This window comes from Zingiber officinale, chromosome 8B (genome assembly GCF_018446385.1).
Source record: "Zingiber officinale cultivar Zhangliang chromosome 8B, Zo_v1.1, whole genome shotgun sequence".
NCBI classification, from domain to species: domain Eukaryota; kingdom Viridiplantae; phylum Streptophyta; class Magnoliopsida; order Zingiberales; family Zingiberaceae; genus Zingiber; species Zingiber officinale.
The window spans coordinates 69825758-69897846 of record NC_056001.1 but is presented as its reverse complement, the minus strand read 5'-3'; the positions used below and the strand labels follow the sequence as shown (position 1 = coordinate 69897846).

Sequence of the window (72089 nt, the reverse complement as noted above, 5' to 3'; positions counted from 1 at the left end):
AGGGAGCAATCAGAGGCAGATAAGGAGGTAACTAGAATTTTTATTAACTTATTACCTCTTAATTTGGTATTGAATGTAGGTGAATACAAGAATGCAAGTAACCTTTGGAAAAAGGTAATGCGCTTCATAAGGATCCTACAAAACTCCAAGTAGTGGAGGAGCCCAAGGAGAAGGGCTCATTGGTTCAAAAGGAGAAGCACCAATCGGTTGTTGACACATGCTCAACATCCGAGGAGGAGAAGGAAGATGAGGAGGTATCATCTACATCTTCAAGGGAGGAAGAAGTGGAATCGTCCACGTCATCAAGTGAAGAGGAAGAAGAGCAATCTAAGGAAGAGGAGATCTTGGAAGCTCAACCCTCCACCTTAACTACCAAGAAGAGCATAAAGGACCACATCAAATGCTTTGGATCACGGAAGTCCAAGCTGTTGGATCACAACGGTCGGCTAGAAGGGGGGTTGAATAGCTTGAAAATAAAAAAAAAAACCCTTCCCAAACTCTCAACAGAACACTTGCATAAAAATAAACAGAAAGTAATAAACAGAAAAGAAGAGGCACAAGATGTTTACTTGGTTATAATCAGAGGGGTTGTTAATCCAAGAAAAGTGTCGCACTAGAATATCTCCTTCAGGCGGAGAAGCCTCTTATAGCAATGAAGCACACAAATAAAGAAGCTAAACTACAAACTAAGCGCACAAGTGTTGAATGAATGAATTGCTTGAGTTGATTTGAAGCTTCTGGACCAAGGTTGTATTTATAGCCTTGGTCGGGGTGCCTGGAAGGGGTCCAGGCGTCTGGAAGGGGATAAACTTTTATTCCCTTTCGCAACGTATCGTGTTTGACGTGATCTTGGTCAAATCTCAACTCCAGGTGCCAGGAATGGCTTCGGGCGCCCGGACGATCCAGGCGCTCGGAATGGTTCCGAGCGCCGAGACCACTAAAGTCAATAGGGGTGACTTTTGGTCCGGTCCCTCTGCTCCGGTGCTGCTCGTGTCGGTCCGGGTCTTCCACTCCGGCTCCAATCACTTGGGTGATTTCGGCCAACCGAAATAAGGCTCACCCAAACCCACTTTCGACCTTCTCGAGCAACCTTCCGCTCCGGCTTCTCGTTCCTCAGAAACACCACGCGCCTCCTTCTCGTCCGCCCGCGTACTCTTCCGCAGCGCCTTATACCTCAGACGCACTGAGCCCGCCGGCTCCCTCCAGTGTTGTCCTTCTCGTTAGCTGCGTCTTTTCTCCGACTTCCTGTGCTCTTAAGCTCCTGCACACTTAGACACAAGGTTAAAAACATGACAGGACCTAACTTAACTTGTTGATTACATCAAAATAACCTTGGGGTTCCAACACAAGCATGTAGTCTTGGTAACGTAAGTCTAAGTATGACTTGGCAATGGATGAAGTCCCTGAGGTGCGAACTCTTGGCAAAGGAAGACCCCACAACAATGACAAGGCCGATGGAAGCTCTAGAAGGCAAGATGTGAAGAATGGGGAGGCATCCGAGGGATGCAAGACTAATGGAGGAGGCTAGAAGGCTAGGTCCAGGTTGGTTGGGCATGGATGAGTGCTGAGTGAATGTACTCAGGGGTTAAATCCTAGGATTAAGATTTTACTGTAGTGTTACTGTAGCAGTTGACTGATATTTTCATCAGTCGACTGGTAGTCAATCGTTGGCTTGTAACGGTTGAACTTCACTTAGGACCAGTCGACTGGTGGTTGTACCAATCGACTGGTGGTGGAGTGCTTGGCCTAGGTTGACAAAATTAGTGGTAGTTAACCCTAATTAGAGTCTCCAAGTGCCCAAGTGATATACTGTGCTTGTACGAGGTTGTGGTGAGGTTTCTCCACCAACAAGGAGCTACGCGAGTTAGCAGGAAGTTCTCCGGGGAATCATCCACCGATGGATCGGGATCGTCCACCTTACGGACAGTCGTAGAGTAGGCGCTTTATCTCCAAACCACGTTAAATCAACGTGTTAGGTTTGCTTTCTATTGTTAGTATTTATTTTTGTATTTTGCTGTGTATATTAACGACTGTACGAAGCAAACGTTGAGTGAGTTGATATTCACCCCCCTCTAGCGGACGTCAAGGTCCTAACATTGACTTCATTGACTCTTAGGTTTATAGTCACCGCTCGATTTTAATTGGCATAGACTCTCAGGTTTATAGCTGCCACTTGGCTATTGATTCGTCGACTCTCAGGTTTATAGTCGCCGCTCGACTTTTAACTTGACTGGTTAGCGCAAGAGTCTAGGACACTTGTGTTGGTGCAATCGACCTAGGTTTTGATCGGTACGATCATAGTTTTGATGTGTGTGTCAAAGAGTTTAAGTTAGGTTAATCCTTGTATCTGATATGTGTATTTGAGTTGTGTAGGTTCGCAGGATACACATGCGACTCAGGTTAATGGCTTCGGGTCCGGTGAAGGATGAAGCATCCGAGGGACTGTGGACAACGCAGCGAGGACAAGGGCCGAGGGAAGCGATTTCGAGACATACGCGAAGGATGGCATTGGGGACGAGCCGCAGGCTTGAATGCATCCGAGGGACGAGAGCCGAAGAAAGTATGCTTGAAGGTTCTGTTAAAGTTGCAAAGGAAGCATCAAAAGAGTCGTAAGGGTGAGGGTACGAGTCCACGAGAGATTGTACTCGAAGTAAAAGCATAAGTTTTAGGGTTTACTGTAGCAGTACTGTAGCAGTCGACTGCATGTTTTAGCAGTCGACTGGTGCAGTCGACTGCGCAGTCGACTGGGCGCGAACAGAATGGTTCTGTTCATTCGGTCGGTGTGGATCAGTCGACTGCAAGTTTTAGCAGTCGACTGCTAGTTTTAGCAGTCGACTGGTAAATGACCGTTGGTGCTGGAAAGTAGCCGTTGGCTACCTCTAACGGTAACACCAGTCGACTGATGGTTTTGCCAGTCGACTGGTGCCGAGATGAGTTGATATGATGATCAACTCTCTCCTCTTATTTATAGGAAGCTTTGGGGCTTGAAGGAGGTTACTGATTATTTGTTGAATCACTCCTTGTCATTGCCCAAAGCTTCCAAGCCTACTCTCTTCCTCCTAAACCTAAGTTCATCTTGTAAGAGGAAGAGAACCTTGTGAGAGGTTGTACTCCACCGAGAAGGAGTAAGAGCTAGCCGGAGATTGCCGGAGACTGATCCACCGAAGGATCAAGGGCTTGTCCACCTCAAGGACACGTCGTGGAGTAGGAGCAAGCAATCTCTGAACCACGTAAAAGAATCGTGTTAGTGTTTGTGTTCTTACTCATTGCTTTCTTGTTTTAGTTTCATTTCCGCTTGCACAAACTAACCGTGTAGAGAAGAAATCGAAGTTGGGGGTGACCTAGCTATCCAACCCCCCTTCTAGCCGGCCACCGATCCCAACAAGTGGTATCAGAGAAAGGACGCCCTTCAACGGACTAATCGCCAAGAAGAGCACTTCATCAAAATGGCCGGCTCAAACATTCATCCACCCAAATTCGAAGGGGACTTCTCTTGGTGGAAGAAGAGGATGGAGGTATTTTTCGAAACCGATTTTGACATAATGCTAATCATGGAAAATGGTTTCGAAGTGCCTAGGGATCAAGACAATAAGATACTTGAGAAAACAAGGTGGAGCAAGAAGCAAAGGGAAGAACATTTAGCAAATTCAAAAGCCATCCATCATCTACTAAATGTTCTTCCCCAATAAGATGTAACAAGGGTGGGAACCTACTCAAGCGCCAAGGAGTTATGGGAAAAGCTAGTGGAGCTTCATGAAGGCACATCGGAGGCAAAATTGGCAAGAAGAGATCTTCTCCGAACTCAACTCAACAATGTAAAGCTTGAGAAGGGAGATAAGGTATCTACACTTCATGCTAAAATTAAAGAAATTTTAAGTGGACTAAAAAGTGTAGGTGAGAAACTCTCCAACCGAGACATCATAATGAAAGCCATCAATGCCTTCCCAAGAAACTCGACATGGAGCTCTATTGTAGATTCATTCTACATTTCAAAGGATCTAGAGAAGAGCTCTCTAGATGAATTCTTCTCAACAATGGAGCTTCACGAAACAAGGGTTGAAGGATTAGAAGGAGAAGCAAATAGATCAAGAGGAGTAGCCCTTGTGGCAAACAAGGGAAAGGGTAAGAAGAAGAAGTCTTCATCCCCACCATCCTCCGACTCCGAAGAATCAAGTGCCTCAATGGATAGTGATCAAGAGGCATATATGGTAAGGAAGATGAGAAAAGCATTTAAATCTTTTTCTTCTAACAAATCACATGCTAGGAGAAGTTCAAGGGGCAAGAGTAGAAGAAGAAAGATCAAATGCTACAATTGTCAAGGAGAGGGGCATATGAGAGATGATTGCCCTCTCTTGAAGAAGAAGGAAGGGAAGAAGAAGGAGGAGAAGAAGACAAAATAAAAGGGGAAGAAGACTCAAAACCTAAAAGCAACATGGGATGATCCTTCATCATCATCGGAGGAAGAAGAGCACCATGTAGTAAATTTTGCTTTAATGGAAATTGATGATGTAGCCTCCACCTCATCCGAGCAAGAAGAAGGAAGGAGCTCAAGTGAAGATGAAGAGGGAAGCTCAAGTGAAGGGGGAGGACAAACTTCGGATTCGGACTTCTCGGTAAGTGAGGTACATAATCTTCCTCCCCATATGTTAATTAAAATTATTTCAAGCACAAATGATGATTTGTTCAATGCAAAAAGGAGAAATAAATCCTTGAAACATGAGATTATGTGTCTTGAAGAAAAATTAGAATCCATGTCTTCTAAGGACAATGATATGCATGCTTCTTCTTCTTCAAGTTCAAATGTATCATGTTAAGAAGAAGAAAATAAGGAATTAAGGGAAAAGGTAGAATACCTTACCAATGCCCTTACGAAATTTGAAATTGGCTCTAAAACCCTAAATATGATCATTGGGAGCCAAAGGGCAAGTTTTAAGAAAAATGGGATAGGATACAATGAACCAAATAATGACAAGACCTACCATTGTCTACTTGCTAGGGGGCAATCAAAAAACAAGACCATAGAACGAAAATGGATCCCCAAGGAATATTTGGTTAACACAATTAGAAAGAATTTCTATTGGGTGCCAAAATCAATCCTCAAGGGTTAGAGGATTTTGGGTTTAGTCAACCAATGAAATCATAGTTCAAATCCTTGAAAATGGTTGACTTGAGACCTTAAGGGGAAGCACTTAGCCTTGATAGAAATTCATGATCAATAGAGCTAAGTAGAGGTTGCCTTTATCTCACAATGACTTGAATTATATTCTAACCATAAATGTGAGATACTAGGATGATACAAATAATTCACTTATGCTTATTGCATTTTGATGAGTTATGAAATGTATCAATTTTTAGTGATCATAGGCCAACTATGGGGAAAGCAAATGTTTAATTAATGGACATCTTGCCCATAGATCATAGTTGGACATTTCAAATGTTTTGAAAATAATTCTATGTTTTATTTACTGTGGTTTAGCTATTTTGAAACATATGATTGCAAAACAAGGTTTCAAATGGATACAAACTTGATTGATTTTTAAAGTGTTTGAGTTTTTATCAAAACTTAAAAAATATGATAAATTTTCATGGAAACATATTTTTCCTTGTTAAAGAACATTATAAGAAATATGTGTTCAAAATTTCATGATTTTTCGAATTTTCTAGAATTTTTTATGCATTTCTGAAGTTGGCTTCAGAATGCTGAAATTTGGTTTTGGTATGTGCCAGTCGACTGCGACAGTTAGCAGTCAACTGGTAGCTGTTTCCCAGCACATTCAAGAGCTGGTTTTGGGTATTTTTAAGTCCACATTGATACCATAGTATGTATACATATTTGGTACAATATTTGATGGTGTCAAAGGGGGAGAAATGCAAAGGTTTAAGTTAAAAACCTAACTATGTGCAAAACATGAAAATTATGGTTGAGAGCATATGTTAAGGGGGAGCTTGGGTATTATGCTTTGCTTCTAATTTTCATGTTGATATTTATGCCTAACTTAAACATATTGCCACACATCAAAAAGGGGGAGATTGTTGGTGCAATCGACCTAGGTTTTGATCGGTACGATCATAGTTTTGATGTGTGTATCAAAGAGTTTAAGTTAGGTTAATCCTTGTATCTGATATGTGTATTTGAGTTGTGTAGGTTCGCAGGATACACATGCGACTCAGGTTGATGGCTTCGGGTTCGGTGAAGGATGAAGCATCCTAGGGACTGTGGACAACGCAGCGAGGACAAGGGCCGAGGGAAGCGATTTCGAGGCATACGCGAAGGATGTCATTGGGGATGAGCCGCAGGCTTGAATGCATCCGAGGGACGAGAGCCGAAGAAAGTATGCTTGAAGGTTCTGTTAAAGCTGCAAAGGAAGCGTCAAAAGAGTCGTAAGGGTGAGGGTACGAGTACACGAGAGATTGTACTCGAAGTAAAAGCATAAGTTTTAGGGTTTACTGTAGCAGTACTGTAGCAGTCGACTGCATGTTTTAGCAGTCGACTGGTGCAGTCGACTGCGCAGTCGACAGGGCACGAACAGAATGATTCTGTTCATTCGGTCGGTGTGGATCAGTCGACTGCAAGTTTTAGCAGTCGACTGCACCAGTCGACTGTTGGTGCTGGAAAGTAGCTGTTGGCTACCTCTAACGGTAACACCAGTCGACTGATGGTTTTGCCAGTCGACTGGTGCCGAGATGAGTTGATATGATGATCAACTCTCTCCTCTTATTTATAGGAAGCTTTGGGGCTTGAGGAGGTTACTGATTATTTGTTGAATCACTCCTTGTCATTGCCCAAAGCTTCCAAGCCTACTCTCTTCCTCCTAAACCTAAGTTCATCTTGTAAGAGGAAGAGAACCTTGTGAGAGGTTGTACTCCACCGAGAAGGAGTAAGAGCTAGCCGGAGATTGCCGGGGACTGATCCACCGAAGGATCAAGGGCTCGTCCACCTCAAGGACACGCCGTGGAGTAGGAGCAAGCAATCTCTGAACCACGTAAAAGAATCGTGTTAGCGTTTGTGTTCTTACTCATTGCTTTCTTGTTTTAGTTTCATTTCCGCTTGCGCAAACTAACCGTGTAGAGAAGAAATCGAAGTTGGGGGTGACCTAGCTATCCAACCCCCCTTCTAGCCGGCCACCGATCCCAACAAGTGGTATCAGAGCAAGGACGCCCTTCAACGGACTAATCGCCAAGAAGAGCACTTCATCAAAATGGCCGGCTCAAACATTCATCCACCCAAATTCGAAGGGGACTTCTCTTGGTGGAAGAAGAGGATGGAGGTATTTTTCGAAACCGATTTTGACATAATGCTAATCATGGAAAATGGTTTCGAAGTGCCTAGGGATCAAGACAATAAGATACTTGAGAAAACAAGGTGAAGCAAGAAGCAAAGGGAAGAACATTTAGCAAATTCAAAAGCCATCCATCATCTACTAAATGTTCTTCCCCAACAAGAAGTAACAAGGGTGGGAACCTACTCAAGCGCCAAGGAGTTATGGGAAAAGCTAGTGGAGCTTCATGAAGGCACATCGGAGGCAAAATTGGCAAGAAGAGATCTTCTCCGAACTCAACTCAACAATGTAAAGCTTGAGAATGGAGATAAGGTATCTACACTTCATGCTAAAATTAAAGAAATTTTAAGTGGACTAACAAGTGTAGGTGAGAAACTCTCCAACCGAGACATCATAATGAAAGCCATCAATGCCTTCCCAAGAAACTTGACATGGAGCTCTATTGTAGATTCATTCTACATTTCAAAGGATCTAGAGAAGAGCTCTCTAGATGAATTCTTCTCAACAATGGAGCTTCACGAAATAAGGGTTGAAGGATTAGAAGGAGAAGCAAATAGATCAAGAGGAGTAGCCCTTGTGGCAAACAAGGGAAAGGGTAAGAAGAAGAAGTCTTCATCCCCACCATCCTCCGACTCCGAAGAATCAAGTGCCTCAATGGATAGTGATCAAGAGGCATATATGGTAAGGAAGATGAGAAAAGCATTTAAATCTTTTTCTTCTAACAAATCACATGCTAGGAGAAGTTCAAGGGGCAAGAGTAGAAGAAGAAAGATCAAATGCTACAATTGTCAAGGAGAGGGACATATGAGAGATGATTGCCCTCTCTTGAAGAAGAAGGAAGGGAAGAAGAAGGAGGAGAAGAAGACAAAAGAAAAGGGGAAGAAGGCTCAAAACCTAAAAGCAACATGGGATGATCCTTCATCATCATCGGAGGAAGAAGAGCACCATGTAGTAAATTTTGCTTTAATGGGAATTGATGATGTAGCCTCCACCTCATCCGAGCAAGAAGAAGGAAGGAGCGCAAGTGAAGATGAAGAGGGGAGCTCAAGTGAAGGGGGAGGTCAAACTTCGGATTCGGACTTCTCGGTAAGTGAGGTACATAATCTTCCTCCCCATATTTTAATTAAAATTATTTCAAGCACAAATGATGATTTGTTCAATGAAAAAAGGAGAAATAAATCCTTGAAACATGAGATTATGTGTCTTGAAGAAAAATTAGAATCCATGTCTTCTAAGGACAATGATATGCATGCTTCTTCTTCTTCAAGTTCAAATGTATCATGTTTAGAAGAAGAAAATAAGGAATTAAGGGAAAAGGTAGAATACCTTACTAATGCCCTTACGAAATTTGAAATTGGCTCTAAAACCCTAAATATGATCATTGGGAGCCAAAGGGCAAGTTTTAAGAAAAATGGGATAGGATACAGTGAACCAAATAATGACAAGACCTACCATTGTCTACTTGCTAGGGGGGAATCAAAAAACAAGACCATAGAACGAAAATGGATCCCCAAGGAATATTTGGTTAACCCAATTAGAAAGAATTTCTATTGGGTGCCAAAATCAATCCTCAAGGGTTAGAGGATTTTGGGTTTAGTCAACCAATGAAATCATAGTTCAAATCCTTGAAAAATGGTTGACTTGAGACCTTAAGGGGGAGCACTTAGCCTTGATAGAAATTCTTGATCACTAGGGCTAAGTAGAGGTTGCCTTTATCTCACAATGACTTGAATTATATTCTAACCATAAATGTGAGATACTAGGATGATACAAATAATTCACTTATGCTTATTGCATTTTGATGAGTTATGAAATGTATCAATTTTTAGTGATCATAGGCCAACTATGGGGAAAGCAAATGTTTAATTAATGGACATCTTGCCCATAGATCATAGTTGGACATTTCAAATGTTTTGAAAACAATTCTATGTTTTATTTATTGTGGTTTAGCTATTTTGAAACATATGATTGCAAAATAAGGTTTCAAATGGATACAAACTTGATTGATTTTTAAAGTGTTTGAGTTTTTATCAAAACTTTAAAAATATGATGAATTTTCATGGAAACATATTTTTCCTTGTTAAAGAACATTATAAGAAATATGTGTTCAAAATTTCATGATTTTTCAAATTTTCTAGAATTTTTTATGCATTTCTGAAGTTGGCTTCACCCCCCTCTAGCGGACGTCAAGGTCCTAACATTGACTTCATTGACTCTTGGGTTTATAGTCACCGCTCGATTTTAATTGGCATAGACTCTTAGGTTTATAGCTGCCACTTGGCTATTGATTCGTCGACTCTCAGGTTTATAGTCGCCGCTCGACTTTTAACTTGACTGGTTAGCTCAAGAGTCTAGGACACTTGGACTTTTTATTTATTGTTCCCCTACAATTACAGAATATATGCTTATATAAATGTATATGAATTTAACCACGCACCTCTCACCCAGTTCTATAGAGCTGGAGATGGTTTGCACTCCAAGGTCGCTCGAGATCTCTCCTATTCTCATCTTGTAAATAGTAAGCTCCAAAGCAGAGCTTCTGAGTAACCTTATACAGTCCTTACCATGGGACTTCTAACTTGGTGACATCACCGATCGGCTTCACTCTCTTACATACAAGGTCGCCAACCTGCAATGACCTCAGGATCACTCTCCGATTGTAGCTTTGCTTCATGCGCTGCCAATAAGCCATGAGCCAGACGATAGCCTTATCTCATACTTCGTCCACCAAGTCGAGCTCCATGAGCCTCCGATTGACATTTCCATCATCGTAGAGTTGCACCTAGTTGGACTCTAATCCAACTTCTACCTAAACCACGGCTTCACCCTCGTACACTAGTGGAACAGGGTTATATCGGTCCCCTCTCTTGGTGTGGTGCGATAAGCCCACAATACGCTCGGGAGCTCATCAATCCAACTACCGCTGGCACAGTCAAGCCGAGCCCGTAATCCTCTGAGGATCTCCTTGTTTGTAACTTTCGCTTGGCCATTACTTTGGGGATAGGCCACTGACGTGAAGGCTTGCAAGATGCCATAACCCGTGCACCATTCTCTGAGCCTCGGCCTTGCAAATTATCTTCCATTGTCTGAGATGAGCTTGTGAGGGATGTCGAACTGACATAGTATGTTTTGTCATATAAACTTGATAACCATGTGCTCAGTTATCTTGGCGAGCAGCTCGACCTCCACCTATTTTGAGAAATAATCTACCGCAATGAGTAGAAATCTTTATTGTCTGATTGTCATAGGAAATTGTCCAACAATGTCCATGCTCCATTGGTCGAATGGACAGGACACGACAGATGCTTTCAACTCTTCAGTAGGTTGGTATGGGATGTTCTTATATTTTTAGCAAGACAGGCAAGTGGCCACAGTCTGAACGGTGTCATCTTGTAGTGTGGGCTAGAAGTACCCAGCCAATAGGATGTTGCAGGCCAGTGATCTACCGCTCTAATGACTGCCACATAAGCCTTGATGAACCTCTTGCAAGCTATACTCCACGTCATCTAATTTGATGCACTTAAGCAGCGGCTTTAAGAAAGCTCTTTTATATAACTAATATCTAATTAGGGTGAATCATCCAACCCTCTTTTTTAACAAACGAGCTTCTTCCTGGTCGGCCGGTGTGGTGCCTGATCGGAGGAATTCTATCAATGACATCCTCTAATCACTCTGGAAGGTCATTCCAATCGTCCAATCAATATATGCCACCAACAAGACCTGTTCGACTGGCTTATCTATTATGATTGGTGATACAAAACTTGCTAACTTAGCCAACTCGTCCGTATATTAGTTGTCTAATCGGGGGATCTTTTGTATAATCACTTCTTGGAAACTTGTCTTCAATTTCTTGAAAGCTTCGGCATATAGCTTGAGTCGGGCATTATTCACTTTGAACATTCCCGATAGTTGCTGAACTGCTAGCTGAGAATCTAAATAAATGAGGACTTGTGTGGCTCCCACATGCCGAGCTACCTGCAAACTAGTTATCAAGGCCTCATATTCTACCTCGTTATTTGTTGCCTGATAATCAAGTCATACGAACAAGTGCATCTTATCCTCTCGTGGTGATATTAAAAGGATGTTGATTCCATTTCCTTGCCGATTAGATAAACCGTCCACATATATTTGAACTGGACCTCAGTGACAAAATCAGCTAAGGCTTGGGCCTTGATCGCCATTTGCGATTGATACTATATGCTAAACTCACTCAGCTCGATGGTCTATTTGATCAGCCATCCGGATGCTTCTAGGATAACGATGACTCTCCCCAGTGCGTTGTTAATCATCACCACAATGGGATGTGAGAGAAAATATGGGCGAAGCTTCCGAGCGATGAGTACTAGTGCATACACCAAATTTTTTGAGACTGGTGTATCGGGATTCTATATCTTTCAATATGGCTAAGAAAGTACATCAACTACTGTTCAGAGTCATCCTGTTGCACCAATGTTGGGCCAACTGCATACTCTATGGATGACAAATAAATCCAGAGCGGCTTACCGGCATTGGGCTTTGCTAGTACAAGTAAGGAAGTAAGGTATTTCTTAAGTTCCTCCAGCGCCTTGTCACATTCCGCGTTCCACTAGAATTTCATCGCACGACACAACATCTTGAAGAATGGGTGACTCCAGTCAGACGATTTGGAGATGAATCTTAATAATATGATGATTTATTCGGTCAGCCATTGAGTCTCCTTTAAGTTGCGGGGTGGGGGAATGTCCTGCAACGCCTTCAATTTGCTCGGATTTGCCTCGATTCCTTGTTTGGTGACGATATAACCAAGGAAGTGACCACTTTTTGCTCCGAACAGATACCTGTTCGGGTTCAGCTTGATTCCGTATGTCCTTAGGGGTTGAGAGATTTTTTCGATGTCTGCGCAAAGGGCAGTGATTCGGAGAGGTTTTATTAAGATGTTATCGACATATATCTCCATGTTATGGCTGATCTATCGTTGGAACACCTTGTTCATCAATTTTTGATAAGTGGCGCCTACATTCTTTAATCCGAATGACATTACATTATAGCAGTAGGTCCCGCTGGTCGTAATGAAGTTGACCTTCTCTTGATTTTCCTTGGCGAGTGGTACCTGATGGTATCCTTGGTACGCATCGAGCATGCAGATTAGCTCACAGCTTGCTGTAGAGTCCACCATTTGATCTATCTGAGGCAGGGGATAGAAGTCCTTTGGGCAAGCTTTGTTTAAATCGTAGAAGTCGATGCAGACTCGCCACTTGTTGCCCAGCTTAGAGATCAGCATGTCGTTGGTCAGCCAACTCTAAAATTGTACGTCACGGATGTGACCATCTTGCAACAATTTTTTTTCTCTACTCGGATGATTTGATTTGGCTCTGAGCTGAAGTCCCTCTTCCTCTGTTTCATCGACTGAGCATATAATCGGACGTGGAGCTCGTATGATCCACGCTCGATGAGCTACCCGAGAGGTTGTGAGTTCACCACGCGAACACGTTGTGGTTTCGCCTAAGGAAGGCCACCAACTCTGCCTTCTTCTCGTCTGTCAAGTCGGCGGCGAAAAATGTCATGGCTTCTGACCGGCTAGGATGGATCTGAACCTCCTCTTTTTCATCATAGACCAGCGCCGTCGGTTTCTCCATGATTGTGTTCATCTCCAACCACTTAGTCTTTTGAGTGGCCTTTGCCTCCGACTTAACCACCTTGATGTAGCACTGCAGGCGGCCAATTGGTCGCCTTTGACTTTGCCTATTGCATTATCCACCAAGAATTTGATCTTCTGGCAAAAGGTGGACACTACGGCTTAAAACTTGTTCAAGGTCGATAGACCCAATATAACATTGTAGGCGAATGGCGCATCCACCACAATGAATACTATAATTAACTATTACCGCTCAGATAATTAAGGTGTCGTCATGAGGGATTTTTACTCCATCTAGGTCTCGAGGACCAAAGCTGATCTTCGGTCTCTCGGCTTTCTCCTTGCTGCATCCCACAACATGTATCTCCAGTCGTCGAGCATGCGACTTCCTAGCTCTATTGGAATCACCGTTGGTTGGTCCTCCAATGATCATTCCAATTTCACTCCGGGTGGCATTACTTCGGTTTTCCTCCTCCCGAGATGAGGGTCTAGTCCACTCAACCGAAACTCGGGCAGGACTTACATTTCCCCTTCGCTGAGGCTGGCGATGACACTGCTTGGTCGTCAGTCTCTCTTCTTCTCTTTGCCCGTCTAACTGACGTCGATGATGCCGATCGGGAGTTGGCAAGTGATGACAGTATCCTGGAGGAACCGGTCGGCTTGAGAATGGTCTCAAGTCATAGCAGTCTCGTGTGTCATGTGTCGTCAATTGATGGAAAGAGCAAAACAAGGGTGTCGACAACCTGCCTCTCATAGCTTTCGGCCTGTCTGCTGCTACATGCTGCACTGCATGGGTTCGGGGATCCTGGTGTGGCTGTGCCACTCCCGACCGAGGGCCCTTTGGTAGCTGATGATTATTGGCTAGCCGTCGTTCAGAAGGAATAGTCTGCTCAGCAGGCACTTCCTTCCTTCTTGCCACTTGGGCCTCCTCAACATTTATGTACTCAGTGGCGAGCCTGTGCAGGTGATCAAAATCCTTTGGCGGCTATTAACGTTCCGCAAGTGTACAGAAATGTCGTAAGTAATAATAAAAGATATCGTATCCACAGGGACTGGAATAACCACTAAAGATTTCTCAACGCGAATTAGCTAAACAACTAATCAATTGGTTTTCAGAAACTAAGTACAACTAATGAAAAGCAAACATAGAAATAAAAGAAATAGAAACAAGAATAAGGGCTATTATAAATGGATATTCTAGGAATTTTGATTTCTTTGTAAGGTTAATCAATGTAAATGATCTACCAAATCTTATTCCTCAATTGTCCATCATTTGTAGAAGGTTGTTGGTTCTCTCTTGCAATAGACAACCGGCTTAGGACTGAAATCTATACCTAAATAGGATCAATTAGGAACGAATCTATGTTGTCCTTACACAGGCTTAATTGTCACGTGCGTCCCTCGGAAAATCAACATAAGAATTCATCACTCCTCAACCACATCAAGATATAAAATATGAACGCATATAATCTATTCTGCCCCCTTGAATGACCCTATTTCACCCTCAAGATCATCCCTCAAACGTCCTTACACGGGCTTGTCTGTCACGAACGTCTCTCGGAAAATCGAATGAGAGATTATCTCTACAAGATCCACAAGGTATTAAAACATTCAATCAAGAATGGGAATTAGGTCCGAATCACAACAATTCACACAAGATTGAATAGGTACAAACTGTTGGTTAGTCCTAGGAAAATGTACTAGTTCCACTGTACAAAATATTTGTACAAGTGTCGAACCTTTCCTTAAATAACCTATTGTGTTCTTTAGAAGTTAAATTAGGAATCGCAGACGGAACTTAATATCATTGATTCCAAATTTAACTTATCTGTTCTTAATGGTTTAGATTTGAATCGCAAGCGGAACTTAACACTATTGATTCAAATCCACCTATGTTATTAATTCCATTAAATATTAATTTTCAAAATTAGCTTCCAGGACTGCATGGCGAGGCACATGGCCTTCTTGGATATGGGAGCAACCACCACCGCCTAGACAAAGCCTTTTAAGGAAAACTAATATTTAATTTCTTTAAATAACTCTAAGTTAACCAAAAAGAATAATCGAATCACAAATTCGAAAACAAAGAAAACACAAACTCGAAAAACTAATTCGAAAAACTAGATCTAATGCCTCTTGTGTTTGGAATTCATACAAAGAAAAATAACTAGTATGATGCGGAAGAAAATTACTAGTTATACCTTCTCTTTGTGAACTTTAATGACCTCTTGATCTTCTACCGTATTCCTCTTCTAACCTCGAACGTTGTGTTGGCAACGATCCTCCGAGATGAGAACCACCAAGCACCTTCTTCTTCCTTATAGGTTTCGGCCACCAAGAGTCCTTCTTGATGGATAGGTTCGGCCACCACCAATGCTCCAAGGGATGCTAGAGACTAGGCTTCCTTTCTCTCCTTCTTCTCCTTGCTTGATCCGACCACCATGAGAACTCCACCAATGAAGAAGTTTTGGCCACAATAAGGAGAGGAGAGAAAAAGAGGGGCCGGCCACACCACCAAGGAAGAGAGGGAGGAAGAAAAAGAATAGAGTTGCTCACCATGAAGGCATCACTACCCCCTCTTTTATATTCCTTGGTCTTGGAAAATAAGGAAATTTTAATAAAAAACTTCCTTAATTCCTTTGCCATGAAAAATAAAAATTTAATTAATTAAAATCAAATTCTTTTTTTCAATTACAATGGTCGGCCACCTCTTAAACTATAAACAAGGAGAGTTTTAATTATAATAAGAACTAAAACTTCCTAATTTGTCTCCGGAAATTTATAAAAAATTTCTCCAATAATTTTTCCCTTCATGGTGGATTATAAAAAGGAAATTTTATAAATTATAATCTTTCTTTTAAACATGTGGATGATTTCCAAAAAGGAAAGTTATCTCTAAAAATTAAAATCTCCTTTCAATTTACAAATAAGGAAAGATATCAAATCTTTTCTTAATCTTTTGTAGAAACTAATAAAAGAGAATATTTAATTTTTAAACTCTCTTTTAAATCATAAACATGGTTAAAAAGGAAAGTTTTCTCAAAATTAAAATCTACCTTTCAATCTACAAATAAGGAAAGATTTCAAATCTTTTCTTAATCTTTTGTAGAAAGCTATAAAAGGAAATATTTAAATTTTAAACTCTCTTTTAAAACCATGGAATCCACATAAGAAAAAATTTTAAAATAAAATTCCTTTTTATTTTAATAGAGCCAGCCACCTAAGCTTGGGTTCAAGTTAGGGTCGGCCACCTCATGAACCCATGAACCATGCATTTGGCCGGCCCTAGCTTGGACTCCAAGCTAGCTTGGCCGGCCCCTATAGGATGGGTAAGAAGGTGGGTATAGGTGGGTATAGTACTCTATAATTAAGAGGCTACAATAGGGACCGAGAGGAGAAATTGGTTTTGGTCTCCCGATGAAATTAAGCATCCCGTATTCGACCTGAACACATAACTTAATTACATCAATAATAATTCACTCCATTAAAGAACTATTATTGAACTACCGCACCAATCCCAAATTACATTTTGGGCTCCTTCTTATTATGAGTGTGTTAGCCTCCCTGTGTTTAAGATAATGAATGTTCACTAATTAAATGAGTTACTGACAACTCACTTAATTAATATCTTAGCCCAAGAGTAGTACCACTCAATCTTATCGTCATGTCGGACTAAGTCCACCTGCAGGGTTTAACATGACAATCCTTATGAGCTCCTCTTGGGGTCATTCTCAACCTAGATTACTAGGACACAGTTTTCTTCTATAATCAACAACACACACTATAAGTAATATCATTTCCCAACTTATCGGGCTTATTGATTTATCGAGCTAAATCTCGCCCATTGATAAGTCAAAGAAATAAATACTAAATATATGTGTTTGTTATTATATTAGGATTAAGAGCACACACTTCCATAATAACTAAGGTCTAGTTCTTTTATAAAGTCAGTACAAAAAGAACTTACCTAAAATGGTCCTACTCAATACACTTAGAGTGTATCAGTGTAATTTATTAGTTAAGATAAACTAATACTTAATTACACTACGACTATTTCAACGGTTTGTTCCTTTCCATTTTAGTCGCGAGCAACTGTTTATAATTTATAAAGAACCGACAACATGATCTTCTGTGTGTGATACCACACACCATATTGTCTACTATATAAATTATTTGAACAAATTACATTTAACAAATAAATGTAGATATTTGACCATTGTGATTCTTTATTTCTAAATAAATGTTTATACAAAAGCTAGGCTTTTAGTATACACTCTAACAATCTCCCACTTATACTAAAAGACTATGCTGCCATAAATGCTACCATACATCTGATTCTCAACCTTCAACATGCCCATCAAAAGCTCTTGCCTTAAGGACCTTAGTGAAAGGATCTATAGGTCATCACCTGATGCAATCAGGGCGGCAACAACTTCTCCTCGTTTATACGATTTCTCATATTAGGTGGTACTTGCGCTCTATTGTGTTTACTTGCCTAATGGACTCATGGTTTCTTCGAGTTTGTTACTGCACCACTATTATTACAATAAATTGTAATAATTTTTGGACAAACTAGAAATCATATCTAAGTCCATCTTGAGGTTACTGAGGCATTCAGCTTCTATGGTTGCCTCTGAGGCTGCCACATACTCAACTTCCATAGTGGAGTCTGAAAAGCACCTATGCTTAACACTCCTCCATAGTTATGGCTTTACCTCCTAAAGTAACCAAAAAACCCCGAGGTCAGTCTAGCATACATTAGGCTTTCCAACAGCCAAAGCATAAGGAATTTGCTTTCATGTCCTTTATCTGCTTTGATGTCTTTCAAGACATCTCTTTTAGATAAAGTTACTCCATGCTGAAAAGGTAAGAAACATTTCTTGGAGTTTTGCATGCTTAAAACGAGCAAGGATTATTTCGATATATGAAGCTTGGGATAAGTAAAATATATTCTTTTCTTGCGATCCGTTTGATCCCAAGAATATATGCATTCTCCCAAGTCCTTCATATCGAATTATTTAGACAACCATACCCTTACTTCTGACAACACTTTGATATTGTTTCCAACTACCAAAAATGTTATCTACGTATAGTACAAGAAATACCACCACGTTTTCATCACACTTCTTGTATACACAATACTCATTCGGTTATAAAATAAATCCATAGGTTTGGATTACTTTATTAAACCAGATGTACCAAGACCTTGATGCTTTACTTCAGTCCATAGACTGATTGAGCTTACACACAAGATGCTCTTTGCTTTTTGCAATGAACCCTTTTGGTTGCTTTATATGGATGTTTTCTTCAAGACTTCCATTAAGGAAAGCTGTCTTGACATTCACTTGCTAAATCTCATAGATAAAAGAATTCGGATAGACTTAAGCATGGCTACCGGTAAAAAGTTTCCTTTTTCAACAAGCCTTTCTTTGAAAGTTTCTATCTTCCTGTCTATCCCTCTTTTCTTATTGTAGACTTAATTTCACCCAATGGCTTTTACACCATTTGGTAATTTTATAAGCTCCCAGACTCTATTAGAATACATATATTCTAATTCTGTATTTATTGCTCTTTGCAAAGATGTTGCATCTTTATCTTGGAGTGCTTCGTCATATGTCCGGGGATCAGGTTCATGTCCACCAGGGATCAAATCCAAAGACTCTTCCAAAACATGAATCTTTTAGGTTGCCTAACAACCCTCCCACTACGACGAGGCACTTTCTGCAATTGTGTATCATTTGTGATACGTGTTGCAGTTTCTTGTGATATTTCATCTTGTACAGTTGGTACTAGATTAGACATGTCTTTTAATTTCCTTAAGAACAATTTTTACTCATGGGCTTGTGGTTCATAGTATAGTCCTTTTCTAAAATCGGGCATTGGTGCCAACAATGACCTTCCGATTTTAAGGACTATAAACCTCTTTTCATTTTTCTAGGATAACTCATAAACAAGTGAACTCATGTCCAACTTATCAATGTCTCTTATGTGCTAGACCACCCAAATCCGAATATGCTTCAGACTAGGCTTACGCCCATTCTGCAATTCAATGGGAGTAGAGAGTTCTGACTTAGAAGGTACTATGTTCACTTCCGTTTCCAGTGTATATCCTTAAAATGAATTTGATAATTTTCTGAATAACTCATCATTGATCTAATTATTCCATAAGAGCCTTATACCTTCTTTCTACTACATCATTCTGTTGGGGTGTACTAGGTGCAATTAGTTGGGATTGAATCCTTACTTCTGATAAGTGACTCCTAAATTCTCCCAAGAAGTACTCGCCACTACGATCTTACCATAGTGACTTGATACTTTTAGTTTGGCGTTTCTCCGCATCAGCCTTGTACTCTTTGAACTAATCAAAGCACTTAGTCTTGCGGCGCATCAAGTAAATGTATCCTTATCTCGAATAGTCGAAATATTCAAAACAACCTCTTGCCTGGATAGTCAAAGGTCTACACAAATTAGAATGAACTAATTCTAACATATCTTTGGCTCCATACCCCTTAGACTTAAAAGCTTCTTGGTTATTTTTCCTTCCAAGTAAGACTCGCAGGTTGGAAAGATTTCCACTACCAATGAACCCAAGAGTTCATTGGTTATTATCCTTTGAATCCTACTCAAGTTAATATAACCTAGCCTTAGATGCCAAAAATATGATTGGTTCATTTCCGAAGGTTACTTTCTCTTATTAAAGTTAGAAAATGTGTTATTAATTTCCATTTATTGCATCGTGGGAGTTATTGGATTATAAATTGTCAACTAATATACCAGAATAGATAACTTCCCTATTTTTCTTGATAACAAGCTTGTTATCAAAATAGATAGAATATCTATTCTTTAATAGCTTAGAAATCGAAATCAGATTCTTTCTAAACTTAGTACGTAAAGACAATTTATGAAAATCTATATTTTATTCCTTTCAGAGGATAAACATCTCCCAGTGTAACAGCTACTACTTTTTATAGTAGTGCCCATGTAGATGGTGTTTTCCTTTTCATATAGTTGTCGGGTTTCCTGGAACCCTGCAATGATTTGCAGACATGATTAATGGCATCTGTATCTACACTTCAGGTTCTGGTAGATAACACCACTAAACATGTTTCAACTAATGAATTAAATACACCTATATTATTCTTATTTCTAAGAAGACAGTCTACCTTAATGTCCAAGTCATATTTCCAATCATTATAATTGGGACTACTAAGTCTTTTCTATAGTATAACAACTAGGAGATTAACTAACATTTGAAAACCTAAGAATCACAAAAATATTTGGTCAAGACCAACTCCTTAAAAATCCCCGTGAATTTTGTATGCCACGATAGTGTGGACGTATACAAAATCAAAGAGGAGATTTTATGCATTAATTTTATTATCTCGTCAACCTTACTTTATGACGAATAAAATTAATAGTCGGTCTGTCTTTAATCAAATATTTTGTCAAAACTTTAAATTTAAAATAACATTGATTCCTCAAACAATATTATTTAAATTCATCAACACCTCAAACACCGGGAATTATACATGCCACAATAGTGTGGACGTATACAAATTCGAACATTTGTAAGAGGAGGGTTTTACCCATTAATTATCTTGTCAATAAATCTTTATGATAAATAAAATTACCTCAAACATTGTGAATTTTGTATGCCACGATAGTGTGGACGTATACAAAAACCAAACATTTGTAGGAGGAGTTTTTCCCATTAATTTTATTTTCTTGTCATCCTAACAAATAAAATTACCTCATACACCGTGAATTTTGTATGCCACGATAGTGTGGACGTATACAAAAACTCGTCATTTGTAAGAGGGGGTTTTAATTTTATTATCTTGTCAACTTATCTTTTTGACAAATTATCTTTTTGAAAAATTAACAGTTAGTTTTCCTTTGGTCACACAAATAATAGCAATGACTCTGATGGGGAGGATACTATTAGACGTGCCTAAGTGTATACCATTACTTGACACTAAGTCCATTAATAAGATTGTGCCCCTTCCGATGAGGAAGATCACACGCTCTTAATTAATTTCCTATAGTCATCCTAAATGGAAGTTTGATCTAGTGATCCGCAAACAAACTCATCCGATATGGAGGAAGGCACTCAGAGCCAACACGCAAGTTTGTTTGCATCACTTACAAACTAGTAATGGAGACCGTGGAATTTATTAAAATAAATCCCTCTCCCACTTAGTTATTTAAAGTGAGGAATTTTAACTATCCTAGCATACATCACATGCATGCATACACATCACAGTAAATAAAAGCAATAAATATGGAAATTATATTTCCATCTATTATGGCATTTTCCATCACTGTCCTCCGTGTGCTCCAACCCTAGCAGCTGCCACCTTTAGCCACCGCCATCGGGTCGAGATGTCGCATCCATCTTGCTTCTTATTCCACTGCGCCTCTGGTGCTCCAAAAGTACCACGCCTCGCAAGCATCTGATCCGAGACAAAAATAGAATTTTACATGTGTCAATCCTATATTCCATGAGGGAATGTACATGAAATCTAGATCGAAAATAAAATTCTAAAATCCTAGGGCTAATACAACTCCTGTTGTATTAGTTACATACAATCATGCACACACACAATAATGCCCTTGACATGTCCAAGGGTCCAATCACACACAACATCTATAAGCCATAATAGTTGGAGCCTGCAACCAAAAAGTTAGCACATCCTACTATTATCCTGCCTAAATTATGTATGACATGTGCATAACCTATTTGAATTATAAACACACAGAGGTAAACCCTAGCTCTGATACCAATTGTTGGTTAGTCCTAGAAAACAGACTGATTCCACTGTACAAATTTGTTGTACAAGTGTCGAACCTTTCCTTAAATAACCTATTGTGTTCTTTAGAAGTTAAGTTAGGAATCGCAGACGGAACTTAACATCATTGATTCCAAATTTAACTTATCTGTTCTTAATGGTTTAGATTTGAATCGCAAGTGGAACTTAACACTATTGATTCAAATCCACCTATGTTATTAATTCCATTAAATATTAATTTTCAAAATTAGCTTCCAGGACTGCATGGAGAGGCACATGGCCTTCTTGGATATGGGAGCAACCACCACCGTCTAGACAAAGTCTTTTAAGGAAAGCTAATATTTAATTTCCTTAAATAACTCTAGGTTAACCAAAAAGAACAATTGAATCACAAATTTGAAAACAAAGAAAACACAAACTCGAAAAATAAATTCAAAAAACTAGATCTAATGCCTCTTGTGTTTGGAATTCATACAAAGAAAAATAACTAGTATGATGCGGAAGAAAATTACTAGTTATACATTCTCTTTGTGAACTTTAATGACCTCTTGATCTTCTACCATATTCCTCATCTAACCTCGGGCGTTGTGTGGGCAACGATCTTCCGATATGAGAACCACCAAGCACCTTCTTCTTCCTTCTAGGTTTCGGCCACCAAGAGTCCTTCTTGACGGATAGGTTCGGCCACCACCAATGCTCCAAGGGATGCTAGAGACTAGGCTTCCTTTCTCTCCTTCTTCTCCTTGCTTGATCCGACCATCATGAGAACTCCACCAATGAAGAAGTTTCGGCCACAATAAGGAGAGGAGAGAAAAAGAGGGGCCGGCCACACCACCAAGGAAGAGAGGGAGGAAGAAAAAGAATAGAGTTGTTCACCATGAAGGCACCTCTACCCCCTCTTTTATATTCCTTGGTCTTGGCAAATAAGGAAATTTTAATAAAAAAACTTCCTTAATTCCTTTGCCATGAAAAAAAAAATAATTATTTAAAATCAAATTCCTTTTTTCAATTACAATGGCCGGCCACCTCTTAAGCTATAAACAAGGAGAGTTTTAATTATAATAAGAATTAAAACTTCCTAATTTATCTCCGGAAATTTATAAAAAATTTCTCCAATAATTTTTCCCATCATGGTGGATTATAAAAAGGAAATTTTATAAATTAAAATCTTTCTTTTAAACATGTGAATGATTTCCAAAAAGGAAAGTTATCTCTAAAAATTAAAATCTCCTTTCAATCTACAAATAAGGAAAGCTATCTAATCTTTTCTTAATCTTTTGTAGATACTAATAAAAGAGAATATTTAATTTTTAAACTCTCTTTTAAATCAGGAACATGGTTAAAAAAGGAAACTTTTCTCAAAATTAAAATCTACCTTTCAATCTACAAATAAGGAAAGATTTCAAATCTTTTCTTAATCTTTTGTAGAAATCTATAAAAGGAAAGATTTAAATTTTAAACTCTCTTTTAAAACCATGGAATCCATATAAGAAAAATTTTAAAAATAAAATTCCTTTTTATTTTAATAGGGTCGGCCACCTAATCTTGGGTTCAAGCTAGGGCCGGCCACCTCATGAACCCATGAACCATGCATTTGGTCGACCCTAGCTTGGACTCCAAGCTAGCTTGGTCGGCCCCTATATGATGTGTAAGAAGGTGGGTATAGGTGGGTATAGTACTCTATAATTAAGAGGCTACGATAGGGACCGAGAGGAGGAATTGGTTTTGGTCTCCCGATGAAATTAAGCATCCCGTGTTTGCCCCGAACACATAACTTAATTTCATCAATAATAATTCATTCCACTAAAGAACTATTATTGAACTACCGCACCAATCCCAAATTACATTTTGGGCTCCTTCTTATTATGAGTGTGTTAGTCTCCCTGTGTTTAAGATAATGAATGTCCACTAATTAAATAAGTTACTGACAACTCACTTAATTAATATCTTAGTCCAAGAGTAGTACCACTCAACCTTATCGTCATGTCGGACTAAGTCCACCTGCAGGGTTTAACATGACAATCCTTATGAGCTCCTCTTGGGGTCATTCTCAATCTAGATTACTAGGACACAGTTTCCTTCTATAATCAACAACACACACTATAAGTAATATCATTTCCCAACTTATCGTGCTTATTGATTTATCGAGATAAATCTCACCCATTGATAAGTCAAAGAAATAAATACTAAATATATGTGTTTGTTATTATATTAGAATTAAGAGCACACACTTCCATAATAACTAAGGTCTAGTTCTTTTATAAAGTCAGTACAAAAAGAATTTACCTAAAATGGTCCTACTCAATACACTTAGAGTGTATAAGTGTAATTTATTAGTTAAGATAAACTAATACTTAATTACACTACGACTACTTCAACGGTTTGTTCCTTTCCATTTTAGTCGCGAGCAACTATTTATAATTTATAAAGAGCCGACAACATGATCTTCTGTGTATGACATCACACACCATGTTGTCTACTATATAAATTATTTGAACAAATTATATTTAACAAATAAGTGTAGATATTTGACCATTGTGATTCTTTATTTCTAAATAAATGTTTATACAAAAGCTAGTCTTTTAGTGTACACTCTTACACAAATAGGACAAAATCATAGAAATAGGAAATTGTCAAATCCATAAGAGTTCTACATCAATTCAACTTACAAATACTTCCTCCATCCTAGAACAAAGAGATATAATCTATAGAACGAGGAAGGTAATCTGAAAAGAGAAAGATTACAAGCATTCTTGATCCCCAAATCCAAGAAAAGAGAGGGAGAAAGCTTATCTACAATGAAGAATGTCTTCGGATCCAATCCTCGATTTCAGAGTCGATACATTGAAGATCTGCCCTTGAATCACCGGAAAATCCCTCCAAGATGGAGAGAAATCGCCCAAATCTTGCTCTCTCCCAAAGGGGAGAAGATCTCCTTTAAAATCATGAAGAAGGCTTTATATAGAAGAGGAGTTTGGGCGCCACACGGCTCCAAGACACGACCGTGTGAAGCCCACACGGCCTGTGCTACTCCCCTCTCTGCTCAACTCACACGACCATGTGTGAGACACGGTCGTGGTATGCTTTGCCACTACTCCCCTTTGCACGGCCGTGTAGTGTTGGAACCCCAAGGTTGTTTTGGTGTGATCAACAAGTTAAGTTAGGTCTTATATGTTTCAACCTTGTGTCTAAGTGTGCATGAGCTTAGGAGCACGGGTACATGAGCGAAATACGCAGCTAGCGAGAAGGATGGCACGCGGTGCGTCCGAGGGACGAGGTACTGAGGAAGAGTACACCGGCAGACGAGAAGGAAGCGTGCGGTGGTTCCGAGGGACGAAAGTCGGAGCGGAAGATTGCTCGAGGAGTAAGAGACGCAGCTAGCGAGAAGGCCGGCACGGGGTGCGACCGATGGACGAAGTTTGCGGATGAGTACGCTGGTGGACGAGAAGGAAACACGCGGCAATTCCGAGGGACGAGAAGCCGGAGGGAAGTCTGCTCGAGAAGACCGGAACCTGGGTTCGGGTGAGCCCTTTTCTGGATGGTAGAGATCACCCAAGCGAGCGAAACTGAAGTTGAAGACCCGGAAGAGGCGAAAAAAGTCAACCAGAGTTGACTTAGGGTCCGGGGCGCCCGGACCAGGCCATGGCACCCGTAACCCTTCCGGGCGCCTGAACCATTGATTTTGACCAGATCGAGAGTTATCTCGATCTGAATATTGGGGGATAAATTTTATCCCCCCCAGGGCGCCTGGAACCCTCAGGACACCCCCAACCAAGGCTATAAATATAGCCTTGGTCCAAAAGCTTGATAACGAACTCATTACTTATAATTCCTACGCTTGTGTGCTTTAGAGTTAAGCTTCTGTTTCTGTGCTTCAACATTGTAAGAGGCTTCTTCGCCTGAAGGAGTATTCTAGTGTGCCTAACCTTCCTTGGATTAACAACCACATCGGTTGTAACCAAGTAAATCTTGTGCCTCGTCTTTTTAATGTTTTATTTATCTACTTTGTTTATTTTACAAGTATTAGCTTAAAGAGTTCGAGGAAGGTTGGTTTGTTGTGTTTTTGATTTTATAGGGTTATCCAACAACCCCCTCCTAGCCGGGCCCAACGGTCCTACAAGTGGTATCAAAGCCGAGTACGCCTCAGAAGGACTAACCGCCATCTAAAGCAACAAAACGATGGCCAGAGCCAGCGACTACCCACCAGCATTCGAGGGGGAGTTTCCTTTATGGAAGCAACAAATGGAGGTATATCTAAACTCTGATTCTGATATTTTTTTCAATAATGAAATTTGGTTATGAAGAACCGAAGAACGCATACGGAGAAGAAATCGATAAACGTCTCTGGACCCACAAGCAACGTGAGGAGTTTATGGCAAACAGGCGAGCTAAATTTCACCTCCTAAGAATAATACCAAATGAAGATCTCGGTAGAGTTGGCGAATACAAAAGTGCAAAAGAACTTTGGGAAAAGTTCTTGAAAATTCATAAAGAATCAGAAGAAGCCGAATCCGAGACTAAAGAAATTGCCAAAAGAACAATCATAGCAGAAGACCCACCTAAAGATGAAGAAAACTCAACCGAGACAAGCATCGATGAAGGAGGAGAGTCTTCGGAAGAAAGTAATTCAACAGGGGGAGAACCAACGGCCGACGAGGTAAGTAATGTATGACCTCTACCCTCTGAACAACTAGTTCAATTAATCGAAAAATTACCTGAAGATTTTTGCGAATTAAAAATTGAATCATCGAAAGAATTTTTCGGATTAGAAAATCAACTGCCGAACACTTCTTTCAAATTAAGAATATTATCGAAAGAATTTTCGAATTACAAAATGTTTTGATGAAAGATTCTTGCGAATTATAAATTATTTTGTCAAAAGAATTTTGCAAATCAGAAATATTGCCAAAAGATTCTTGCAAGCTACAAAATATTTTGTCGAATGAATCTTGCAAATTAGAAAATTTGTCAAATGAATTTTTACCAATTATTTTGTCAATACAATTTCTTGCATGTTTAATATTTGTTGTTTTAAAGCTGAAAGAAATAGCCTGTCGATTAAAGTATCTCGACAAACTATTAACATGATACAATTCTTCGCATGTTCAAATTTTCTTACTTCAAATTTGAGAAATTGTAATAAGTTAAAATGGAAATTTAAAACTTTCTGATAAAAGCATAAAAAAAATTAAAATAAAATAAAATTAAAAATAAATGCATAGAAATTTTTTTTAATTATTTCTACATGTTCCAAAAAAAATTTTATACATAAAGTTTTCTATTGAGAAAACTCTTAATTTTCATGACGAAAACTTAGAAATTTTTTCTGATATTTTGATATTGCTTTTGTGAAAATTACTGCAAAATTTTCAAAGTTCTCAAAATTTTCTAAAAGTTCTTAAGGGCTTAGAAAATTTTCTTGACTTAGAAATTTTCCTTGACTTAGAAATATTTTCTAGAAAATCATTGAAATAGATTGTCATAAATTTTCTAAGTGTCAACCCTTAGATTTTTCTTGCAACCCCAATTTTTTATGTAATCAAAGGGGGAGAAGAAAAAGTATAAGTCTAGGGGGAGGTAGAAAATTGAAATTGAAAATTGAAATTTTTACAAAATTTAATTTTTTTTATCTTGTTACACGTTATTGCAATATAAACTGTTTTATTTTCATATCTATTTTTGACCCTAGCTTAACTTGGGTTGATCACATCAAAAAGGGGGAGATTGTTGGAACCCCAAGATTATTTTGGTGTGATCAACAAGTTATGTTAGGTCCTGTGTGTTTCAACCTTGTGTCTAAGTGTGCAGGACCTTAGGAGCACAGGTACTCGAGCGGAAGACGCAGCTAGCGAGAAGGACGGCACGCGGTGCGTCCGAGGGACGAGGTACTGCGGAAGAGTACACCTGCAGATGAGAAGGAAGTGTGCGGTGGTTCCGAGGGACGAAAGTCAGAGCGGAAGATTGCTCGAGGAGCAAGAGACGCAGCTAGCGAGAAGGTCGGCACGGGGTGCGACCGAGGGACGAAGTCTGCGGATGAGTACGCTGGGGGATGAGAAGGAAACACGCGGCAATTCTGAGGGACGAGAAGCCGGAGGGAAGCCTGCTCGAGAAAACCGGAACCTGAGTTCGGGTGATCCCTTTTCTGGATGGCAGAGATCACCCAAGCGAGAGGAACCGAAGTTGAAGACCCGGACCGAGGTGAAAAAAGTCAACCGGAGTTGACTTAGGGTCTGGGCGCCCGGAACTGTCCAGGGCGCTCGGACCAGCCCGGGGTGCCCGGAGCAATCCGGGGCGCTCGGACCATTGATTTTGACCAGATCGAGAGTTATCTCAATCTGAACATTGGGGGATAAATTTTATCCCCCCTAGGGCGCTTGGAACCCTCAGGGCGCCCCGACCAAGGCTATAAATATAGCCTTGGTGTAGAAGCTTGATAACGAACTCATTACTTATAATTCCTACGCTTGTGTGCTTTAGAGTTAAGCTTCTGTTTTTATGCTTTAACGTTGTAAGAGGCTTCTCTTCCTAAAGGAATATTCTAGTGCGCCTAACCTTCCTTGGATTAACAACCACATTGGTTGTAACCAAGTAAATTTTTTGCCTCGTCTTTTTAATGTTTTATTTATCTTCTTTGTTTATTTTACAAGTGTTAGCTTAAAGAGTTTGAGGAAGGGTGGTTTGTTTTGTTTTTGATTTTACAAGGCTATCCAACAACCCCCTCCTAGCCGGGCCCAACGGTCCTACATGTAGATCTACACGTCCTACCCTGCCTCCGGCTCTGGAACTCTTTCACGACCGTGTGGTGCACACTACCAGGGCTTGCTTGGCCTCTGGAAATGTTGCACGATAGTGTAGCTCTACACAGCCGTGTACTGCTTTGGCTCTGGAGGGCTTGCATGGTCGTGTAGTGCACACGACCATGAACTTTCTTTACTTCAAACCTGGCACGACCATGTAATGCACACACGACCGTGACTACTTCCTCCTCAACTGCAGCCACACGGGTGGTGTGTTGGAACTTTCGAGCCGCAAAAATCACTTTTTGCGTTGCGGAAACCCTGAAGTTCTTAGCCACTGGATCCGTGCAAAGACAAAATTTCATGTACATAGTTTTCTACTCTAGATCTACTTTAGATCTACATGATAAGGAGTATACCTTTGAAGCGAAGCCCTTCGCAAATCCCGCTCGTCCAAGGTCCTTCGGATCTCAAGTGTGTTCAAGCGTACACACCTCTAGTAGTATCCACACGAACAAGAAGTGATTCTCAAACCACTCTAGATGGAGAAAAGAGCACCACAAGTGTGCTAGCACTCCCAAGGGCTCTCGGATGGGATTGGAAGAAGAAAGGAGAAAAGAAGAAGAGAGAATAAATCTCATACACTTCTCTAAAGCCCTCTATATGACTTTCACTTACCCTTTCTTCTTTGAATTAAACTCACTCACCTTCACCTTTCTTGCTTGGAACTTTCGGCCAAGAGAAGATAGGGAACAAGAAAGAGCTAAGGAGGAAGAAGACATTCATATAACGATCCATGATACTTTCTTATGGCGGGTCATTCAGTATACATTCTCCAATGCATTCCCATGTGTCAACTTGATATCTCTATATCCATGACTTATGAGATCAAGTCATCGAGTTGTCCTACATGCTAGTCTCATCGCATTAACATTGTCCCTGAATGTTAATACTTGACTAGTAATGATTAAGAGTAGTGTTCTCTATATCATCTCACTATTGATTCAACCAATCGATTGATATAGATAAGAACCTTCTACTCAAGGACGCTATTATACTTAGTTATTTGTCACTAATACAAGTAAGTATAATAACCATAAAGAAATTCCTTTATAAGTATATAGGAATATGATACATCGAGTCCATACAACAATTATCATATGATTGGCTCTAGGGCACTAACTTACAATCTCCCACTAGCACTAGTGTCAATCAATGTAGGCTCTAAGGCCCAATGACATAGTGTGACCATCATACTTTCTCTGTGCCAAAGCCTTGGTCAAGGGATCAGTGACGTTAGCCTCTGTGAACACTTCCAGCTCACAACACCACCATTCAAGGAAAACACGAACCCAGACTGCGATCTATAATCATCCTGGTCAGTTTGGAAACTGGCATCACTGTAACCCTTTACAGCTAGCTCGCCATCGCATCCATATATCAAGAAATAGTCTTTAGTCCTTCTTAAGTACTTAAGAATATTCTTGACCGCTATCCAGTGACGCTTGGATCTGACCGGTATCTGCTCGTCATGCTCAAAGCATACGAAACATCAGGACGAGTACATAGCATGACGTACATGATAGATCCTATGGCTGAGGCATAAGGGATCTTATCCATGCGGTCTCTCTCCTCTCTAGAAGAGGGACTTTAAGTTTTTGAAAGACTCACACCATGTGACATCGGCAGAAATCCTTTCTTGGAATTTTGCATGGCAAACCGTAGTAATACCGTGTCAATATATGTACTTTCACTTAGGCCAAGAAATCTCTTAGATCTATCTCTATAGATCTTTATACCTAAAATATACGCTACTTCACCTAAGTCCTTCATTGAGAAACAATTCTCCAACCAAGTCTTTACAGACTGCAGCAAAGGGATGTCATTTCCAATGAGTAGTATGTCATCCACATACAATACAAGGAAGACAACTGTGTTCCCAACAACCTTCTTGTAGACACAGGGTTCATCTTCATTCTTGATGAAACCAAACTGTTTGATTGCATCATCGAATCGAAGATTCCAGCTCCGAGAAGCTTGCTTTAGTCCATAAATGGACTTATGCAGCTTGCATACTCTGCCAGTATGCTGTGGATCTACAAAACTCTCAAGTTGTATCATGTACACATCCTCGAGCAAGTTTCCATTCAGAAACGCAGTTTTGACATCCATCTGCCAGATCTCATAATCGTGGTATGCTGCAATAGTAAGCATGATCCGAATGGACTTAAACATCACTACTGGAGAAAAGGTTTCATCATAGTCAATACCATGAATTTGCTTGAAACCTTTAGCTACCAAGCGACCCTTATAGGTAATAAGTCCATCCATATCAGTCTTTCTCTTAAAGACCCACTTACACCCAATGGGTTTGACGCCTTCAGGTGGATCAACCAAAGTCCATATTTGGTTGGTGTACATGGATTCCATCTCGGATCTCATGGCCTCTAGCCATGACTCAGAATCTGGTCTCATCACAGCATCCTGATAGGAGGTAGACTCATTCTCAATGAGCATAACGTCATCATGGTCAGACAAGAGAGATGAGTATCTCTCAGGCTGAGGACGTACCCTGTCAGACCTGCGAAGAGGTAGATCTACTTGAACTGGTTGTTATTTCTAAACTCCTTGTGGAATAATCTCATCATCCACAACACTTTGTGGTTCCAGTTCAACTTCCATCAAGGCTTCAGTTCTATGGTCCATATCTTGAACTTCTTCAAGATCGAACGTACTCCCTCTAGTTTTCCTAGAAACAAAGTCTCTTTCTAGAAATACCCCAGTTTTAGCCGCAAACACTTTGTGTTGACTGGGAATGTAGAAGTAATATCCCTTCATTTTCTTGGGATATCCGATAAAATAGCACTTATCTGATTTGGGTCCCAGTTTGTCCGAGACTGGATGTCGAACGTAAGCCTCACAACCCCAAATCCTCATAAAAGACATCTGGGCATCTCTCCCAGTCCATATCCTATATGGTGTCTTTATCACCACCTTGGATGGAACATGGTTAAGTGTGAAGGCTGCTGTGTGTAGAGCATATCCCCAAAAAGACATAGGAAGATCTGTGTGACTCATCAAAGACCGTACCATATCTAATAGGGTACGATTCATACTTTCGGATACACCATTCCACTGTGGTATTCCAGGAGGAGTGAGTTGGGATAGAATCCCACACTCAGCTAGATAGTCACGAAACTCATGGCTAAGGTATTCACCACCTCGATCTGATCGAAGTATCTTAATACTCTTGCCTAGCTGGTTTTGTACTTCATTCTTGAATTCTTTGAACTTTTCAAAAGATTGTGACTTATGTGTCATCAGATACACATAATCATATCTACTGAAGTCATCAGTAAATGTGATGAAGTACCTATAACCACCTCTGGCAGCGACATTGAAAGGGCCACATACATCACTATGTATAAGTCCTAACAACTCAGTCGCTCTTTCGTTGTGTCCACTAAAGGGAGTCTTGGTCATCTTGCCTAGTAGGTATGACTCGCATGTATCATATGATTCAAAATTAAATGAGTCCATCAAACCATCTTTATGGAGTTGAGATAGATAGTAAGTTCTTACAGCAACAGCAGCAACCCGTGCTCTATTGCATGCTCGTAGGTCCACCTCGCCCTTCGTCAATGCCCTGCTATTTCTCAGCGCCTGCACATTAGTACAAATGTAAGAAGCACATCCGGTATCCAATACTCACAATGCAGAAATAGATAGATTGACTTCTATAACATATATACCTGAAGTAGAAGTCTCATTTCTCTTCTTCTTAAGATCTTCCAGATATACTTTACAGTTCCTCTTCTAGTGCCCAGTCTGACCATAGTGGAAGCAGGTAGCATCCTTAGCAACCCCTCCTTTAGGTTTCATTATCTTGCCTTTGCCCTTGGCTTGGGACTTTCCCTTACCTTTTAGGCTTGCCCTTGCCTTTATGCTTTTGCACCATCAAAATGGAGTTGGGCTTTACCTTCTTAAGGTTGAGCTCAGCAGTTCGCAATATGCTAAGCAGCTCAGGCAGTGGCTTGCCAATTTTGTTCATGTTGTAATTCATAGCAAATTGATTGTAGCTTTCTGGCAAGGATTGCAAGATCAAGTCTGTGGCCAACTCTTGGCTAAGTGGGAATCCCAACCTCTATAGGTTTTCTATATACCCAATCATCTTGAGCACATATGGACCTACGGGAGTCCCATCTTGCATCTTGCACTGAAATAGTGCCTTGGAGATCTCGAATCTCTCGTGCCTAGCTTGTCCTTGATATAGTTGACGAAGATGTTCAACCATATCATAAGCAGACATCAACTCGTGTTGCTTCTGAAACTCAGAGTTCATGGTCGCGAGCATGAGGCATGACACATCTAATGCATCATCTTGATGCTTCTTATAAGCATATCAGTCAGCTCGCGTGGCAGTGGCAGGAGGTGCCTCGGGAATGGCCTGCTCCAGGATGTACAGTTTTCTTTCCTGTGTGAGAACAATTCTCAGATTCCTGTACCAGTCCAGGAAATTAGCTCCATTGAGCTTGTCCTTGTCAAGGACAAAACGCAGGGAGAATGTGTTCATGTTTGTCGACATGGCAATCTACAACAGAAATAATGCAGAAAGTAAATATCATATTCTATTTATCATTTAATTAGACCTTTAACTAAATGATACTCCCATTGATTCATGGGACAAGATCCACATCATACTATGACTTGAGTTAGCTTTGACTAAATCGCCCAAGACTTAGTATGATCAGTAGATAACGAATTATCAATTACATCTCTATGCAACTCTTGTTTATAGGATCAAAATCCTCATTTATAAAAAAAACTTGAGTTAGCTTTGGCTAAATCGCCCAAGATTTAGTATAAATATGATTTGTATCAGATCTTCCAACCGTTGGAAAATGCCTATAGTTATACCCGATCAAATTGAGTTAACTAGTTATACTCAATCTAATTGAGTTTGTACTCACCCAATCTTTAATAGGCGGGACCAAGATTGTCCCTCCACACCCTACCAAGATAATATGCGTTGCTCTACTTTGGCAGATTCAACAACAACAAATGATCGAGGTAATGATGGGTATCAAAACTTGGTAGGCATTTCGAGTTGACTTGATTAAGATCTAATTTAATCGTTAATGTGTATCATATACGAATCAAGGCACTAATTACCCTACATTATCATGCATCACATATGCAAGCAATGATAGATAATTAATTATTTTGTGATGTGGTCATGGCCCTACTACGATCTTTTCAAGCCAATGAAAAGATCGGACGGTCAACCTAGGGTCAACGACTTCTTCAATCGCCTCCCTTTGACCGTCATGTGTTGAAATCACCCTCCTCGTAACTCCTTCTTGAGTGGACCTTCCACCGCTTCATTTTGTACATTACAAATGTGAAACTCAAGTTACATTCGAGTCTAAAATCTATTTACAACAAAAATATAAAAGAGAGGCACGACGCGCAGGTCGCATATAACATATACAACACGCACAACACAAAAATGGCGCGCAGACCATATTATGAATTACAACACATTTTAACCAATCATATTGAGGGTTTTTGGGCCATGACCATCACAAAATCACACATAATTCTAAATTATGTATTTTACATAAATTTCTATAATTTTACTACTTATTTTATCGATTTTATGAGTCACAACTTCTCGGCGGTCCCGTTTAGCGATTTTTCGGGCGCGATCGTGGGACAATGCCCCTTGCGGGGTTAGGAGCAGCGCCCCTTCTCGTGAAATGAATATTGTGAGTGTCCCATCTTGATCTAACTGTGCCTTAAGCCGCTGTCCCAAAACAATTTGGGCGAGACCTTGCCGTTTCGGAAGGTTTTTTCTCGGTAGTCGAATCCTACAAGTGTCCAAGCACTTGTTGCTTCGCTTCTATGAGAAAAATACTCACAAAATCTATAAAAATAGCAAACTTACAGAAACTTACAGATCTGAAATATTTTCATAAAATTTAAATACAAACTTGTACATGCTTCTCACGTGGCTCTGATATCACTGTTGGAACTTTTGAGCCGTAAAAATCGCTTTTTGTGTTGCGGAAACCCCGAAGTTCTTAGCCACTGGATCCGTGCGAAGACAAAATTTCATGTACATAGTTTTCTACTCTAGATCTACTTTAGATCTACATGATAAGGAGTATACCTTTGAAGCGAAGCCCTTCGCAAATCCCGCTCGTCCAAGGTCCTTCGGATCTCAAGTGTGTTCAAGCGTACACGCCTCTAGTAGTATCCACACGAGCAAGAAGTGATTCTCAAACCACTCTAGATGGAGAAAAGAGCACCACAAGTGTGCTAGCACTCCCAAGGGCTCTCGGATGGGATTGGAAGAAGAAAGGAGAAAAGAAGAAGAGAGAATAAATCTCATACACTTCTCTAAAGCCCTCTATATGACTTTCACTTACCCTTTCTTCTTTGAATTAAACTCACTCACCTTCACCTTTCTTGCTTGGAACTCTCGGCCAAGAGAAGATAGGGAAAAAGAAAGAGCTAAGGAGGAAGAAGACATTCATATAACGATCCATGATACTTTCTCATGGCGGGTCATTCAGTATACATTATTCTCCAATGCATGCCCATGTGTCAACTTGATATCTCTATATCCATGACTTGTGAGATCAAGTCATCGAGTTGACCTACATGCTAGTCTCATCGCATTAACATTGTCCCTAAATGTTAATACTTGACTAGGAATTATTAAGAGTAGTGTTCTCTATATCATCTCACTATCGATTCAACCAATCGATTGATATAGATAAGAACCTTCTACTCAAGGACGCTATTATACTTAGTTATTTGCCACCAATACAAGTAAGTATAATAACCATAAAGAAATACCTTTATAAGTATATAGGAATATGATACATCGAATCCATACATCAATCATCATATGATTGGCTCTAGGGCTCTAACTAACATGGTGATCACCACACAGCCTGGGCAACCCCCCATGTCAGTGTCGTGTGGCACTCAAGACTCTTCCTTTATACATTGTAATTTTTTCCTTGGACATTAATTCTTCTCCAAAATCGACTCCTGTGTACAGAAAATGTACAAAAGTATATCTTCGAACAAAAACAGTAAATATGCTAAAAGCAAAACTGGAAGTACGAAAATGCATAGATAAAGCATGTGCAAAATATGTGACTGTGCGTCAAAACATGCTAAACAATTATATACAATCTACGCACATCAGCGGCCTCCAGATGAGTGAGCGAAAGAATTCCCCTTCGATAAGCCCCTGTAAAAAGGCATTCACCAATACCTCTAGGGTGACCGATGGGATATCCATGGTCACTTGGTTAAATCACTTGATGTAGGCTCTTAATGCCTCCTTGGGCCCTTGCCTCACTGTGAACAAATTAACACTCATCTTTTGGAGCGACGACTGCTAGCAAAATGATGTAGGAATGTGGCTTAAAAATCCTTAAAGCTGTGAATTGATCCGATCGACAGTTGTATGAACCATCATTGCGCTTATCTTGAGAGGGTGGTGAGGAAGACCCGACACTTCATTCTATCGGTATACTGATTGAATGTGGCTGTGTTATCAAACCTGATCAGATGGTCCTATGGATCGGTTGTCCCATTGTATTTCTCGATTGTCAATGAAGTATAATGTCAGGGTAGTGGGTCATCAAAGATTCCATGAGAAAACTGCCGGTTGATCCGTTCAGGAGAATCATCGGTCCTTACACTACAAGAAAATTGGGATTCTACAATACTTAAAAGACAACATTTTTTTAAAAAAGCGTTGTCTTTTTTTTTTAACAACGCTTTTAGTGAAAAGCGTTGTCTATTTCATTATTTTCTTATTAATAGACAACGTTTTTTTAAAAACCGTTGTCTATTAGTGATTTTTATGGATCAAAGACAACGCTTCTTAAAAAGTGTTGTCTATAAGCATTTTTTTAGTATCCATGACAACGATTTTTAAAAAGCGTTGTCTATTGTCAAGCCCTCATCTAAATCTAGATTAATATGAACCATTGGATCAAGTAAAGGGTAGAAAAACTTTAGATTTAATTCGGCACCCACTTATCTCCCGAACCCCTATCACCCGAAACTCCCCTCTCCGTCCAACTTTGTGACGGGATCTCCTCTAGGGTTCGCACGGATCTGGGAAGATCACTATCGCTCGGCCCTCTCCTCAACTCTCCTTGCCTCTCTATACGCCTTCTTCGTCACCCTCTCTGTCATTTCCTCTGGCGTATGAGAGCTTCGTGAGGCTATCGACGGCGCCGGCCGTGCCTGATCCCATGGCAGTCGCACTGTACTCTTTGTCGATGAGATCCACCGGTTCTCCAAGTTCCAGTAAGACTCCTTCCTCCCTGCCATCGAAGATGGTTCCATTATTCTCATTGGTGCCACCACCGAGAGAACCCTAATCTCATTTTCCAATTGTCTGAAATTTTCTCGCCAGCGACGCCATCGCAGCCTCGAAAGCTCGCGTCCTCGCGAGCTCTGCAGTTCACGGGATCGCGAGTGTTGCTGCCTGCTGCTTGTAGCCTCGTGTGCGCTGTTGCCTGCCGCTCGCGAGTGTTGCTGCTTGCTGCTAGCGATGTACAGATTTCTATGGCAGCTTTCATTCTAACTTTAGCATCCATGGTATTCCCAATTTTGAATGTGCTACGTAGTATCTTTGATACACAATTTTTTTTCCTGTCTTACTTTTAATAGAACTAAAGTCATAATTTGGTTGAGTTTGTAAAGGTTGACACTGCTAAGGAAAACTACAGGAAATATCAATGTTTCCCTCAATTCACCAATGAATGGTGAAGTAAATGTGTCTCTAGATATTTTACAAAATTATGATAAATTGTCTAGGGTTGAAACAAGGCCAATAGGAAATTTCTTTGATTCCTTAACCTGCTCTTATTGAGTGCTTATTGGGTCATGATGAAATGTAGAAGTATCTATTACTCGTTTTGCATGCTAAATATTTGTCTTATATGTGTTTGTAGACTTGCACTCTAAATTGACTCATGGGCTTTCTTAATGTAGTTGAATTGAGAGCATCAAAATATTAATCATCAAACATGGATCTACAATGACAGTATATGAAAGCTGGACATAAAAATGAGTCAAAAAATATAGCAGATCCAAGGATCTACAAAAGCTGGACATACGAAAGTTGGACATGGATCTACTTCTGGCTCTACTGAAGTAGTGATCAATCCTCTTATTAAAATGAACAAGAAAACATATAGCAGATCCAAGGTGTCCAAGAGAAGTAAGATGAAGCTAAGTACTTTTGTTGCCCACAATTGTAAATTTAGTAAAAACTTATTTTTTTTAATTTTCTGATTATGATGGTGGCATGCAGCATGAATTATTTGATATTATGAAATGAGTTCATGAACCACAATTGCTTTAGCAATTACACCTACTAAAGCATTCAGTATCCATAAATTCACATCTCCTCTTTTATCCTCCATATAAGAGTGTTCAATAGTGATGTGGATGCAGAGGAATCATTCCTGTAAGGGTATGATTATATATGAAAATCTGGTTAGACCATGGGATTAACAAGAGCCAAGAGATATTTATGGAAGTTGCATTATTTTATTAGGCTGTTCTGGCTGTTAGGCAAATTTATGCAGTTCAATAATGCTATAGTTGTTGATACATTCATTGGACTTGAAATTTTATACAACTCATCGTTTATCAAATTAAGATGGACTTTGTAGTGATCTAATATGACACATTCTCAAGATGACAGAAACTTTATTTTGTTTGTGACAGCTTCTTTTGGTCGACTGCTTTCTTGCTTGCAAATTTGCAATTTGTTTCTTAAGATGCAACATGTTGTTCAACAGTGATTTTCTCAATGCCAGGTATGACCACCAATCTGATGACTACTAACTCAATAAATCAATATTAATTGGATCATTGATTGACCATTAATTATTTTATTTATGAGTAGTTTAAATTCAATATAAAGAGTTTTGTTAGTTAGGTGGCAAAGCGTAATAAATCTAGTCATTGTCAAGTGACTCAGCCATACCCCATCAAGTTTTTCAATTGGACCTAAATCCTAATCCCCTGCTGAACTAGTCCATAAGTTCTATTGATATCATATTTTTTTTTAATTCAATTAAAAAAATACTTATTTATAGATGAATTTTTCAAAGTAGACTTTTGGAATTCTTTAGTTTACTTCCATGTACTAAACTGGAACAAATTAACTCCAGGGGTACTATTTCGCATGAGTTAGCTTAACATTTTGCTACAATGTTTGAGTAGCAATCTCCATGTCTTATAAAATGGTCAATGAAAATGATAGAGAATCTTGAATTAGTATTCTGTATCTAATTTTCCATTTACCACTAATCATGAAAATAATCTCGCTAATCATGCAAAAATTAGTGCTATAGTCATGATGATATCATATTTTGGTCACCATCCAACATATATGTGATTCTTGATTCTCTTGTTGGTAGTTGCCGATATGATAGCTCTTTAGGTGATTGATTTATCTCACTTTCATAAAAAAAAAGTCAAGTTTTCATTTATCACTAGGAATTCTTTTTCATCATCATCTAACTTCACCATCAGGGCTCTTTACCAAACGATTTATCAATCTACTTAAACATGCACAAGATGACACTCTTGACTTGAATAAAGCTGCAGAAACACTTGAGGTGAAGTATATGTTGTTTGCATAATTCTTCTTCTTTTATACATAATTAGAATTTTACATGTAGGTGCAAAAGAGGCAGATTTATGGCATCACTAATGTGCTTGAAGGGATAGGATTTATGCCAATGCTGCAGGCATGACTCATCATTGCTTTCTTGGCAAAATCAAATAAACCCATTTTAAATCTTCATGTTTTGAGTAAGTTGCTGTTAAATTTTTTGCTGATATACAAGATCATCAAAGTTTGCCTAATATTTTCATCCTTTTAAACAGAAGTTGAAAACCTAGTCTCGCAAGAATGCCAGTTGGATGAGTGCATCAGGTTTGGTTCCAATACTAAATGTAGCTTCTATCTACTGATGCCTAACATGCTATAATATGCATAGTGTGCAGAAATGTTCTAGTTTTAAAGCAGAATGCAAGAAAGTATGAGTGTGTTCACTGAAGAAGAAAGTAATCAAAAGTATGTTATTTTTTTCTTGCATTTGCCCACATATGTTGCTAACATCTACAAATGAAAAAAATGTTCTGTTACTTGTAAAATTTCAGGCCGCTTTACCTAACCAAAGATGACATCAAAAGCAACAACTATATGTTATGTGGCACTGCATCCGAACCTCAGGGGTGTGACAGAGAAGTACTTCAACGAAGAACTGTCAAGAAAGCTTTAAGCGAGAAGATGGTTAAAGTCAATGATTAAAGTGTTAGGATCCTTTGTACAGCTAGAGAGGGGGGGTGTGAATAGCCGACCCCAATCTTTCGCGTTTCTTCCTACGAAACGTGTTAGCGCAGCGGAAAATACAAAGAAACGAAAGAGAAGAAATCAAACCTTAACACGAGGATGTAACGAGGTTCGGAGATTAGGGCTCCTACTCCTCGGCGTGTCCGTAAGGTGGACGAGTCCAGTCAATCCGTCGGTGGATGAGTCCCCGGAGAACCGGCTAATACAATATACTCCTTGTGGGTGGAGAAACCTCGCCACAAACGTTTGCAACAGCAAACAAAGAGTACAAGAACAGCAAGAAAAGCAATACAATATGAATACAATAGCACTCGCTTGCCTTCTTGTCGGCTGGATGAAGCAGCAACTTCAAGCGACGCCTACAACAGCAGGAACCCAGCCGGAAGCTCACGCGAAGCTTGCGAAGAAGAGCTCAACAAAACTCAAGCACCAGAACAGCAGCTCTGTAGCAGAAGAGAAGAGGAAGAAGTAACCGTGCAGCAGCAGCTCTCGACCCCTTTATACCTGCGAAGAAGACAGCGAAGAAACTAGCCGTTGCGTCGCAACGGCTAGAACCCTGATCGGTCTAGGGACCGATCAGGCCCTGCTCTGATCGGTCCCCAGACCGATCAGTCAGTGCACAGAACCTTCTGTGCGTACTCTGATCGGTCTGTGGACCGATCAGGCCACAGATGGATCGGTCCACAGACCGATCCCTACTCTTGGCTTTCATTCAGCGACATCGTCTCCTGATCGGTCCCCAGACCGATCAGCCTGTCTTTCTTTTCGCCTCTGTTCGCTTGCTGATCGGTCACCAGACCGATCAGAGCAAACGTCTGTTCGATATCTGATCGGTCACCGGACCGATCAGAGCAAACAAGTATCACTGAATCGGTCCGGTGATCGGCCCAATCCAAGTCCTTAGTTTTCCAAACCAATATCCGGTCAACCTTGACCTATTGGTACTTCATCCCTAGCATCCGGTCACTCCCTTGACCTGCTAGAATTCCTCACCAAGTGTCCGGTCAATCCCTTTGACCTACTTGGAGTTTCCTCAACACCAGATGTCCGATCATCCTTGATCCATCTGGATTTTCCCTTGCCTGGCTTCACTCACCAGGACTTTCACCTGGCTTCACTCACCAGGATTTCCACACTGCCTAACATCCCAGTTAGGACTTTCTCACTGCCTGGCTTCACTCACCAGGACTTTCCCACTGCCTGACTTCACTCACCAGGACTTTCCACACTGCCTAACATCCCAGTTAGGACTTTCCACTGCCTGGCTTCACTCACCAGGACTTTCCAACTGCCTAACATCCCAGTTAGGACTTTCCCAGTGCCAAGTCTCCATACTTGGACTTTTCCAGTGCCAAGTCTCCATACTTGGACTTTTCGCGTGCCAAGCTCCCTGCTTGGACTTTTCCGTGCCAAGTCTCCATACTTGGACTTTTCCAGTGCCAAGCTCCCTGCTTGGACTTTTCCGTGCCAAGTCTCCATACTTGGACTTTTCCCGAATCAGGTCAACCAGGTCAACCTTGACCTACGGTTGCACCAATAATCTCCCAAACATCTATTCTTGTCCCACATCAAGAATAGAACTCTCTCACGAGTGTCAAACATCAACATGCAACACAACTAGGTCAACCTTGACCTAAGGTTGCACCGACAATCTTCCCAGGTCAAACATCAAAATACAACTCGAGTCACGTCAACTCGAGTCGGGTCAACCAGGTCAACCTTGACCTAAGGTTGCACCAACAATCTCCCCCTTTTTGATGTTTGACAAAACCATAATCAAGTTAGGTTAAACCGATAACCTTAACTCAGGTTTTCCAATGTTCTTCCTTGAACATTCTTTCCAAACTCCAATATTCTCCCTTGAACGTTTCTCCCCCAAACTTAGGTTAACCCGATAACCTAACTTGGGTTCCCCAATAATTCTCCCCCTTTTTGACACACATCAAAAAGAAAAAGGAGGGTATCAAGGTCAAGAGTTTCTTCCTAATGAAAGTCCCATACCTTTCATTTGAAACTCTTAATTTCCCCCTTGATACTAAACTCAACAATCAACTTAGTGATAATCCCATATCACTAATCCTTAAAAGTCTTTTGGAGTAAAAACTCCCCCTAAAAGTCAACTCCCCCTTGATAATTAGGTAAAACTTCCCTAAAGGTCAACTCCCTTGACCATTGCACCAACAATGTCTTGGCGAGTTTCAAACCTTTAGAAATCCACAAAACCCAACTTCCTGAAATTTCAGACTAACTGAAAATCGAAGCACGCGATCGGTCCCCGACCTATCGAATCCCCTGGATCGGTCCCCGGACCGATCCACGCTGCATCTCATCGATCTCCACGCCGATCGGTCACCGGACCGATCAGAACTTCCTGGATCGGTCCGGTGACCGATCCACACTCTGAGATTTGAATTTCCTTCCGAAATTCGAAACTCCTAATAAATTCCAGAAAATTCCAAAATCATAAAATTTTGAGGATACACCTCATACCATATACTATCACGGAAAAATAATTTTCTATGAAAATAGTTTCCATTTTTCAATCTTGATACAAAGTTCAAAAACTTTGAAATAGTTCAAGTTTAACTCAACTTTGTATCATAATGTTCAATGATGAATGCTATCAATAGGAAAGCTTCATCAAGGTTTTTCAAATCAATTTTAAAATGCTTTTAAAATCATTTGAATTTAGGACCATAATCTTAGGGCTAGATGTACATGACTTGTACACAAGCTTTCCCTATGATCCTCCATTTCTTGAATTAGGCTCATCTAGGTACAAGAACTATGCACCTTGATCCTAACTCATGATCCTAATATCTCACACACATCTAAGGTGTATCAAACCACATTCAAGTCAATTTGATGTGAGATATGGGTTAAGGTCAACTTAGGCTAAGTTCTCATGCATTTTCTAAACATCAATTTGATCTCAATATCAAATTATATGTTTGTCCTTAAATCAATTTTATTGATTATAATGCAAAAGATGATGGCATGGCATATAATGATATCATAAGTAAAAACATGTGTCAATGTCATGATGTCATGGCATAAAGTTTGAAACTAAACTAACACATGACATATAATAACCTAAGCATTATCATGGCATTTCAAATGATCATAAATTAAATATGATGTCATGACATGGCATATGGCAAACAACCATGGTAAGTTAACACAAATAAAATACCTAGATTACCTATCTAAGTATCCTTAATCACTTAGCTAACTTAAATTCTAATCCTAGATTGCCCATATATCCCTAAGAGAAAACCAAAATCCCAATTATGGTATTTCTCTAGGTTTTCTTAAATTTTGCCAAATAAGATTAAAATCGATATTTTTCAAATATGGCACAATTTACTCTTCAAGGAGTAAACGATAATTCCTTTTCATTTTCAAAGGTTCACAAAACCTTGAAAATGCTCCTTGAGTGTCAATTTCCTCAAAGTTGGGTTAACTACCCTTCTTATTGGAGTTGACACTCTCTAACCCATCTATGGGGTAGAGAAGATGTTCCTAGGAACCCAATACCTATTTGAGCTCATTGGGTTCACTAAATATTCACTAGGGATGACTTCCCTAGCAACCCTCCTAATGACCCTCTTAGGCTTTGAAGCCTTGGTCATTTGGGTCTCGTCAAGGTCAACTATAGGGGTGACTCCCCTTGTAACCTTGGTAATGGTCTTCCTAGCCCTAGGTTTTGTTCCATAATCGAATGGAACATTGTGGTAAGTGGGCTTGATCATTTGGGACTTAGGTTTGTGACCCAAACCTTTCTTGTCCTTGGACTTGAGATTTTGACTCTTAAACCCTAGAGATGACTTCTCCATGTTTTTAAGAGCCTTTTCTAAATTATCAAGTCTTGACCTCAAGACTTGATTTTCTCTCTCTAATACCTCAAGTTTTAATTTGTCATTTTCTCTTGAGATATTCCTAGGCATGTGTCTAGTCTTCTTGGGATTTCTACCTAGGTTTTCCTTAACTTTAGAGGCGTTAATCCTAGGGTTGATATTTCTAGTGTTATCCTTACCTAGGCTAACATGTTTAGCTCCTAAGCACATGTATTGGTTCCTAAAGTTAACATGCTTATCATTATTAACAATTGCAACAAAACTACTAGCATGAGTTTTATTAGAATTGCAATAATGAACCTTAGAGGTTACCTTAGGGTTTGCCTTAGCTCCCCCTATCGTTGTGCCCGGTCTCTTGCCCTTGTGAGGTTGCCTCCCCCTCGGACAATGGCTCCTATAGTGTCCCCTTTGCTTGCATTGGAAGCACACGATGTGCTCCTTGCCCTTGCGTTTCGGGATTCCGGCTTCCTTGACCTTTGGCGCCGGTGGAGTCTTTCTTACCCTCTTTGGACACTTACTCTTGTAATGTCCATGTTCCCTATACTCAAAGCACATAATGTGCAATTTACTTGAACTTAAAGTGTTTGAGTTACCTAGGGTCGAGGATGGATGGATGCTCTCTTCTTCATCCCTCCCGGAGGTAGAAGCTTCTTCTTCGTACTCCGATCTTGAAGAAGAACTCACCTCCTCTTCTTCTTTAGATGTTGAGTAGCCCTCAACTTCTAATTCCTCACCTTCATGATGTGAGCTACTTGATGACTCACTTGTCTCCTCTCCATGATTTGAAGTGGAGCTCTCCTCATGGAGTTTGGCCAAGTTGTTCCACAACTCTTTAGCATTATTGTATTCACCTATCCTACACAACACATCATTAGGTAAAGAGAATTCAATAATTTTCGTTACCTCATCATTGATGGTTGATTGGTGGATTTGCTCCTTCGTCCACTCCTTCTTCTTGATAGGTTTTCCTTCCTCATCCATCGGAGGGGAAAACCCTTCTTGTACACAAAACCAATTTAACATATTAGTCCTAAGAAAATACATCATCCTTACCTTCCAATATGTGAAGTTGTCGTGAGACTCGTAGAAGGGTTGAATCGTGACATCTTCTCCATAGAGATCCATCTCTAGCCCGTGCTCCCCCGGGTGTTGATCCGTCGAAGAGCGACCTCGCTCTGATACCACTTGTTAGGATCCTTTGTACGACTAGAGAGGGGGGGTGTGAATAGCCGACCCCAATCTTTCGCGTTTCTTCCTACGAAACGTGTTAGCGCAGCGGAAAATACAAAGAAACGAAAGAGAAGAAATCAAACCTTAACACGAGGATGTAACGAGGTTCGGAGATTAGGGCTCCTACTCCTCGGCGTGTCCGTAAGGTGGACGAGTCCAGTCAATCCGTCGGTGGATGAGTCCCCGGAGAACCGGCTAATACAATATACTCCTTGTGGGTGGAGAAACCTCGCCACAAACGTTTGCAACAGCAAACAAAGAGTACAAGAACAGCAAGAAAAGAAATACAATATGAATACAATAGCACTCGCTTGCCTTCTTGTCGGCTGGATGAAGCAGCAACTTCAAGCGACGCCTACAACAGCAGGAACCCAGCCAGAAGCTCACGCGAAGCTTGCGAAGAAGAGCTCAACAAAACTCAAGCACCAGAACAGCAGCTCTATAGCAGAAGAGAAGAGGAAGAAGTAACCGTGCAGCAGCAGCTCTCGACCCCTTTATACCTGCGAAGAAGACAGCGAAGAAACTAGCCGTTGCGTCGCAACGGCTAGAACCCTGATCGGTCTAGGGACCGATCAGCTCGCCTCGATCGGTCCCGCATCGACCGTCGGTACGTAACCTTCATGCGTACTCGATCGATCGTGGACCGATCTGATGGATCGGTCCACGATCGATCCCTACTCTTGGCTTTCACGACATCGTCTCCTGATCGGTCCCGCACCGATCAGACATAACTGATCGATGCGTGGACCGATCACCGCCTTTCTTCTTTCGCCTGCTTGTCGATCGGTCACCGATCGACAAGAATCGAACAGAGCTTCGATGTCGATCGGTCACCGACCGATCGAGCAAACAAGGTATCACCGGATCGGTCCGGTGATCGATCCGAGCTTGGTTTTGCCCAAACCAATATCCGGTCAACCTTGACCTATTGGTACTTCATCCCTAGCATCCGTCACCCTTGACCTGCTAGAACTCCTCGCCAAGTGTCCGGTCAATCCTTTGACCTACTTGGACTTTCCAACACCAGTCCGATCATCCCCGATCCATCTGGATTTTTCCTTGGCTTCACTCACCAGGACTTTCACCGCTTCACTCACCAGGATTTCCACACCGCCTAACATCCCAGTTAGGACTTTCTCACCGCCTCTGGCTTCACTCACCAGGACTTTCCCACTGCCTGGCTTCACTCACGGGACTTTCCACACCGCCTAACATCCCGGTTAGGACTTTCCACCGGCTTCACTTACCAGGACTTTCCAACCGCCTAACATCCCAGTTAGGACTTTCCAACGGCCAAGTCTCCATACTTGGACTTTTCCGCCAAGTCTTCATACTTGGACTTTTCGCGTGCCAAGCTCCCTGCTTGGATTTTTCCGTGCCAAGTCTCCATACTTGGACTTTTCCAGTGCCAAGCTCCCTGCTTGGACTTTTCCGTGCCAAGTCTCCATACTTGGACTTTTCCCGAATCAGGTCAACCAGGTCAACCTTGACCTACGGTTGCACCAATAATCTCCCAAACATCTATTCTTGTCCCACATCAAGAATAGAACTCTCTCACGAGTGTCAAACATCAACATGCAACACAACTAGGTCAACCTTGACCTAAGGTTGCACCGACAATCTTCCCAGGTCAAACATCAAAATACAACTCGAGTCACGTCAACTCGAGTCAGGTCAACCAGGTCAACCTTGACCTAAGGTTGCACCAACATAAAGAACATTTAAGTCAAGAGGATAAGTAACATTTATCAAGATCCTTTAAGTTCATGCAATAAGATGTAGTCGATAGAAGTAGTTTTGAGTGCCTTCTAATTAAAATTTCTTTGTATGCAAGTAATTATGTTTATTATAGAAGTGTAAGAATGATAATTTGTATATTTATCTTGGTTGTTTATTTAATAATATGTTGTTGATTGAAGTAGATTCGTTTTCATTTATTTATTATTTGTCTTTGGTATTAAAAGATAATAGTTTAAAACCTCTTGTCCTTTGCTAAGAAAGACAATGCTTTTTTATACATTGTGAAAGTGATGTCTTTGCTAAAAAAAGACAACGTTTTTTCTATGTTGTCTTTAAAAAAGACAACACTTTTTATGCGTTGTCTTTAAAAAAGACAACGTTTTTTATGTGTTGTCTTTGCAAAAACCGGCAACGCTTTTAAAGCGTTGCAAAAAGCGTTGTCTTTGCTATAAACGATAACGCTTTAAAAGCGTTGTTGTTGAGCAGACTTTTAACAACAGTGCCTTTAACAACGCTTTTTCAGACACAAAGACAACGTTTTAAAAGCGTTGTCTATTAGCTTTTTTCTTGTAGTGTTAGTGCTTTCCCCTTCAGTCTATTTTGAATAGGCGCGTCATCCAAAGAAGATCCTTGCTCCCTATTCACTCGACCTTGTTCTTCTAAAGGAGTATGGAACAACGCCGATGAAAGAGGATCGACGCATCCTCGTATGTATTGGTCGGCTTCTTATTTTACCCCCGAATGGATATGTTTTTCACTCGATCGCTATAGCAAGCTCGCGGTCATGTTGTTGAAGTCGCAGGTTAATTAGCTTGGCACTCTGTCATCGCCTGATGTTGCTGCTCCACCATTTTGGCAGCCTAGGCTTGATCAACATGTCCACCTCCTCCTTTGTAAGCGTCGCCATCGTGAGTCGTCCAACGTCCTCCATCTCCATGTCTCGGATACAGGCTACGTTCCCATAGACAACACTAATATGATCTTGTCCAAAATCGGTGAAGAAGGCTAGCTGGGGATGTGGCTCCTCGATTGACCGTGCGAAGACTTCGCTCCGATCTACAACACAAGAAACGTCAGTGCCGGGCCAGGGAAAGGGTCCCCGGCGTTGACCCGACACTCAAGTCAATCACTAGAACAGTAGAAAGAAGGCGGAGCAATCTAGTAGCAACGAGAGTACAAGCACAAATTACGGATATCACCTACCTCAATCAGTGCATGGACCCCCTTTATATAGCGCTACAGTAGACGACGTACACGCTCCTCAAGGTGCACGCACGTTTTCCCAACCGTCCTATAAAAAGACATGTTAAAAAGTGTCTCTGACACCATATCTTAATAAGACATGTAAATCTTTGACATAACAGAAGAAGCTTCCGTCGTATGAATTGTCTATTGATTATGCCCTGTTGTCAGCGATATTACCTCTCGGAGGGATATTACGAGATATGAGAGGGGGCCACTATTTTGGCCCAGCAGGATAGCCCCTCGGCTGGGACTCCCTGCCCGATTGATCCCAGCAGTTGCTCTCCTCCGTAGTACCTCAATTCAATAGGCTGTGTCTTGCCCGGCCGGTTGATCAATCTACTCAGATGAACTTCCTAACCAATCAAACCCTTCATGCCCAATCGGCAATTGAAGTCGACCTCCGCTCAGCCTATTTTTGGTGAGCCCATTGGTTCCATGGCATTGACTGTCTTGACTTTGACATCCACGTCGGTTGTTGGTCCTGCCTTTGACTTATACTTGATAGGCATCTTTTACCACCGCATCAATCCCTAAGCTCGAGCCCGAGCTTGGCTCAAGTTTAATTTGAGCTTTAGTTCATAAGTTCGAGCTCAACTTGTAATAAAATTAAATAGCTTAAGTTCGGCTAAAAAAATCCGTTTAAAAATTAAATGATATATATAAAAATAATGAGTCTTTTAACGAACATGTTCATGAGACTCTTAATGAACATGTTCGTGAACTCACGAACCAAATATTGTTAAGCTCGAGCTCGACTCCATAATATTTTTGAGTTCGAAATCAGACTCAAGCTCGGCTCGTTAACTTAATCGAACGAACTCGAATGAATTTTTTTTCGAACCGAGTCCCATATAACTTACGAGCCGCTTGACTCATTTATACCCTAGTTATATCCAAATTATATATATATATATACATACACACTTGAACTAAATACTGTTAAACTCGAGCTCGACTTGATAATATTTTTGAGTTCGAAATCAGACTCGAGCTCGGCTCGTTAATTTAATCGAACGAGCTCGAATGAAATTTTTTTTGAACCTAGATCCGAATAGTTCACGAGTGGATTCACTCATTTATACCCTAGTTATATCCGAAATGAATGGATAGATAACTTAAAAAATATAAATATAAATAATAATATTGAATCGTCATAAACTGGGAATCGATCTATAATCGGCGGTTCCAAATCGAAATTATAATTACCTTTGCAGATGAAGGGTCAAAATTTTTTTATCCGTCTAATCGCCAATACGACTTCTATACTTTAATAGCAACAATAAAGGAATCTAAAGACATGATTTTGATAACTGATGTGTGCAATTATATTCTTTTTATTCTTAGAAATAAATTCTTTTATTGAAATATTGTTTTTTTACTTACACTAACTAAATATAAAAAATTATATTAATATTTATTATTTGACAAAGGTATTTAAGATGTTCAGTTGGTGTGTTCTTGGAGAATCATTTATGGGTAACATTTACTCATCTATATGAAGAAAATATTTGACTGTCTGAATGTCTTTGCAGTTGAACTTTGATCTGAATTTTCTAAGTCTTGCAGGAAAGTCAAGTGATAGACGATTTATAATTCACAGCTTCTAATAGCTTCAAACGAAAAGTCGCATTGGTCAAGAAGATCATCCACATTGCATACTAGCAAACTCTGGATGAGAAAGTTAAGTTTAATCGAGTGCAGTGATTATGATTTTGCGATGGAAGTCATGAAGAACACGTTAAATATCCTAAGCGAAGAGGGTCCTAAAAAGACTCAGATCCCTGTCTTTTTGCTGCTGTTCCTCAAACGCAATGCAGCTGGTTCAGCGCTTCGAGGCATGCAAGTTCCGAGAAACTTCTATATTTTTGCTGGAATTAGTTACTCCTAAACAGCTACTCGTTAAAAGATTCTCTGAGTTCGCAATCGCTGTCGTTAGCATTTGACCATTGACCAAAGTTGAGGAACAGAGGCAGAGGCAGAGGCAGAGGCCTTATCCACTAGGGGACGGACCCTTACAATATACATACAACAAAACAGTGTGCGTTGGTCCTTGAATCGGCGACGGAGGGGAGAGGAGGGTTGGCGTTAGAGAAGGTAGCACTCGGAGGGCACAAAAGGCCCCAAAGGAAACTGGCTACGGTACAGATGGATGGAATTTGTTTGGCACAGGGAGGGGAAGGAGGCCTGGCAGAAGGAGACACAGCCCCCTGCCCTGTGATCTGAAGGCCACTCCCCTCCTCGGCATTGCTGCAACTGTTAGACGAATCATCCAACTTTGACCCTGCGGCAAGCTTGGCTCGCATGTGATGTGAGCGGTATCTGAAACTTTTGGTGCGAGTACAATTGCCAGCTCTGTTATTTTGAAATCTTGTTTGCGTTGTGGCGTATGGTGTGTTACACAATTCAATGCCTGGCGAGGCGAAGGGAGGGCAATCAATGCCATTTAACGTGTCTTTCGCAGGAGTGGATGGGTATCCCATCAGCTAGCCATGAGCTATGGGCGCCGGGTTGAAGCTAACAGCGCAGCCAAAAAAACAACAAGAAATAATTATATATTTCACTAGATATTAGTTGATTTGATATGGTCCTCCTGTCTTTCTGATTCGAATTAATAGCAGCAAGCAATTTGAAACAGAAGGAGGGCCATTGCCGTTTTCGGAATCAAACAGAAACAGAGAAAAACACACACATTCACAGAAGGAGGGGCTGGCCTAGACGAAGGCCGACGAGAGTGTTTTATTGTTAGATTCTATTGAATCGGAAGGAAACAAAGCGAGAGATCTCTTCCGGATCACGTGGCCTTATCAACTTGTCGGCATGGCCAGCTCACGCGTTCCCCATTAGCAAACAACCCCCTCTCCTGTCCCTGCCTGACCAGTCAACGCATCGCAATGCACCACACCCACCATATCTGCTGTCTGAGCCTCAGGCTGAGGCTGAGCCAGATGAGGGAAGAAGAACAGAGGGTGAAGGAGATAGATGGATGGATGGGAGATATCCCATCAATCAAAGCTCTTCTCTTATTTTGACCAGTCAATCCTCACTCCATTCGCTTTCACTCTTTCCGTCTCCAGGAGCTTTGACAAATTGAGCGCCAGGCCACTGTTTTCATGCTCGACTTCATTTCCACAACCACCAAACAAGCGTCGTCGTCGTCGTCATCGTCGTCTTCTGTTCTTCTCTCTCTCATTCATTAGTATCGTTTGTTTCCCCTAAACTTTTCCTGTTTTCTCTTTTAAACGGCAGGAATTGATGACCGAAAAATATGCTTTGGCATGGCGTACATAAAGATTCGGACTAGCACTCGCACTCGACGGAGATTAGGCAACTCTCTTTTTCCAAGAAAGAAAAGATCCTCTACAACTAATTTCAAAGAGGAATGAGAGTACATGTATGGAAGTAAAGATGGACAGCTTTAAGTGTACAAAACATAAGTCCTGCTCCAATTAATGCATGGTAAAACAACATACATCTTCTCACTGCATGCATAAATACACTTTTGATTCTTAGATCCGATCATACATACATCTCTGTATATATTTTTTGTATATACATATATCTAGGTGCTATTGCTAGACAATTTTACACTGCAGCCCATGCATGCATTAATGAATTCTGCGACGCAATTATTAATTTGAGACAACTGCATACAGAGAGACATCTACTGCGTCCTAAATAGTCACAGACAGATCCCTCGAAGTACATCTCTCTTCTTTGTACGTATTCATATATTTTTTGGGGCGGACTGGACTGGGACTGGACTGGACTGGTATATGTTTTTAAATATCTCACGAGAAGATAAAAAGGCAAGCAAAGGCGAGAGAGAGCCGTGCTGTGATGGATGACATGCAATAATATTCACGACACATGTTCAACCCGGATCACCAGAATCTCTGCGGTGGAGGCGCACCTTCCGGCCCGCCCATGGCCAGCCCCCGCATCTCCTTCTCTAGCGACTTCCTGATGGAGGTGCCGACGGCGCGCGCCCCCTCCGGCTCGCCGCCGGACCCCAACTTCGAGTTCTTGGTCGGCAGCCACCCGATGATCACAGCCGACCAGCTCTTCTCCAAGGGCAGGTTGCTGCCTCTCAGGGACCCCTACGCGGCCGGCTCAAGCGGCCGCGGCGGCCTCACCACCCTCCGCGACGAGCTCCGGGAAAAAGATGACTCCGGCGCTGCTGCCGCCGCCGGATACGGCAGGGAGCGGCCGCCGAAGGGCGCGTCCATCAAGTGGAAGGAGCTTCTCGGGCTCAAGAAGTCGCGTGGCTCCGCATTGAAGAAGATAGATAAAAGCGAAGGCGCCGCGGGGGACGCAGATGCGAATCTCGACAGAGCAATGCAGGTCCGTTTCCCCATTTTACGATCCAAAAATTAACTTTAAAAATTCATGATCTCATTTCTTTCATGTGGCTGCCAGGAGGATACGTAGAACAGAGGAGCTAGCTCGATCTGGATGCTGCAACATCGGCAAAACGTTGATCAACGACACTAATTAATCTAGCGATATAGTAACATTTTGCCCCCTCTCTCTCTCTCTCTTTTTCCTCCATCTCTATGTTGGTGTTTTGTTTGTTCATCGAGGTGGAGTTCTTTCACTTGATTTTAGGTTAACTGCTGGAACTTTTTCAATCTTTTCAATTCCTAGACATTAGCGGGCTAGCTGATTGTAAGAATTAGTTAGGTCTATGGGCTTTAACTCTCTCATTAATCTGTGTAATTGTGCGAGGAAATTATATATAAATTTCCTATTCAAATCTTGATGACCTGATCCTGAGTTCGGATCGTTGGGAATGGGACTCTTTAATGGCTTCGATCTGGCACCAACAATGTTTGGCCCATCTCGGTGGGAAATAGTGCTGGTTTTGTCTTCTAATTAACTTCAGGTGAGAGAGTGAGAGAGAGAGAGAGAGAGAGAGAGAGAGAGAGAGAGAGGTGAAGAGAAGAGCAGAGCCATCCGTTACGCTTACAGACTGAGCAAAGACTCCATTTTTTTCCCCATATATAAAGAAAAGAAAAGAAAAAGGGGAAAATCAAACCATTAGCTGCTAATCATGCCTGCTGATCATGTGTCTACCAGTTAATTTATGTATGTGTGTGTGTTTCACATGGTTTCTGATACATCCACATCACATTATTCAATTCATTTATGTGAGATGTATAGCTGTTGCATCGGAGACTTTTCTTGTTCTTGCTCTTGATATATATATATACACATTTAGAATTGGATCATGGAAGCAAAGGAGGTAAAGGACAATGTGAGTTGCTGTCTATTGCTCCAATATTCAAAATTTCAAACCTATAGTAAAAAATGAGCTCCGTACGTAGTAACCAAATAATTTGATCGAGGAGATGGTTCATCTATAAATAAATCTCACTCTGATCATGAATGACTTCATGAAAACAAAGCTGTAAATTAAACCACTGTTCATCTCCGTGATGCTGCTACTGCTTCTGCTGCTTCTGCCTGCGTCGCGTTAATTCTTCCCTTTGAGGTATCTGCGACTGGAGACGTTGGCCTGCACTCTGCAGCGTAGCATGCTTCCATGACGCTGCAGTAGTCTTGGCACAGCTCTGTCCTCTGCATGCATTCAATATTCATCGAGTACTACTGCTGATGCATGACGTCCACTCTCGCCAAAGCTACGCACAGCGCCAGAGAGAGTGAGTGTATTCTGCTAGCTAGCTGCATCCTTGCCTCTGCCTCCATGCATCCTCCATGATCTGCTGGATATGTTACTTTCTCTCTTGACTTATAATTTGTCTACTTCCGTCGGATTAATGTCCAATCGCAACGCACGCACAACTGAAAATTGGGCGGTTTGAAAGAGCATAAAAGATGACAGTGGAAATTAAGAAAAAAAAAATAGTTATATTATTAAATTTAAAATTGATATTTAGAAATATTGAGTATAAATTCTTATATAATTTAATTAAAAAAATCTTAAACTCTAAATATAAAAAAAAAGTGATTAAATTATTCTAAAAACTATAACAAATAAATATATATAATCTAACATTCCCTCAAACTCTAAATATATATAATCTAACATTCCTCTCAAATTCACGATGCTACAGCTAGAAGTATTGAGAGTTTGTCAAATAAGAAACGAAAGCGAGAAGCAGAATGTGACTTGGTAAATATATCAGCAATCTATAGTTTTGAAAGAACAAAATGCAATGTGATTATGCCAATTTGAAGATAATGACGAATAATGTGACAATCAATTTCAATATATTTCGTTCGCTCATGAAAAATTGAATTACGTGTAATTTGAATAGCACTCTGATTATCACAATATAGCGGAGTATGTTGATGAAGAGAGATACTCATATTCACAAGTAACCAATGCAACCGAACTATCTCACAATTAGTTGAGACCATGACACGATACTCAGTTTTCGTGGAAGATCTATAAATAATATCTTGCTTCTTACTCTTCCAAGAAATGAAGGAATCACAAAGAAAAACGTAGAAGTTAGTGGTAGATTTACGATCCGTAAAATTACCAGCCCAATCTGCATCAGAGTATGCATGCAGTTCAAGAGATGAAGTAGAAGGAAATAAAAGGCTTTGAAATAGAGTGTTCCGAAGATACATGAGAATACGAAGAACAGCAACCCAATGAACTATAGTTGGTGCATCGACAAATTGACTAACCACATGAACAACATATGCAATATCTGAACGAGTCATTGTGAGATAAACCAAGCTTCCAACAATAATTTTGTACAAATTAGGATCCGACAAAGGTGAACCATCAAATGGAGAATATCGAGCATTAGTCTCAATAGAAGTATCAACGACTTTATTATCAGTAAGACGAGCGCGCTCAAACAAATAAGATATATACTTTAATTGGGGTAAAAGATAACCTTTCGAAGAATAAGCAACCTCAATGCCTAGAAAATAGCGTAGTATACCTAAGTCTTTCATAGCAAAATAATGATCCAACTCAAACTTTAGGGAAGTAATTCCATCAAAATCATCACCAGTAATAATCATGTTATCAATATAAAATAATAAAAGAATACGACCTGCACTTGTACATCTAACAAACAATACTGAATCATGATTATTAGAATGAAAACCAAGCAAAGTAATCGTTGTAGAGAACTTCTCAAACCAAGCACGAAATGCTTGTTTGAGACCATAAAGCGCTTTACGAAGCTGCAAAATTCACCAGGTTAGTGTGAAATACCAGAAGGAGGTGTCAATAAAATTTATGAAGATCACCATTTAGAAATACATTCTTAACATCCATCTGAGATATTCTCCATCATCTATCAGAAGCAACAATAATCAGAGTATGAACAGTTATCATTTTTACAACAGGAGCAAATACTTTCTCATAATCTATGTCATACTCCTAAGAATAACTTTTAGCAATAAGACAAGCTTTGTATCGCTTGATAGATCCATCAGATTTAGTTTTGATCTTATATAATATACCCAACAAGAACCAATAGTATATTTTCTTGGTGGCAATGGAACCAAATTTCATGTATGAGTCTGATGCAAAGTAGTTAGTTCCTCAGCCATAGCACTCTGCCAAAGTGAGTTACAAACAGCTTCTCTATAGGATATAGGCTCAGAAAGACAATGAATAGATGCAACAAATGAAGCAAAAGAATGAGAATAACAAGAGTAAGCAAATTTTGCAGTTTAGTAGACTTATGAATACGAGTGGATTGACGACGGTGGAGAGAAGGATCATCCGTAACCTTAGGAGATGATTGGGTAGTGGCAAAAGGAGGAGCATGTGGAGTGGATATCTTTGTTGGACCACGTTGGCGGCTAGAAGGGGGGTTGAATAGCCCTGTAAAAATAAAAAACAATCCTTCTCGATTTTTCAAATAAACACTTGCATAAATAAAGTAAACAAATAAAATAGGAAAGAAGAGGCAAAGAGGTTTTACTTGGTTACAATAGGAGAGGTTATTAATCCAAGAAAGTTGAAGCGCACTAACTATCTCCTTCAAGTGGAGAAGTCTCTTACAACATTTAAGCACAGAAAATAAAGAAGCTAAACTACAAATGAAGCGCACAAGTGTTGGAAATGCTAATTGCTTATTTGTTGTCTAACTTCTGGACCAAGGCTATATTTATAGCCTTGGTCGGGGTGCCTAGAAGAGTTCCAGGTGCCTAGGAGGGGATAAAACTTTATCCCCGACGCAATGGTGAGCGTCCATATCATTCTGGATAGAATTAGCATTCCGGGCGCTTGGAATGGTTCCGGGCGCCCTGGACAGTCCGAGGCGCCCAGGTGGGGAAAGTCAATATCGTTGACTTTTTCAACCCGAGTGTTTTGCTCCGGCTCCGTTCGCCTCGATCTGGGTCTTCCGCTCGCTTGGGTGATCTCGGCCATCCGGAATAGGGCTCACCCGAACCCAACTTCCGGCCTTCTCGAGCAGGCTTCCGCTCCGGCTTCTCGTCCCTCGGAATCGTCGCGTGCTTCCTTCTCGTCCACCAGCGTACTCATCCGCAGCTCTTCGTCCCTCGGACACATAGAGCCCGTCGGCTCTCTCCCGTGCTGACCTTCTTGCTAGCTGCGTCTCTTGCTCCCTGAGCAATCTTCCACTTCGGCTTCTCGTCCCTCGGAACCAGCGCATGCTTCATTCTCATCTGTCGGGGTACTCTTCCGCGGCACCTCATCCCTCGGACACACCGAGCCTGTCGGCTCTCTCCCCGTGCCATCCTTCTCGCTAGCCACATCTTCCGCTCGACTTCCTTTGCTCCTAAGTTCCTACACACTTAGACACAGGGTTAAAACACCATAAGACCTAACTTAACTTGTTGATCACATCAAAATAACCTTGGGGATCCAACAATCTCCCCCTTATTTATGTGAGCAATCCAAGTTAAGCTAGGGTAACTAACATAAATTGAAAGTAATTAAATTTTGCAATGAAAGTGTAAAAAGATCAAAATTTTAATTTTGATGCTACTTCCCTCTAGACTTAATATTACCTTCTCCCCTTTTGATCATATAAAAATTGGGGTTCCAAGGAAAAAATTTAAGGGTTAATCCTTTGAAATAAGCAAAGTATATTATTTATATAAAATACTTTGAAAGATAGAAACCAAAATAATTTTCTGATAGTTTTTTTTAATTCAATTTTTGAGTTCTAAAAAAAATAGAGCATGCATTTTCAAGATTTATCACAAATTGCATTTTAGATAAGTAAAAATTTTTTTAAAAAAATTCTTCTGTAGGAAGGAATAACTCAAACGAAATTTTCATAGTTTAACACTTTGCAAAAAGAATAATACCAACTTATTATTATTATTTTTTTATTTAAAAATTTATTCTTAAGTTATTGTCATTTCTTTAATATCATTATGATATCTAAATTTTCATTTTAGTCTATCATAATTTCTCAAATAATAATTTTTCAAATTTGAAGCAGAAAATATTGAGCATGCAGAAAATTGTATTCTTTCATTTATCATGTTATTTTCTATTGTTAGTTTGTCGAGATTCTTTAATCGACAAGCTGTTGCTTGAGTTTCTTTTAACTCACTCTTCTTAGTAAATAATTTTTTAGATTTTAATTCGCAAAATTCTTTCGACAAGATAATTTCTAATTTACAAAAATCTTTCAACAACATTTCTAATTCACAAAAATCTTCCGGCAACGTTTTGATTGACTTAATTAATTAGTCAGGAGGTGAAGATCATACCTGACTTATTACCTTGTCGACTTTTGATTCTCCCCCTGTTGAGTTGTTTTCTTCTGAAGACTCTCCCCCTTCATCGATGCTCATCTAGGATGAGTTTTCTGTGTCCTTGGGATGGAATTCGACTGTTAGGGTTGTTCCGGCAGTTTCCTCGATCTCGGACTCTTCTGACAGTGACTTGATGTCCATCAAGGAATTGGATTTGACCTCGACTGGTTCTTCATAGAGTTTCAAGAACTTTTCCCAAAGTTCTTTTGCGCTTTTAAATTTTCCGACTCTGTCGAGATCCTTGGCAGGTAGTACGCTCAAAAGACTGGACTCGGCCTTACCATTTGCCATAACCTCGTTACATTGCTTGTCAGTCCACTGATGCTTCTCAAGTCCATCTCCTTCTTTGCTTTTGGGCATTTCAAAATCATATTTCATTGTTAAACACATATTAAAGTCAGTTTTAAAATAAACCTGCATTCGTCGCTTCCAAAAAGCGAACTCCACCTCGAAAGTTGGTGGGTAGATGTTAGCTCTGGTCATCTCGTTGCTTCATTCGACGGTTAGTCCTTCTGAGCATCCTTGCTCTGATACCACTTGTTGGACCGTGTTGGTCGACTAGAAGGGGGTTGAATAGACCTGTAAAAATACAAAGGGGCTTCTCGTCCCTCGAAATCGTCATGTGCTTCCTTCTCGTCCGCCAGCGTACTCATTCGCAACTCTTTGTCCCTCGGACGCAGACAGCCCGTCCGCTCTCTCTCGTGCCGACCTTCTCGCTAGCTGCGTCTCTTGCTCCCCGAGCAATCTTCCGCTCCGGCTTCTCGTCCCTCAAAAGCAGTGCACGCTTCCTTCTCACCTGCCGGGGTACTCTTCCGCGGCATCTCGTCCCTTGGACGTACCGATCCTGTCGGCTCTCTCCCCGTGCCGTCCTTCTCGTTAGCCATGTCTTCCGCTTGACTTTCTGTGCTCCTATGTTCCTGCACACTTAGACACAGGGTTAAAACACCACAGGACCTAACTTAACTTGTTTATCACATCAAAATAACCTTGGGGATCCAACAATCTCAAGAACCAAAGTACAAGATTCAGTTGAGCTACTAGTAGGAGTCGTGGGTGAAACTTCCTCAGTGTCGATATTGAAAGGATCAATACAAAGCAGATCTGACTTTGTGATAGCAATGATATCCTTTTTGAGTAACACCATAACCCAAAAAGACACAAAGAGCAGACCGAGAGACTAATTTATTATGCTCGATATGTGGACGAAGGATAAAATAAGTACAACTAAAAGCACACAAAGAGGAATAGAGAAGAGCATGCCCATACAATTTTTTTAAAGGTGACAAGCTTAAATTGTGTGAGGTTGAGATTCTATTAATCACGTGAGAAGTAGTAAGGATTATTTCCCCCCAAAAGGTACTAGGAACACAAGCAGACAATAACAGGCTGTTTCAATAAGATGCCTATGTTTTCATTCAGCCACACTATTCTATTCAGGAGTATCTGTATAAGAGGTTTGATGAATAGTACCATCAGAAGCAAGTAATTATGAAAAATTATTCGAAGTGTATTCACCTCTAAAATCACAACGTAAACACTTTATGACACTACAATGTTAAGTTTTCACAAGAGCTATAAAGTTATTGAAAATGATAAGATAATTAGATATGTGTTGTTGGGATCTAGCGCGCCAAAGACGCGGAAATGCAGCGGAAAGATTACTAGATCCTCTTATCCAGCAAATCCATGCGAAGGGAAGAAACATTTTCTGAAAACTATACTAAGCTACATGATAGGATTATACCTTTGTTGCGTGCCCTTCGCAATCCCGACAGTAACCTTTTTCTCTAGATCCAGATCTCAGCGTGTTCAAGTGTTCGCACCTCTATGGTATCCACATGAATAAGCCTTGTCTTTGCTTGTCTCACAAACAAAGCAAGATGGAGAAGAAATCACAAGGTTATGCTAGCAACCACAATGGTGATTTCTGCCAAGAGGGGGAAGGAGGAAGAAGAAGAATGCCAAGGGTCTCAACACTTGTTCATCTAGTCAAAATTATCATCTAAATGATATTTATAACCATCCCATGATATACCAAGAGTCTCCACCCTTTCATCTACTAATCTAATGGCTCAAAATCAACCATTCAATCCAATGGTTCAATTTTGACCATTCAACTTCCATGGTGAACTCAAGTTCAACCAATGAGTCCAACCCATTGATTCTCAAGCAATTTGACTCAATTCAACAATTGGATCCCTTTGAGTCTAACTCAATGAGTCAAATTCGGATTACACTTAATCCATTGATTCATCACATGAACCTATCTCCATATCAACTTGTTCTTTGTGTGTGACCTTATAGGCTCTCGTAACGTTGGCAATGTACCCAAATCAACATTTGCGATACATAAACAATGAGTAGCATCTAGCAATGCATCATTGCTACCCAAGTGATGAGAAAGTTGAGATCTGACCTAACCTGTCCGTGGCTATCATCATGTATGACTTGGCCCCTCTATCCTTGATATCTAGATTGATCAATGAGGCATAGACCGTGTCATCCTCTTATCAATCTTTGTGTTTCTTGATCTCCAAGTAGACACACCCAAACAAATGAACTCAATATTTCATATTGATTCATTTATGCATGACCATGCTTTCTTGTGTCCTACTAATCAAGGGGCCCACAGATATCGCTTCCGTCATATAGAAGGGATAGATCCCATCTACATCACTTACATCCCTCCGCATAATTTATTACATACCCAGTGATCGACTTTATAGTCCACCCTATTACAGGTGACATTTGACGATACTAAAGTATACAACTCCTTATGTAGGGAACTGTAGTACTTTAGGTCTAAGGACTATTCATAGCAATAGTCACATGAGAATATTTATGACACTCATACGACGATCCATAAAACATTCTCATTGTGGGTCATTCAGTATATATTCTCTAATATATACCCATGTGTCAACCTGCTATCTCATATCCATGACTTGTGAGATCAAGTCATCCGTTGACCTACATGCTAGTCTTAATGCATTAATATTGTCCTTGTATATTAATGCTCGACTAGGAATAGTTAAGAGTAGTGTTCTTTACAATATCTCACTATCAATTCAACCAATTGATATATTGTAGATAAGAACCTACTACCCAAGGACATTATTATATTTATTCAATCGACACTGAACTGCAATAAATATAATAACCAATTTTGCCTTTTTATTAATAGTGATATATGATACAAAATATGCCCTTTACAATCATCTTATAATTGGTACTAGGGCTAATACTAACATGTGTTTCATAAGATAGACCCAAGTGTAATGAGTGCACTCATCAATAAACGAAACATAATAACTTGACCCCCCTTTTATAGGAATAGGAGAGTCCCCACACATCAGAATGGATAAGATCAAATGGAGCAAAAGAAAATGAAAGACTTTTAGAAAATGGTAAGGTAGAAAATTTGTCCAGTTTATAACCACTATAATAAAAAATATCAGAACTTTTTAAAGATCCTAATACTCCTAAAGAAGCTAACAAATACAAACGGGATGTTGAAACACGACCTAAACGAGAGTGTCATAAATAAAAATTAGAAGATGAACGATTCAGATGAAAAGATGATAAATCCACACTCGAACCTACAACTTCTGGTACTTTGAGTTGATCTAAAACATAGAGTCCTCCTTGCCTATGACCTATCCTAATCAGTCTATGAGATTATGGGTCTTGAATATAACAATTGGATGAAAAAAATGAGACTAGGTATCTAGACTCACATAATTGACTAATAGAAACAAGATTTAAAGTAAGACTCGGAATATAATAAATATCAGTAAGAGATAAACAAGATGTAACAATTGAACCAACACCTACTAATGACATAGGAGTGCCATCAACAGTCACAATAGATATAGATGAATGGGGAGAAAAAGAAATAAAAGATGATAAATTAGATGACATATGATGGAGCGTACCAGAGTCTAAAATTCATAAGGATAAAGATATACCTAAAATACAAGACAATGACACACCTATATGAGAGGAAGCTGACATGGTAGAGCGTTGTGAAGCAAGAAACTGTTAAAACCGCTCCAACATATATGGATCATATTTTCTTGAAACATCTGCACGACCACGCATAATGACAAAACGAATAATGCTCAGAATAACCAAACTGTAAGGATACACATTTGTATGATCTGTAAAAACTGGTGTCAAGATGACCCATGGTCACACAGAGAATTTGAGATAGAAAAGGATGTCAAATGTAGAAATCGGCAACACAGGGCGTCGATGTCAAAATCAGTAGAAAAGGACGTCAATGCTAAAATCGGTAACATAGGACGTTGGTACCAAAATCAATAGAAAAGAGTGTTACTTCAAAATCAACAGCATAGGACGTCAGCACCGAAATCGACAGAAAAGAGAGTTGGCATCGAAATTGACAGAAAAGAGTGTCGGCGCCGAAATCAATAGGACAAGTCATCGGTGCCAAAATCGGCAGGACAGGTCATCGGCGCTGAAATCAGCAGGACAGGGCATCGACGGAGAAATCGATAGAAAAGAGCATCAGCGCTGAAATTGGAAGCACAGGGTATCAACATTGAAATCGATAGCAGCAGTAGGAAACAACAGCGACAACAGGAAGCAATAATAGGGTGCGATAGAAATTTAGATAATGATTCAAAACAAGTATCTACAATACAATAGAAAGAATACCTTACTTCTTCGATTTTATACGAAAGATTTATTCCCCGGCCTAGGCTGGGTTTTAGTTAAGTACTGGCTAGGCCAGTACCTCTTTTTGTCTAGCTTCAATGACCGTTTCAATCCGAAAATACTAGCAATCCAACAAAACAAGGATATATATATATATATATATATATATATATAGTCATGTTATTTAAAAAAAATTTAAAAGCTTTGAGCCCTTTACCCTTTTAAGTGAGAACCTAGCTCTGATACCATGTCAAAATTTAGAAAAATAAAAAACTAGCCATATTATTGAATCTAAAATTGATACTTAGAAATATATAGTAGGTCTTATATAGTTCAGTTAAGAAGCCCTAAACTCTAAATATATAAAAAAAGGGGACCAAATTGCCCTAAAAGTTATAACAAATAAATATATATAATCTAACAGATCTCTAGCTAGCTAGGTTGCTTCATCTCTTGTGTGTATGGCAACACTGTGAAAAAGCTTCAAAAATCCTGCACTTTGCAAGGGTTTATCTATTTTGACAAATCTAGAAACAAGATATCAACAACTGGTGGTACATGTTAGAGTTAAGAAGATGAAAGGACACCCCTTCTCCTTCATCTTCTAACTCATTCAAATTCCTCCATTAATAGAGGAAGAGTCATCTTCCTCCTATAAAATTGCATCCAAGGTCCAAGAAGAACAAGCAGTGACAAGTTGTGTGTGAAGTCTGTGTAAGATCAAAGAGAAAGGGTTTGTCTCGTGTGTGCGATCTTTGTGCAAGGTGTAGGATCATAGACGTGCTAGAGGGAGGGGGATGAATAGCATGCATTGCTTTCTCGTTCGTTTCAGAAAACTCAAAGTAAATGCAACGAAATAAAGAATGACAAAGACAAGTAACGCCAACAAGATTTCTTTTACTTGGTTCGGAGCCTATGGCGACTCCTACTCCAAGGCCTGCGATCGTTGATCGCTTACGTTGGGCAATCACTATAGATCTGAAACTCTTTACAAATATATAATATAAGTACTGAACTTAAAACAGATTATATCGATAATAAATGATTATGAATTGGTTCGTCAATTTATCGGAACAGCAGCCGAGCATTGTTGAGCCGTTTCAGCGTGGCAAGCAGCTTGGAAGATCGCTTGTGTAGAAATTGTTGTATTGTAGTGTTGGTTGAGGCTTCTTTTTATAGCTTCTTCAGACCTGATCCAGATCCACTAATCTCGGGATCAGGTTTGACTCGAACTGGATCGGTCGATCGATCCACCCTAAATCGGTCAGCTTTCCAATCCCGGTTCTACTGCTAGGATAAAGTTTCTTCGTTCGGTTAACTAATCTCGTCATTCGGTCGACCAATCCCCAGCTCATCTGGTCTGATCAACTCGGCTCGACCACGTCACCGCTTATCCTTTGCTCGGTCGACCGATCCCGAGGTTCGATCGATCGATCCCTTGGTTGAACCTGGTCCACTCGCTGGAACTATGATCTTGCTGCTTGGAGGTTCGGTCGACCGATCCAGACATTCAGTCGACCGATCCCGATCGATTCTAACCCTTCACAAAGTGTTAGTCTCCTATAAAATAGAGTTAGCACATAACAAATAATATGTAAATAAATAACTTTGACAGCCTTCGGACTGTCTAGTTCTGACATCGGATTTCTTTCGAAAACCTTAGGTCGAACCGACGCCTACTGTTCCCGAACCGAGGAACGCGTCCTCACCTACTCCTCTAAGGAGAAGTTACTTATTTCCAGACCGGTCCTCCAGACCAACTGGACTTTTCGCCTAGGGTTACCACCCCCTAGGATCTAGGGTTACCACCCCCTAGGATCTAGGGTTACCACCCCCTAGGGGTTTCCACTTGCCTAGCCGCAGCTACGACTTTCCATCACCTAGGGTTACTGCCCCTAGGATCTAGGATTACCTCCCCCTAGGGTTTTCCACCTACCTAGAATTCACTAGGACTTTTGCCTAAGACAACTTAAGACTTTTCTGCAAGCTCAATCAACCTTATTAGATCAGATGACAACTTAACTTTGAACCCTTTTGTTAGGACCTTCGGATAGCGGCTAGAGAGGGGGGTGTGAATAGCTGACCCCAAATTCTTGTTTCTTCCTACAATTTGAGTTAGCGCAGCGGAAATAAAGAGTAGAAACGAAAATGGAGAAGATCAAACATCAAACGCGACGATATAACGAGGTTCGGAGATGATACTCCTACTCCTCGGCTTGTTCGTAAGGTGGACGAATCCTATCAATCCGTCGGTGGATGAGACCCCGGAAAACCGGCTAATAAGAACTCCTTCTGGGTGGAGAAACCTCACCACAATTTCTTTTGCAACAGTAATAATGGAGTACAAAGAATAGAGCAAGAAACAATGGACAATATGAATGTAAAAACACCCTACCAAGTTTGCTTGTCTTCTCGTTGTTTACTGGAGTCCGTTGATGAAGCAGCAACTTCACGGATCCAACAACAGCAGCTAGAAAACCAGCCGATGGAAGCTCACACGAAGCTTCAGCAGTGGAGAGCTCAACAAAGCTCAGATCGCAGGAGCAAGAACCGTAGTCAGCAAGCGTTCTGTTTCCTTCTTCTACTGTAGCGGCCTTATATCCTGCACCTGCGAAGAAGACAACGAAGAATCCAGAAATCTAGCCGTTGAGTCACAACGGCTAAGCCTGGACCGATCAGGCTCCATCCTGATCGGTCCAGGAGGACCCTGATCGGTCTGTGGACCGATCATGCCCTAGGCTGATCGGTCCCCAGACCGATCAACCAACTCTCTGTGAGAGTTGGCTTCGAAGCCTGATCGATCTGTGGATCGGTCCACAGACCGATCCCCCTACCTTTTTCTGCCTCCTGATCGTCTGATCGTTTCCTGATCGGTCTGGTGACCGATCAGATACCTTACAGTGAGCCACTGTTTGGTTACTGATCGGTCACCAGACCGATCAGATAACCCATAGTATCACTGGATCGGTCTGCAGACCGATCCAATTTCCCAGCCTTAGACCTAAAGCCTTCCCGGTCTAGAGAACGAGCTACCGAGCCCTATCTGACCTAGTCCGGAGAACGAGCTACCGAGCCCTCTCTCCGACTTCCACGTCCGGTCCAGAGAACGAGCTCCCGAGCCCTCTCTGACCTAGTCCAGAGAACGAGCTACCGAGCCCTCTCCGACTTCGTCCGGTCCAGAGAACGAGCTCCCGAGCCCTCTCTGACCTAGTCCGGAGAACGAGCTACCGAGCCCTCTCCGACTCCATCCAGTTCAGAGAACGAGCTACCGAGACCTGTCTGACTTCCCATGCCAAGCTTCCATACTTGGACTTTTCCCCGTGCCAAGCTCCCTGCTTGGTCTTTTCCCGTGCCAAGCTCCCTGCTTGGACTTTTCCGTGCCAAGTCTCCATACTTGGACTTTTCCGTGCCAAGTCTCCATACTTGGACTTTTCCCGTGCCAAGTCTCCATACTTGGACTTTTCCCGAATCAGGTCAACTCAAGTCGGGTCAACCAGGTCAACCTTGACCAAAGGTTGCACCCACACTCCCAAGTTCCTATTCTTGTCAAACATCAAGATACAACTTTTCTATTCTCATCAAACATCAAAATACAACTCGAGTCAGGTCAACTCGAGTCGGGTCAACCAGGTCAACCTTGACCTAAGGTTGCACCAACGCCTTTGACATAATCAAAATTCGTGTCGATCGTCTAGTGCTTCCTGCACCAACAATCTCCCCCTTTTTTACTATGGCAACATGGTTCAAAGTTAAGTTAAACATAACAATAAAATAAAGGAATTTAAGCGTGAACAACAATTTGTAAAAAACTCCCTTATGCTCCCCATTTCATAAAAATTATGTTTAACTCTTAACTTTTAACTTTTCTCTCCCTCTTTGACATACATCAAAAAGGAGAGAAGGTTGTTTGATAAAAATATTTTTACTTTGGTTAATTTGAAGCTCTCCCTGAAGGGTATCACTTAAAAAAAACTTAGCTTTGAAAATAATTACTTTGAAAAACACTTAGCTAAATTAGAAATACTTTGAAAATACTTAGCTTTTTGAACAAAGACTTAGCTTTTTCAACAAAGACTTAGTTAAACTTAAGTTTTGAAAATTACTTAGCTAAAAAAACTTAGTGAATCTTAATTTTTGAAACGGTCTTAGCTTTTTCCAAAAAAAATTTAGTTGAAATTTATCTTTAAAAATAATTGTGTTGTCAAGGACTTAGCTTCCAAAAGAAGTTGATAAAAACTTAACTTTAATACTTAGCTTTATAGAGGTTTTGAAAAAGGCTTAGTTAAAAGTACACAGCTTAAAAAGGTTTTGATTAAAGTTTAGTTCAAAAAATTTGATAAAAACTAAGTTAAGTACTTAGCTTTAAAAAGAAGTTGATAAAAACTTAGTTAAGTACTTAGTTTAAAAATCTTTTGATAAAAATACTTTAGCTTTAAAAATATTTTGATAAAAACTTAGCTTTAAAAATATTTTGATAAACACTTAGCTTTAAGAATATTTTGATAAAAACTTAGCTTTAAAAAGATTTTGATAAAAACTTTAGCTTTAAAAATATTTTGATAAAAACTTATCTTTAAAAAGATTTTGATAAAAACTTTAACTTTAAAACTAAATGATTTCTTTGAAAAATACTTTATCAAATACTTAGTTTTGTTAGGGTTGATTTGTGCTGGGAGGGGAGGCGGGGGGGGGGGGGGGGGAATAGCTTGTCGCGTGCTTGTCGTTACCTTACTTCGTGATGATGTGCAGCGTAAAATAACTCGAAGCAAACACTCACAATGCTAACACAAGGGATTTACTTGGTATCCACCTAAAGAAGAGGTGACTAATCCAAGGATCCTCACACGACGCTCACTCCACTAATAAAAACACTCCTTCTCGGTAACTACCGGAGGTGGAGAAACCTTGTACAACACTCACACAACAAATACAACACACACAAGAAGAAAAATACAAGAATACAAAGAAAAACCTTCTTCATGCTCGCTTGTTGCTTGTTGATGCCTCTTGAACCTTGGAAGTGCACCTGCACTAGTCTCTAAAAGCTTCCAAGAACTGGCGGTGAATGTCATGGAAGAGCGCATGAAGATCGGGAAGAAAGGCTTTTAGCGTTTGAACTGTTCGTCGCCTTTATATCTGCACTTCTAGGGCTTCCAATCGGGGCTCCTCCCAATCGATTGCCACATCAGATCCTAGCAATTTTGACCGTCCAAAACCTACATCCCGTGAAACAGTTGTATCCCAATCAATCGGCTGATCGATTGGGGAGGCTTGAATCTATCGGTTGATCGATTCAGAGTGCCTTTGTGCTCGCTGGAAGCTGCCTGAATTGATCGACTGATCGATTCAGGATTTCTCACGATTGCGTGAGAAAACCAGCTACTAATCGATCAATCGATCGATTGGCGGTGCCCAATCGATTGGATGATCGATTGGTGGTGCCCAATCGATCGACTGATCGATTGGAAATTCTTTTGTGTACGCGATATAAGCTCCCAATCGATCGGCCGATCGATTGGGCTTCTGTTTATCATAGCACTCTCCCAATCGATCGGCTGATCGATTGGGCTTCGGTTCAATCGATCAACTGATCGATTGATACCCCTTGACTTGCCTAACTCAAGTCCAAGGTCCCCAACCCAACATCTGGTCAATCGTGATATGTTGGGACTCCTTGTGCCTAGCATTTGGTCTACCTTGACCTACTGGGACTTCTTCACCAAGTGTCCGACCAATCCTTTGACCCACTTGGAATTTTCTCCTTGTGCCAATTGTCCAGTCAATGTTGACCCACTTAGACTTACCATCTTGTGCAAAGTGTCTGGTCCTCCATGACCCACTTGGACTTCCACTAGATGTTCGGTCACCCTTGACCCATCTCGATTTCCTCGTGTCAAGTATCTGGTCAATCCTTTGACCTACTTAGGCTTCCCAACATCAGGTGTCCGGTCAACCTTGACCCACCTGTATCTCCACATGCCTGGATTCACTCACCATGTCTTTCCTTCTGCCTAGCTTCACTCACTAGGGCTTTCCATTTGCTTGACTTCACTTACCAGGACTTTCACCTAGCTTCACTCACTAGGGTTTTCACCTGGCTTCACTCACCAGGATTTTCCCACTGCCTGGCTTAACTCACCGGGACTTTCACCTGCCTAGCTTCACTCACTAGGTTTTTCACCTGGTTTCGCTCATCAGGATTTTTCCATTGCCCGACTTCACTCACTGGGACTTTCACCTGCCTAGCTTCACTCACTAGATCTTTCACCTGGCTGCTCTCACCAGGATTTTCCAATTGTCCGACTTCACTCACCGGGACTTTCACCTGCCTAGCTTCATTCACTAAGTCTTTCACCTGGCTTCATTAATCAGGATTTTTCCTTGCCTAACCACTAGTTAGGACTTTCCCAGTCAAGTATCCGGTCAACTTTGACCTACTTGACTCTTCTTCACATCTAACTGGTCAGTCCTTGTCTAGAGGGGAATTATACCAACAATCTCCCCAACCGGACGATTGCACCTGTAATCTCTATTTATTGTCAAACATCAAAACCCAAACATTAAGACTCAAGCTTGAGCCAACTCAAGCTTAGTCAAACCAGATCAACCTTGACCTAGGGATATTGCACCAACAATCTCTCTCTTTTTGATGTGTGACAATAGCTTTAAGTTAGACTAATCCTATAGCCTCAACTTCTTCTTCATGCGAATGCATGAATGAGGGTTTCCTTTAATCTCCCCTAAACTTTCCTAGAGGAGCAATGAAGGCGTAACTTAAACCCTACATTCTCCCCCTATTGGCACACATCAAAAACTCTCCCCCTGAAGAGTTGCTCAAATGTTGTTCACAACACCACAATGAAGGTCTCATACCCTTCATTGTCTTCAATGCTCACCCTTGAGCATTAACCAACTTTACAATCCCAATAAAGTTCCCATACCCTTCATTATATTCAATGCTCATCCTTGAGCATACTCCTTTTCGACAATAAAGATATCCAATCTTCCATTGTTCCCCAATGCTCAACCTTGAGCATTTTTTCAAACGAAGGATTTACCACGTTCAATGGTTTCGGAAAAATATTTTCATGTTTTTAAAGAGTAGCTCCCCCTAAAAACAAGCTTCAAACTTCTATCATTATACCAACAATGACTTGGAGTTCCTAAATCTTTAGGAAACCCAAAAATTTGAAGTTTTGAGATTTAAGTGATTCAATTTTGAAACTAACCTCATCCTAAACTTCAACCTAGTGTTCCTTAACCATTTCTCCTTGTTTTCATCATTAAAATTACCCCTAAATGTATATAAATGTGTTACAAGGGGTTAAGAATGGTTAAAGAGGCTAAAAATGACTTAAAGTGCTAAAATTAGACTTTTCCAGCCAAAATTAACCTTTTCAATCGATTGGGTTGGGTCTCAATCAATTGAAACCATTCGATCGATCGCCTGATAGATCCCGCGAGCTTTTGTTCATGGAGAAAATGCTTGAATCGATCAATTGATCAATCCAGGCTTGAGTGAATCGATCAGCTGATCGATTCAGTGAGCTTCTGCTCACAGGAACCCCCTCTCAATAAATCGCCTGATCAATTGAGACACTCCAATCGATCGGGTGATCGATTGAAGGTATGATTTCCTGAAAGTGAATTTCAGCTGAAATTCAAAAACTCTCCAAAAATTCTACAAAATTCTAAAAATCATGAAACCTCTTGTAGACATTATTTAATGTATATACTATCATGGAAAAGTAGTTTTCTAAGAAAATACATCTTATTTTCAAAGATTAACATAAACTTGGAAACTTGCAAAAACTTTAATGTTTCTTCCAAGTTTGCGTGTAACTTTCAATGATGATTACTATCAAAAGATAACCTTCACAAAGTTTTTCCAAAATATATTTAAAATGTTTTTTAAAACCAATGTTCAATCATGTTCTTTGGGCTCAATGCACATGACTTGTACATTAACTTTCCCAATGATTGGAGGTTACATAACTATGTGATTTGATGAATTCAAAACTCAATAAGATGCACTAAATCAACACTTTGAGTCTTGTTCATCATCCTAACATCTTACTTGTATCTAATGTGTACTAAAACACATACAAGTCACCTTATAGTCCTTGTGAGATGTAGTTTTTGGTTTTGCCCTAAACTAAGGGTCATGCATATCTATCTAGGCATTGTAAGAATTATGAACATCCACCTAGGATGTTACTTGCTAGTAAATGTCATTGTCCTTAATTGCAAGGAAATTAAAATAATGCATGATGTTTTTTATAACATACATCAAAATGGAAATAATTTTCAAAAGAAAATATACTATAGTTACATGATGTATGTATGACATGCCCCCTCGAATGGGTCCAGTGACTAGTGCATGAGGTGTTGCCACCATGAGGTCTGGGGTTTGAATCTCGGCAAAGCCGAGGTAAATGTCTCCCTTATGTGCTAGTCACTATTCCAAAGGCTAGTAGCTACCCGTGATTTACCTCCTCCGTGTTGGCCCTGGGACGGGTTGGTGGGGGCGCTGGGGGCGAGCGTATTCGCCTTTTGCCACCATGATGTATGTATGACATGCCATGATATTTTTGTTATTTTTCATAATAAGTATGAATGCAAAATATGATGTTATGATATATGATGGGCAAACAAAGCATGACAATTAGCATAAATAAAATATACCTAGATTATCTATCTAAGTATCTTAATCCTTAGCTAAACTAAAAACTAATCCTAGATTGCCCATATTATCCCAAGAAAATGTCAAACCCCAACTTGACATTTCTTTTACTCTTGATTAATTGTGCACATTTAAATTAAGTCCAATTCCTTAAATTTTGACACATTTTACTCTTCCAAAGGGTAAACATTTAAATTAAGGCTTAAGTTTGCCCTTAACTTCTTAAGAAAATACTAAAATCCCAACATGACATTTCTAATGCTTTTCTCAAGTGTGCCAATTTAAATTAAGTTTAATTTCTTAAATTTTGGCACATTTTACTCTTCCAAAGAGTGAACAATAATCCATTTCATTTTCAAAGGTCAGCAATAACCTTGAAAATACCTCCAAGTGTCAACTTTATCAAGGTTGGGTTAACCACCCTTCCCATTTGAAGTTGACACTCTCTAACCCATCTAAGGAGTAGAGAATATGCTCCTCGGAACCCAAAATCTATTGGTGCTCCTTGGATGCTCAAGGTACTCACTAGGGATAACTTCCCTAGTTACCTTCCTAATGATCTTTCTAGGCTTCTTAGAAGCCTTGGTCACTTCCTCTAGGTCAACTCTAGGGATAGCTTCCCTTGTGATCTTCTTAGTGACTTTGTTATACTTCTTAGAAGTCTTAGTCACTTTACTCTTTACAAAAACACTTTTAGGGATAACTTCACTTGTGATTTTGATTTGACCATTCAACCTAGGATTTGTCCCATAACTGTATGGAATTGTATGATAAGAAGGAACATCCTTCTTGGCTTGAGGTTTGTATCCCAAACCCCTATGACCATTGGGTGACCTTTGTGTTCCTAGCCCTAGGTTGTGCTCATTTTGTCCCTTGAGGATATTTTTCATCCTTTTTAGAGTCTTTTCTATTTTATCAAGTTATAACCTCAAGACTTGATTTTTCATCATTAAATACTTAGATTTTGATATTTTTTGATTTCTATGAGCATTTCTATTTTTAGGCCTATAACTAAGATCCTTGGAGTTATTTCCTAAGTTTTTATTTACCTTCCTAACCCTAAGTGTGGTAGTCTTGGCAGGAAGAGCTACATATTTT

General features: G+C 40.3%; 1 protein-coding gene and 2 long non-coding RNA genes across 5 annotated transcripts; all 3 read left to right on the top strand.

The window, feature by feature from the left end:
• Window positions 1-36628: 36628 nt before the first annotated feature.
• On the top strand, window positions 36629-38167 carry LOC122016810. Of its 2 annotated transcripts, none has more exons than XR_006121191.1 (3): window positions 36629-36760; window positions 36870-37009; window positions 37451-38167. It is a non-coding gene; the product is annotated as an uncharacterized LOC122016810 (long non-coding RNA). The 2 variants fall into 2 exon arrangements; XR_006121190.1 differs by having other exon boundaries at window positions 37411-38167.
• Window positions 38168-39358: 1191 nt separating this feature from the next.
• Window positions 39359-39705, top strand: LOC122016827. The gene is made up of 3 exons (XR_006121197.1): window positions 39359-39410; window positions 39475-39551; window positions 39638-39705. It is a non-coding gene; the product is annotated as an uncharacterized LOC122016827 (long non-coding RNA).
• An 11103-nt stretch (window positions 39706-50808) lies between these two features.
• On the top strand, window positions 50809-52655 carry LOC122016579. 2 transcript variants are annotated; one of them, XM_042573932.1, is made up of 4 exons: window positions 50809-51065; window positions 51149-51358; window positions 51556-52243; window positions 52319-52655. In XM_042573932.1, the coding sequence occupies exons 3-4, from the start codon at window positions 51770-51772 to the stop codon at window positions 52328-52330; spliced, it is 486 nt and encodes a 161-aa protein (XP_042429866.1). In that variant the 5' UTR covers window positions 50809-51065; window positions 51149-51358; window positions 51556-51769; the 3' UTR covers window positions 52331-52655. The 2 variants fall into 2 exon arrangements, with proteins under 2 accessions (XP_042429866.1, XP_042429865.1); XM_042573931.1 differs by having other exon boundaries at window positions 50809-51358.
• The last annotated feature ends 19434 nt before the right edge of the window (window positions 52656-72089 follow it).

Bases quoted from the DNA above. Each gene is read 5' to 3' on its own strand.
- LOC122016579 (XM_042573932.1), top strand. From the start codon at position 51,770: ATGTTCAACCCGGATCACCAGAATCTCTGCGGTGGAGGCGCACCTTCC.